The sequence below is a fragment of the Mytilus trossulus genome, unplaced genomic scaffold (assembly GCF_036588685.1).
Source record: "Mytilus trossulus isolate FHL-02 unplaced genomic scaffold, PNRI_Mtr1.1.1.hap1 h1tg000244l__unscaffolded, whole genome shotgun sequence".
Classification (NCBI taxonomy): Eukaryota; Metazoa; Mollusca; class Bivalvia; order Mytilida; family Mytilidae; genus Mytilus; species Mytilus trossulus.
The window spans coordinates 4,273,368-4,345,456 of record NW_026963317.1 but is presented as its reverse complement, the minus strand read 5'-3'; the positions used below and the strand labels follow the sequence as shown (position 1 = coordinate 4,345,456).

Here is a 72,089-nt window from a genome sequence, read left to right as displayed (position 1 = left end):
TAGAAAAATGTTCTTAAAATGGCATAGTATTAAGTCTTGAAAGTCTCGTGATGTCTTCATAGTTGTGTGAAGATTAACTCACTGCAAAAACATAATGGCATTGGAATAAAATTTCCAATCAGAAGGTTCAATAGTAACTTGCATGCTGCAAATTCGGAAAACAATCTTTGAAATGGAGATTACATTTTGAAATATTGTGTAATTTTTTTTATCTTCTGCATTATATATACAATAACAGATACGTACAAATAAACACTAAGCTAAGTCAACTGTTGAATAGAAAGTAATTTTGAGCCAGCGAAAGTAAATCGAAAATAAAACAAATGCAAAGTTTGTAAGAATTATTAGGATTTAACCCATTCTGTATCTATAGATTAACTTATAGAAATTTAATGCAAAACATACAGTCATGTGTTTAAATTTTAAAAGTTATATAAGATTAGTTCTTTCAGGGGAGAAATAGAAAATGACTTTTGAGAAGTGTGAAAATCTATAAAAAAATGTATTTGCTTGCATAAAAAAAATTAAATCACAAAAATGCTGAACTAAGGGGAAAATCAAATCGGAAAGTCCCTTATCACATGCGAAATCATGACAAAACACAATAATAACGAATGGACAACAACTGTCATATTCCTGCATTGGTGCATGCATTTTTAAATGTATAAAAATGGTGGATTTAACCTGGTTCATAAATGACTTAGTAGTAGAAGATCTCAGATATAAACGCCTTGGTGCTCTTGTGGTTTCATGTGCACCTGTACATGACCAAAACAAGACTTATGCTTATTTCAGTTTATACATAGGATAGTATAGACAAAATTTTCACATGAAGTTATTCTAAATTAATTTATATGGTATGAATGAAAAAGAAAACTAGGAGGGTTAACGTTAAAAGAAGAAGTAAACGTTTTTATCTTGATATTGGTTAGCGTCACTATACTTAAATCTGTGGTTGATATTCACACATATAGGTACACTCATCATATGATCTAGCATTCAGCCAGGTGTAGTTTTTCGACCGCGACATAATGATAACGTTAGATATTCCGCTTGGTTCACCTTGGTACCACCTGAAATACTCAATAATATATCCATCGTTGTACTTCCACTGTCCATGTGTCTTTTTACCTTGTATGCATATCCCACAATGGTACACTCTTCCAATGTCAGCTGAAATAAATGTATGTCTGTGTGTAATTATAAAGCCATATTATCGTTAGACATAACATAAAAATTGCTATGAAAGAAATTTTGTTTCATTTCAATGTCAGTTCTAAATTAATTATTCTGTTGTGATTTTGTCCTTCTACAAAATTGCCTCAAAATGAATGTAAGTTTATTTCACCTCCTATACATTTCTAGGACTATGATTGGTTAATCACAACCTTATGGAGTCTAGGCCATGGAAAAATAATTCATGGTTTCCCCTAACCCGACCGGGTCATTGTTTTACCGCCGGGTCATTTAGTTTTTCTGAGGGGGGGGGGGGGGGGGGCGATAAAAAAAATTAAAAAAAAAAGAAATATTTTGCAGAGACAACAAAAAGTGTTGGAAATATGCAAGATTAAAGTTCCGCTGTACAATCAAAACATAAAGATATAAAATAACGCCTGGTTACAAATAATAAATTAAAAAAAAAATCCCATGTTATGGGAAACCAACAATTAATTTTCCATGGTCAGACCATTTACATTTCATATAAGGTTAATAAAACGTAAAATCACAAAAATACGCAACTCAGAGGGAAATCCAATCAGAAAGTCCATAATCAGATGGCAAAATCAAATAACATAACACATCAAAAACGAATGGACAAAAACCGTCTTATTCCTGGCTTAGTACAGGCATTTTTAAATGTAGAAAATAGTGGATTAATCCTGGTTTTATAGCGCTAACCCTCTCACTTTGATGACAGTCTGGTCAAATTGCGTTATATTTACAATAATGCGTTAATTTAACAGACATAATCAATATAAAAATAGTCAAAGCGGGGCTTATTTCAATACACGGTTAGTAGTGTTGTCATGTTCCTTTATAAAACACCATAGTTTTAGGGAGACGAGGTCAGAGTTTCAAGGTCTTTATTACCTGTAACAAGCTTGATGTAATCTTGTCTTTCGTCAGAATCGATGCGCATGAGTTCACTTTCGGGACACACAACATCAGTATGAACAACGGATGAATGAATTGGTGGTTCAAATTTATAACACAAGTCCAGTTCTCTGTAGTAGAAGAAGTTGACCAAACAGCGACCGCCACCTGGTAAAATAGTTATTCACTGTAAATGTCATAAAATAGAACGAAACACTTTTTCTGTATATTTATTTATTTTTAGTGGGTACCAATTTTCGTTGATTAAGGAAAACTTGTATGTTCGTGGATATTTGATTTCGTGGATTTGCCAAAGGTTTGCATAAAGGTCTATAGAAAATTTGTTATTTGCTGAACATTTAATTTCGTGGTTAACCTGTACCCACGAAATCCACGACAATTGGTATCCAAGGAATAATAATGAATCCACAGTAGCTGAAATATTAAATTCTTAAATTAGAAAAAAATGTCCAGTTTAATATCAAGAATAGTGGAATATGAGGAGTTTTCATCAACACGTTAAGATCAAATTGTGGACCACAATGATATTTTCCCGTCAAGGCACCGAATTATATATCATGTCATGTTTCTCGAATATTTCAGAATTTCAAATATACCTGTTTATTGTGTGTTACTGTCCAGTGGATAAAAAGTAGGTAAGTTAGTTGCAGAACATTGTTACTAAGACAGGACTATTTTCAACAGACCATGTAAAGTCAATGTTGAAACGTTATGCAACGAACTGTTTATTTGATATCTATTACTAATTAATATGTATTTACGTGTTTAGTTTTGATCAAAAAGATACCGATATGTTGTTTTTCTATAGAAACACACAATAACATAATATATTACGGATTATAAATGTGTCGAGGTTTGTGATTGCAAGACAACACAGAGATGTCAGTATATATTCAGGAAACCGCCGGGGTGTATACGACGTTTTATCCCGAATTGGAACCTCAAAAACGTCATCATAACACCTATTACTATGTTACGTAGTCAAAAGCTATCAGACTGGCAAAGGCCTAAAGAGGGAAAATAATGACGTGCTTCAGTCAATACTACATTTTTGATTAAAAACACACGCAATTAATCTTTTAATACTTAAATTTAATGTTAAAAGTGTTATTATATGAATAACACATAGCTGAGAGGGTGATAGAGCAGTTTGGTACCCCGAGAAAACATTGTCAACCGCGGCGAGCCAAGGTTGACAATGCCTTTTCGAGGGGTTTCAATCTGCTCTATCACCCTCTCAGCTATGTATTATTTCATTTATTATACTGAATGTCCTATCATTATTGGCTTTTACAGATAACTTTTATTTTGAAAGTATTTTCTATGACGTCATGTTCTTCACAACGTTAAGGGCATTTGAAAAAAGCAACAAAAGTCAAGAAATATGTTTTATTTTATTTATTTTAACAGTCGATAATAAAATCTGAGCCAAAACGTAGAACTTAAGCATTGTATTTAATTCCTTGATGTAAATTCAATTCATTGTCTTTGAATTATCGATTTCTGATTGATCTAGACGAGAGGGTAACATTAAAAAAATTGTCACCCGCTCAGCTATGTGATAGAGGAAATTCAATTTGACACCCTCGTCTTAGCCGATAAAACAATGGCATTTTAACGTGAAGTATAACAATACAAATGATTATATACACGATACAATTATGTTCACAGCAAATCAGAAAATCCTTCACGTATGCCGAACATATTAGGTTGGGTTTTGCAACTTATATCTGTGTTGTCAACAAATATAACTGGACTGGAAAATAACATAAGTCAGTGGTAATCCGTAATATATGTGTAATTCAGTTTTCAGGTAGGGTATTTACTGTGACAGTCTCGACTTCGGCCTAGTGGATATAAACTCTAAGTCGGGAATGTCATAGTATATACCCTGTCTGAGACCTGAATAACATATAGTGTTTAAATGTTTCCTGTATTATTTTGGATAAACGAATAAACACGATGCGTCCAGTAATCACCCTGTCGAAGCATGATAACAGATAGACTTATATTAGTAGATATTCCTCTGCTTATTATTACCATATTTAACTTTTTTGTATATGATAAACACTTTAAGTTTGTTTCTTGTGTCAATTACTAAGAGTATTTTTACAAAACTGGCCAGATAACAATTAAACAATGTTATTCTCATTTGGTCGACACACGCGTATGGTCGGACCATATTAGTATCTGTGCCTGGTCAATATACTCACAATGTCTAGAACATAAACATTGTTAATAGAAATTCATGTCTAAAGAAGATTGTCAGTCTATTTTTTGTTGTTGTTTATTATAATACAAAAATAGCCTTTATAAAAAACTTATCATAAACTTATCCTACCTACAAGGATTATATTATGTTTTACGTCTTTTGTGCTTTTTGTCTCTTAAATGACTCATCAATGTAGACTCGAAGCAAAAACTTTAAAAGGCTAAATAAAGTAAAAATTTGAAAGTCCCCAGTGTGAAACATTGCAGTTTAGTAAAAATGATTGTCAACAGTTAATTTCAATATGAATAAAGATTATTCATGTCAGAAATAAAGACAACTAGGCTTGTGGTAGTCACGGGAGGAAAACCCCTATGCGTGTTATTACACTCAGCAGAGGTAATAGGGTTAAAATTCTGTAAACCAGAAAAGATAGAAGATTACTAATACGTAACTATAATATGTAGACTTACGTTCCTGTGTAAGGTAAAATTTCCATCCTTTCGCTGACGATGACATCACAGTATATGTGAACGGATCTGAATGTAAAATACACATTTTTGTAAGACTGTTGTAGAAGAATGATAAACAACGCACATTGGACAAACAGTGTATACCGCACAACCCTACAGATCTAACATTATAAGTTCCAATGGCATTATCTTCTTCATATTTGTTGTCATATTCAGGTCTATAATCTGCTGAGATCAATCTAGTTCTTGATTCACTTTGAACAGCAACAAACATCGTCGGCATACATAGAAATATGATATATATATCCATTCGTTTCAGTTTGCAAAGTTCTCTTTAATATTTGCCTTCAATAGTTTGCACTTGGAATAATTATGTGTTTACTATGCACAGACGTTATACAATGTGTTTTATATGTTGATTTGGATGTTTCACCTTTTAATTAGTCGATTTTGTTTTTTATTGAAAATATTTTCTTTGTGAACTGTAGAAGCCCTTGTTATTGGGTAACTCATATTATATACGGTTATATTTCTATTTATCATTAATGTCTGTAAAATATATTAAATAATGATTTATTCATGCAGGAGCTTAAAAATTTATCCACGAACAATTTATTAGATCTCTCATTTATGCTATAAATATTCATTTAAATTTAAACTTATTAAACTTATTAAAAAGACCAGTCACTTGACAGTACTTTATGTTGTGTCGTGTGTACTATTGTTTTTCTGTTTGTCCTTTTCATTTTTAGCCTTGGCGTTGTCAGTTTGTTTTAGATTTATGAGTTTGACTGTCCCTTTGGTATCTTTCGTCCCTCTTTTATATCTTCAAGTTATAAAAAAAATATAACTACACACCTTTCAGTAATTGAATGCTGAAGATATTAAACGTTGAACATTTACCGCAAAATACAAAAAGCCAAAACAGATTATTTTATATCGTAATACAGTGTAGATTCCCTGTGACTACTGATTTCTAACGATCGATTTTATATCGTAAATTTATTTATATAACGATCGATTTTTAGCAAAGTTCCATATCGATAGATAAACTGAACACTGATAAAAACTGTGACTAAATAACAGGTTTTGGTCGACATTTTCGCAATCAACGAAGAAATAAAAATTGTGGCGATTAAAATTCGTCATTTGCGAAAGAAATATAAATATAACAATTTATATTCATCCATCTTGTTTATTTACTTTTTCAGGTTTTTGGACTTTACCTGGTCAGACACTACTCGAAAGTCACATTGAACTCGTAAAGATTTTGACAATAGGTGTTGGTTGTGTTTTTTGACATAACATGGTTAAATGGCGTCCGTCGCATGTCACAAAAAGAATTCATTTTATGTTGACTGTGGTATAAAAGAGGGACGAAAGATACCAAAGGGACAGTCAAACTCATAAATCTAAAACTAACTGACAACACCATGGCTAAAAATGAAAAAGACAAACAGAAAAACAATAGTACACATGACAACATAGAAAACTTAAGAATAAACAACACGAACTCCACCAACAACTAGGGGTGATCTCAGGTGCTCCGGAAGGGTAAGCAGATCCTGCTCCACATGTGGCACCCGTTGTGTTGCTTATGTGATTACAAATCAGATAAATAGTCTAATTCGGTAGGTTACATTCATGAAAGTAAAGGGGATTGTAGTTACGACGTACGGAGCATATCCGATATCATTTGTGAAACGGTTATTCCATAACGGTCAACCAACTTATAACCAATACACCATTAAATATGGTCTGAAAGGTGAGATGAAAAAGGTGAGAAATAATTACAAAGATTTCAAATAAAAAAACATTATAATTAATTCTAAAAAGATAATGAGATGTGTATTTTCAGGAATAATTACATCTGGCAGACGCTTAAAAAAGTACTATGTTTTTGACAATAATATAATTCGAATACTAGTAATTACATTGTCTGTAGTGATTCGGTTAAATAATAAACAGTGTATGTAAAGTGCAGATCCTAAAATATCATTTTTACTGTATATGCCATAAATGTCTAATGTAGAATGATAAATAAACAGACGAACTTTTTTGAATTTTTGAAGAAAATGAAGAAAATGAGTTAAAATGTGTATGTTCAGAAATACATAATACTAATAAAACAAATTAAGAGATGCGAGCGGGGTTTTATCGCGCCTAAAGCCATCCAGCTGTGAAATATATACCAAAATAGGTGAATATTTATGACATTTCACGAACAGATCGTGCAGGTGCTTTATAACTAACAGGTAAGATGTTGTTGCAGTAAAAAATATTCATTTTAATACAACTAATAAAGTTGTATAACGTAGAATATGTTTTGTCATTCAGTTTCTTCATATTTTACTAAATTCCACTATGATGATTTTGTAATGCTAGTCATGTTTACTGTCGAATAATTATACTATTCTTTCATTTTCACTGTGGAGCGAATCATTAGTATTGTATATGCGGTGCATTTTCACTGTATAATTATTTTTATTTTTTATCTATTACAGCTCATTTCTTTAAGCATGTAGAGCAAGACTTTAGTTGACTTGCTTGCTTTTCTTTTATTGGATAATCATTATGAAAACACACAATTTAATTCAAATATTTAAAATACAGGTTAAACTATGCCTATTCATATTGTTTAAAAATGTCAATCTTATTTACAAAGTCTGTATAAACAATTAAACAAACAAAGCAAGCAAGCCAACCAAAGTTTTGCTTTACATGCATTAGGAAATTAGCTGTAAAGCCTCAATTTAGCCGACTTGCTCTAACAATAGATAAAGTAAGAGAAAGGTTTGATAAAATTTAACTTATGGAGGAAAGTTTGGTTTTAAAACACTCTAATAAATTCAATAGAAATAAACAATTATTTCAAATGTATTCCATTTAGTTTCTTATAAAGCGTATAGGGATCTGTATCTTTATTTTTTTAAAACCATTTCCATGACACTTCACCACTAATTACGTACATTTTGATATAGATTGAACCTTTGTTTTCCCGTTTAAAAGGTTTAACACTGGAGCCCTTTATAACTTGTTGTTCGGTGTGAGCCAAGACTCCATGTTGAAGAACGTATTTTGACGTATAATGGTCTACTTTTATAAATTGTGACTCGGATGGAGAGTTGTCTCATTGTCACCTACGACATCTAAATATGGCTAAAAAACGAAACGAGACGGGATAAAAAGGGATAAAAAAATCCACGCTACTTTTTTAATATATTTATAATGGGCTTAATATGAGTCAGAATAGAGTAAAATAGTGGGTCGCATTTGGGTATAAGCGTAACGCCGGATTGCCGATTTTTTGCAAGCGTGACAGGTGAAGGTCAAATAATTGTGTCGTGAAAAACGAGAAATGAAGTCTAGCGGGACACGGATAATTACAAAAAATGAGAACTGCATAGTATAAGCGGGATACGGGAATCTGACAAAACAAAAAGCGGAATACGGGAATCTGCCAAACCAGTAAGCGGGATCCGGGATCAGAACCCCTCAATGAGATCTCCAGAATAAGATATTTTTGTATATTCATCCCATTGTTACAGTCATGCCTTCAAAAACAAATGTATCCGATGCATGCATTTCTTTTATATTTTTGGTCCCTTTTTCAATTTTGTGGGGTCCAAATTTAAAGACAAAAGTCCTTTAATATAGATATTTGGGATTCGTTGACATGCTGAATCTAACCGTGTATCTAGTCTGGGAATTTTTTGCCTAGTTGCTGAAATAGCCCACATAGAGTTCCAAAGGGTCTAAAATCAACAACAATGAATTGAAGCATGCATTTCGTGTACAATGTGTAACCCAAATGTGTATGGTTTTACCTCTGCGGTAGTATCCATTCGCGGATCTAGAATTTTTCATTTTGAGAATCGCTTTTGTTATCAGTTTGAAAAGCTATATATTTGATGAAGAATGTGTGAGGAGTTTGTATTTCAATTTGAAAATACATGCATCATAAATCCTAAAGTCTTCACCTAAGTTTTTCCGTTTGTTGCAAGTGCATTTATCACATAATTTTACAATAAAAATTCCTCGCATCTTTGAAAATTCTACATTAATAATGACTGCACTAACAGTGATAATTCATCGAATCTATAGTTAAAATGGATCGCTTTCAATAATCGATATGCTATATTATGATGCTTTTATAACACTTATTTGAACTTTAATGCTATGTTTGTATATTATAAAGACATATCACAATGAAAATATGTTAAAACTCATCTTCAAATCACTTAACTTAATATTTTCAAAACATAAACAAATACAGTTTTCCCATGATCCTTTATTCTACAATAGACATACCCGCATATAACAGTAAAAATGAACTAGCTGGATTCGCACTTTATATACACTGATAAAGTAACTCTTATATTTCTTTTCGTTTTGAGATTTCTTTCTCTTTCTGTTGCGCAATACTGAGTAATTTCGGTTTTCGGACTTTATATACTGTTTTACGCGCCCTTTTCATTTCATCGCGAATTCATACACCAAACAGGTTCGACAACTTATATTACATTAAGATTGAAATATTATACCTTGTATAAGTCCCAATTCTTTGTAATTTATTTTTGTAGATATTAGTAGAACAGTTGAGATGATTATATATATAGATAATACAATGACGCATGATGTATGGACTTTATTATTCAATTGCACGGCATACATGTATTTTGAAATGTTAAATTAAAACTGTCTGGTGTGTAACTTCTGCAATATTACTAGTCTTTGTTGTTTCTTTGTATAGCATAATAAATAATTTATGTTCGGACGAGCAAAGCGAGGTCGAACATAAGAACAATTACCGTACCCTTCATGGTCATTATCTGTAATAGTTTGGGTTAACATAAGGTATCTCAAATAATCACCGTGATCCTTACGGTCATTGTCTGTAGTGAAACGGGTTAACAATAATGCATCTCGAATGATTATCATGCCCCTGACGGTCATTGTCTACGGTGAAACGGGTTAACAATGTAACACGAATAATTGCCGTACCCCTGACGCTCATTGTCCGTAGTGAAAGGGGTAAACAATAATGTAACTGGAATAATACCGGTGCCTCTTACGGTCGTTGTCCGTAGTGAAACGGATTAACAATACTATATCTCGAATATTTAACGTGCCCCTTTCGGTCATTGTTCGTAGGGAAAGGGGTTAACAAAAATGTAACTCGTATAATTACCGTGCCCCTTACGGTCATTGTCTGTAGTAAATGGGGTTAACAATAATGTAACTCGAATAATAACCGTGCCCCTTACGGTCATTGCCCGTAGAGAAAGGGGTTAAAGATAATATATTGCAAATAATTACCGTGTCTGTTACGGCTATTGTCTGTAGGGAATGTAATTAACCATTATGTAACTCAAATAATTACCGTGCCCCTTACGGTCATTGTTCGTAGTGAAAGGGGTTAACAATAATGTATCTCGAATAATTAACGTGCCTCTTACGGCCATTGTCTGTAGTGAATGTACTTAACAATAATGCAATTCGAATAATTACCGTGCCTTACGGTCATTGTCCGTAGTGAAAAGGGTAAACAATAAGGTATCTCGCTTGATAACCGTGCCCATAACGGTTATTGTCCGTAGTGAAACGGGTTCACAATAAAGTATCTCGAATAATTACCGTGCCCCTTACGGTCATTGTCCGTAGTGAAAGGGGTTAACAATAATGTAACTCGAATTATAACAGTGTTCCTTATGTTAATTGTCTGTAGTGAAACGGGTTCACAATAATGTAACTCGAATGATTACCGTGCCCCTAACGGTCATTGGCCGTAGTGATAGGAGTTAACAATAATGTATGTCGAATAATTACCGTGCCCCTTACGGTCATTGTCCGTATGGAAAGGGGTTAACAATAATATATCTGAAATAATTACCGTGCCCTTACGGTGATTGTCCGTACATGTAGTGAATGGGGTTAACAAAAATGTATCTCGAATAATATCAAAAGTTGTAAAGCAGTCATCATTGTGTTTTAATTTCAATCTTAAAAAATGTTACTTTTTTCATCAAAGCAAATCAATAATGTTATAGAGACACTATTTTGACAAAGGATGCAGGAATACGAAAAAAAAAGAATACACACAATGATCACAGCACATTACCACAATGGTGGGATGTAAAAATACCGAGTCATGTCAAACGTATTCCTTTTTTTATTATTAATGTGGAAAAAAATAATATTTGTGAGGTACCAATATTCTTCATGTTCGTGGTTTTCGTCTTATTCACGAGTGTAAGTGTTCAATAAAAGATAACAATTGTTGTATTAATGAAGACATAGATGAAAATATCCCCATGTAGGTTTGACAACATGAATACGGGCGTAGATTTAATCTAGAAAATACATCGAAAATAATCACACTCAATATGTCTCTTATTTCAAATTTTAAATTTTACCCATTTAATCCTTTCAGAAACCCGTATTGCCCGACTTTGAACATTTACATTTTACCAAAATTATAGTTTTAATCGATGAAAGTCAGATTTCTGGTAATGCTATTCTGGATGAAATATTGAAGCAATTTGATTGCCTTGTATATACGTACTGCTCATACAAAAAAAATCATATTAGTTTGCCCTTTTAATTTGAATTCTACAATACAAAGTACATCAAATATTACGGGACGTTTAATTTGTTACAGTTTTTGTAAATGACATGTTAATGACCCAAATAACACCTTTGATGATTGTTTCCTGTAAATAAAGGCAACAGTAGTATACCGCTGTTCAAAACTCATCAATCGATGGGAAAAAACCAAAATCGGGGTAACAAACTAAAACCGCGGGAAACGCATTAAATATAAGAAATCAACGACACACTGAAATGTAACACACACAGAAACGGACCAAGCATCAGACAAAAATCCACGAGAATAACAAATATAACATCAAAACCAAATACATGAATTTGGAATAGACAAGTACCGTGACACGTCTTATCGCAATGTGAGTTTACACTCAAAACTAAGAGAAAACAAACGACGCAACGTTAAAATGTAACACACACAGAAACGAACAATAATATAACAATGGTCATCTTCCTGACTTGGTACAGGACATTTTTAAAGGAAAAAATAGTGGGTTGAACTTGGTTTTGTGGCATGCTAAACCTCGCACTTTAATGGCAATGTTAAATATAACATTGAAATGACAACATAATATAACAGGACTACAATACAAAAAAAAAGGAGAACATAATAGACAAAGAAACACATGATTAATAGATAACAAAAAATCGCAGGTTAATTTGTGTCAGCACTATTGATTTTAAGTATTCAACAATTACAACTTTTACCGGAACAATATTTTGTGTCAGCATAGCTTATACATCCGAAAGCAATTATCTTCTTAAATATTTAATGAATCTTCTAATTAATAAAAAATGAAGAAAAAAAAACAACTTAGTTTGCAATATCGTACAAATCAATATATAACAGTCAATTATCTTTAAGGACATTATTTCAGATTTCAATTTTCTCGCCATTTTATCTTTAGAGAACTAAATTCAAGGAATTTAAGAACCTACCAACCTGCAGCTGTTGATCAAACTTGAAAATTGTTACTCACGAATATAAGTACTTCACTAGTATAAAAATTGAGTTAACAATATATGTAATAAAATCAACGGTACCAATTTTGTTGCACCAGATGCGCATTTCGACAATACATGTCTCTTCAGTGATGCTCGTGGCCAAAATATTTGAAATCCAAAGCTTATATAAAAGATGAAGAGCTATAATCCAAAAGGTCCAAAAAGTATAGCCAAATTCGTGAAAGGAATCAGAGCTTTGCACGAGGGAGATACATTCCTTAATTTATAATAATTTTTAATATTTTGTAACAGCAAAGGATACATAAAGACAAATAAAAGAAAATGGTAAATATATAGAGACCATAATCAATTATTTGTAAAAGTTCATACGGAATATTTATCACTAATATCTTTATAGCCTTTAATAACTTTGAAACCAAATTTACATTGTCATGGTTCAACATTTTAGTTTGTGTCAGCACTTTTGATCTTAAGTATGCAATATTTAAAACTTTCACCGAGACAATGTGTAGGTATAGTTTATTTCCGAACTCAATTATTTATTTATTAAATATTTATTGAATGTTCTCATTAATAAAAGATGAAAAAAACACCTTAGTTTACAATGTCCCACAAATCAATATAAAACAGTTAATTATTTTTAAGGACATCATTTGAGATGCGTTCAATTTCCTCGCCCTTTTTTTTTCGAAAAGTGTTAATCACGAATAAAAATACTTCAACAGTATAAACAAATGGAGTTAACAGTATATGCAAAGGGTACATAAAGACAAATAAAGGAACATTATAAGAAGTCGAGGGCGAACAGCGTTAGTACCTAGATTATATAAAGCAAGACTATAATTATTTATTTCTGAAGTTCATACGGAATATTTAATGACTTTGAAACCAAATTTCTATAGTCATGGTTTAACATTTTGATTTATGGTAGATGCTAAGCATACTATTTTTGTTAATCGTTTTTAGAAAAGCATAGTGCCTAAGTTGTATAACAATTAACGGTACCAATGGTCTTGCACCAGATGCGCATTTCGACAATTCATGTCTCTTCAGTGATGCTCGTGGCCAAAATCTTTGAAATCCAAAGCTTATATAAAATATGAAGAGCTATATATAATCCAAAAGGTCCAAAAAGTATAGCCAAATCCGCGAAAGGAATCAGAGCTTTGCATGAGGGAGATACATTCCTTAATTTATAATAATTTATAATATTTTGTAACAGCAAATTTTGATAACACAAACAATCCGTATTTTGATGCCAGTACCGAAGTACTGGCTACTGAGCTGGTCATACCCTCGGTGACTAATAGTCCACCAGCAGAGGCATCGACCCAGTGGTAGTAATACAATTAACGGTACCAATTGTCTTGCACCAGATGCGCATTTCGACAATTCATGTCTCTTCAGTGATGCTCGTGGCCAATAGTTATCAAAAGTACCAGGATTATAATATCTTTGAAATCAAAAGCTTATATAAAAGATGAAGAGCTATAATCGAAAAGGTTCAAAAAGTATAGCCAAATTCGTGAAAGGAATCAGAGCTTTGCATGAGGGAGATAAATTCCTTAATTTATAATAATTTATAATATTTTGTAACAGCAAATTTTAATAACACAAAACATCCGTATTTTCCTGCCAGTACTACTGAGCTGGGGATACCCTCGGGGATTAAAAGTCCATCAGCAGAGGCATCGACCCAGTGGTAGTAATACAATTAACGGTACCAATTTTCTTGCACCAGATGCGCATTTCGACAATTCATGTCTCTTCAGTGATGCTCCTGGCCTAATTGTTAGTATTGGATTTTTATCTGTCAATCATTAATTGAACAGTACTGTAATGTATATAAATATATATATATATATTGATACTGATTCAACAATGGGCTTACCACATCACTGTTAAGTAAAATAAAAATGTCCAAACAAACAAAAATTCTGATTTTATTTCGTGTCAGTACATATGCAATTGAAAGGGACAAACTGCTAGACAACACATAGACGAAACGATTCAAATATGGTAAATTTTGTATCAGATCTTAAAATTATTTTCAAGAAAACTATTACTATTTAGAAAAAAATGTTGATTTTAAAAAACTGAAATTGGAAATTTTGATTTTCATTGAAACTGCACCTAAAACTATCATAATTAATAGACCTAGCTTTCCAATGTAAGCATTATATCTTAATTGTTTTGTATTTAGTTTTCTATCATTGTTGTGTTGGTGTTTCTCGTTTTAAGCTCACATGGCCAAGATATTTTTTTTATTATTTGAAGTTTGTTGTCCGGCATTGTCTATCGTAAATCAAGTATACTATTACTCGTCTTTGCAATCTTGCATTCTTTTTTGTGCCATGGCTTGTCAGTCTGTTTTGTGCCATGGCTTGTCAGTCTGTTTTCTACTTATGAGTTCAAATATCCTTTTGGTATCTTTCACGTCTCCATTTGAAACATATGACATAATCATGATGATAGTAAAATTGGAACTCATCAAATAATTAAAATCATCATATTCTCTGGTGGTATTTTTTTCGGAAAAGACATTACTTTTTTTCAGAACAATTTGTTGAACATAACATTATCTTTAATTTTGAGCTTATACTTGCTTAATCCTTTTGCCCGTTGGTGGAGCATATGCCACTAACGATATTCTCCAGCTCGTTCTGGTTTTTTTCATAACCTCTCCACATCATGCCACTTGTACCATACTTTCTCCATATTGGCTGTAACATTCCTTCTCCATGTGCATCCCTATGCCCGGCCAAGCTTTACTTGTGGATTCCACAGTAAGGCTTATCTTGTAATGTTAGTCTTTGGCTTCCTCAGTGTGTGTCCTATCTATCGTCATTTTCTCTTTTTAACCCTTCATCAACTGGGGATTGGTTGGACTTTTCTCAAAGATCTTTGTTTGATATCTACTCAGGCCATCTGATGTTAAGGATACGCCTGATGCAGTTGTTGACGAAGACTTATATTTATGAAGTAGGTTTTTTGTTAATTTACAAGTCTCAGCTCCATATACAAGTATGGGTTATACGTTTGAATTGAACAAGCATATTTTTGGTCTTAAAAGTGATGTATCTTGCTTTCCAAATGCATCTCATCATGTTAAATGCAGTTCTAGCTTTGCTAATTCCGATTTATTTCGTAGACTTGTAGAAGACACAATACCGTGCATATACAGAAACATATGATTTTAACTCTAATCTGGTTTAATAGTGGTACATAATTTAATCTCTTCCAAAGTTTCAGTCAAAACAACTGGGGTCTCTGACATTGGTAAGTTGATTTTAATTTTGTTTAAAAAAAAAGTTTTTCATCGATCAACAGTTTTCTTTATCTTAAAATTGTTTTAAACAGACATCAAGTGAAAGAGCATTGAAGACCCTCAATTCCAAAAAAGGTGTGCCAAATACGGTTTACGTAAGTCATGCCTGTTAAACATGTTAAAAACGATCCTATGTATTTCAAATAACTCATAATTTGCTGTAAATTCATGAATACGACCATACTATTGATGTTCAAGTCAACACCAAAGTGCTGACCACTGGACTTGTGAAACCCTTTAAGTTTGCCAAAGAGATGACAACTTATTCCTATCGGTTATTTTTTGAATTACTCAATAAACAACATCATCGATACAAATACCGTTGTTTTCTCATGTGTTTTAAGTGTCCTACAGTTGAAGCTTAACTTCATAACTAAATATGTGTAATCAGTTTAATTGATGTCTGGAGCTGGCATGTCAGTATACGTAACTGCTAGTAGTCCTTTGATAATTTAGGTATTATTTCCACTTTGCTCAGTTTCGTAATAGTAAAAGCTCAATAATAAGTTAATATTGATATTAAAAGGCCTCAAAACAAAAAGGGATGTTCAGATCCACGATCCCGAAGGTCGAGGGGATTTGAACAGCTGTTTTTGTGAGGAGGTCTTTTAATGTCAATAGTACCTTAAACATTGAACTTTTACTGACTTACAAACCGTCAAAAACGTAAGAAAAGTACAAAAGAAAACACTTGCAGAAGCCTTAATACCATGAATTGGACCAGTCTTAATATATCTAACTTAAATAGTACTCACACTGGTATATACAAATAACCATTTCCAAAGTGCATTTGAAACGGACCGATTAAATAGTAGTACATCATTTAAATGTCTATTGATTCTAATATGACTTGCTTCTTTAACTTTTTAAAGAACACTTGGATAAATGTCTCGATAAAATATACTTAGCGCAGACTCAGAGATATACATAATTATGGCTGTTCCAATATACAATGTACTTCCCACGTAAATCTACATGTATTGGAACCTATATTAACTGAAAGAGGGCTGATATTGACCGAGGGCTGATAATACATGCGATATGAAAAATGACATGTTATGATCTTTTTATCATATGCTTCAACGATGGAGAAAAATCACCGATTCATATATTGAACCTTTTACGTGGTACCCAAATAGAAGTTTAAAGAGTGAAAAGTTCACGGACCTTAGTACATTCGATATGAAATCTTTCTATCATATGCCTCAGCAGAGAAGAAAAACATTTAGATTTTGACGAAACAACAAAAAAATAATTCAAAAATATACATAATGAACACTGTTAGGAAAAGTCAACTTTTTTTTAAAGTAAATTTCTAACGGATAATGTGTGAAACTTTTAAAAAAGACATTTAATTAATAAATTTATTGTTGTTTTTTTTTATTATTATTATTATTTAACAAAATGCACTTTCTAGTATCCAAATAACTGTTTTGTTCACTACTTTGTAATGTTTTTCAGTGAAAACATAGCATTGAGGTGTATTTTCCGGAGTTTGCCGAGTTTCACCGGAATGCCATGCGATAACGTTACGGAAAGGCATGTGATAATACTCGCAGCATGTGATAAACTTTTCATATCAGCCCGCTAAGCACCGATTCGAAAAATATGGAATTTACGTTAATGTAATGCTATTATCATACAGTAAAAATCATGTGTTATTTAGTCTAAGTATATGATAAATATAATTATTTTCTGCGACTGTATCTTACATTAATTTGTAGAATCCTTAACTATAGATAAATTAGTTGATCTGTAACAATAACATCTTCATGCCTTACATATCATGTACTGTAGTACGCCGCTAGATTAAAACTGACGAGGAAAAGGTAACACATGGCCAGCGAAAGCTCTATTATAGAGCCCAGGTGGTCGTGTGGTCTAGCGGGACGGCTGCAGTGCAGGCAATTTGGTGTCACGATATCACAATAGCATGGGTTCGAATCCCAGCGAGGGAAGAACCTTACCCTACCTCTGTATCTTTAACCCCCTTTGTAGAGGAACCATACGCTAATATGTATAACTTGTGGCTTTCTAATATACAGTGATACCTCCACCAAATGTGTTGCAGTGCTGAGACTATATACACAGTGAGATCCTACCCACACACAATTATATTACAATTCCGTTATCATGTATTTACAATGTTTCTGTGTTGATTAAAAGTCAAGTCACATACTTTAAAATTCCTGTCTTTCTTTATATATACACTGGTATCACATTTATACCCCTAACCGATAGATGTATTCTTTAATAAAATAGTATCGATCTTTAAAAATATCAACAGCACTATATTCCATAATTGCGGTAAAAACGGCAAAGAGATAAAAGAATGATGAGTGCCTCTTCCTCATGAATTAAAAGTGGTACTACAAAGTATTATCTAAAAGTTATATTCATTTCTTCTAAAAGGTCCTTCGTGTATTGTTTAAAATTCTGTTTGCTATATATAATCTGAAATATTTTCACTTTAAGATCGCACACTTTAATAAAAAAAATTGACACACTTTAACAAAAAATTTGCGAAAGCAAATTCACAGATCTAACATTGTTGGGTTGATGTTTAGACGAGTTGTATCTTATGCCACTTAAATGAAAACTTATTCTGCGGATTTTTGTAATCTACACAGAATACAAAAAAAAAAGAAATTTGATATTAAACTTTTTAACATTCTTAATATTTTCCAACCATTCAATAAAATGTTATTTATTAAGGTTTCCCCCATGGTATGATGCACTCCTACAGGTAGGTATGAGGTATTCGAAACACCAGGGCTGTGAATTATAAAAAAAAACGGAATGGTATACCCGTAATTGGTTCTTAATATTAGACAACATATCTTTTTTTAAGGTGGCACGGTAGTATTTCCTGGCCATAAGGGATAATGATAGCCTTTTTAGAATTTTCACCACTTTCTAACACTGCAAAAAATTCTACATTCACAGTTAACTGAAGTACTTTCATTTTACCATTCAGAAATGAATTTGGATATGTACCATGACCGTTTACTTTTTTTGCTATTTTTAAAATCCTAAGGCCACTAGTACTTTTAGGTCTTTTACGGTGCAGTGAATGCAAAATTTAAAAAAAATCTCAAAAATTCATTTTCATCTGTATATAAAATTATTTCATATTTTTCTACACCTGATTCATCACTCAGTTTGGGAAAGTATGTTCAGTTGATACTGTATTTTTTGTCCAATCACACTGTTTAGATACATTTACCTAAGTAGGGTACACAAAAGAGCAACCTAAATTCTGGAAAGCAAATACTACCGTGCCACCTTTAGTAGCCTGGGGTCCTGGCTACTGATTAGCTCCGCTACATGTTACTTACCGACGCAGTATGATTGGGCCAGGTTTTCCAGGCTAATCTTTTTAGGTACCATCTTTTTAGAATTATTTCCCTTTGTCTGATGCAAAATAATATCAATTAAGAATTGAATGCTTCTTTTTGTAAATTTATTGGGTGGTAAAAGCGTTGACCGAAGTACATTTTGTATGAAGCGCGGAAGCGCTTCATTCTAAAAATGTACGCACGGTCGACGCTTTTACAACCCTATAAAGTTTCAAAAAGAAGTATTCAATACTTATAATTACATTTTTTTAGCTAAAATCATGAAAACACGGTTTTTATCCAGTTTTATTTAATTCACCTGTGCACTTTTTTGTGGGACCTCGTGTTATCATGCTTTTTTTGCATGATAAATGTTATTGTCTGATGCAATTGTTTACGCAATAACATGTTAGCCAATCAGAATAACGTATTATAATGAAACTTACATCTAATGTAATTATTAGACAATAATCAGTAACTAAGGCGTTTATCTGGGTATGTATAATCAAAGCTTGTTGTTAAAAGGTTAAACATGTGCACAAAATCAGCATAATCATACGCGAAAATTGCGAGATTAATTGGTCACTCTAGTATAATGTTGCTCCCCAGACGATTAGGTGGTGTTTCAGTCCAAAATTGAAGAACAGGGACGTATTACGTTGTATAAACTAGTGGAGGAATACTACAAAAACAGAACAGAACAGATAGCAGCCCCAGAGGCTATATATATACATTTGATAGAGAGGATGGTCGGGTCCTGATCCTGAAATCATGTGCTAATAGGCGAGTGACATTTCCAGAAAAGACGCTTAGTTAGTGACTTTAATGCACCTACCTAACACACAGCTGAATTTTTTACATGTTATAGTATAATATCTGAACTTCCTTTTTTGGTCGGTCGTAAAAAAATCGTACGGTGCATTTTTTGTAAAACATTCATTAAAATCGAGAAATAATTATAAATTGAAAAATGACCAACAGTGTTAAAGGGTGAAAAAATTAACATGTAGCTTTATTTTCTGTTGTCACAATGCAAAAATTATTTACGTTTAGCATGTCAATGTATTAAAATTTACTTTTCAAAAATAAAAGAAGTAATCTTTGCGAGAAAAATAAAGATTTTTGTAACAATTTTGGATTTTTTTTTATAAAAATGGTGCCAATTTTCATATTTTTTTTTCAATTCTTAGATATTTTCGGCTTGAAACCAAAATCAATGATGTCGGTATTATTCAAGTGTTCATTACTTGTTTAAAACATATCATTATCACTGTATTATTCTGGATTTTATACATTTTTAACACACTCCCCCTTTTCAATCAAATTTCCGAAATCGCTTTCTCTGTTAATTTCCCTCAAGTTAATGGACCTAAACGCTTCGAAAAAGAGTATGAATAACCACGAAGGCAATTGTGTTGGTACATATAACAACCAAAAGTATAAAAAAAAAATTTAAAGGACCATAGAAGCTGAAATGTCAAGGTTTTTTTCTTGGTAGAAAACCAATATCTTACTGTTCTTAGTCAATTTGCACTAACAAAAAGCAGAGATTATGAATAACTATAATATTGAAAACTACCCTCTTCTTTCTCAACTGGATCAATGCACATTTTATGTATGCAACTATAAGTACGCAAAAATGTGTATTAAAATTATGATATTTTTACCATGAACTTGAACGTGAGATATGTCCACCTTTTAAATTTCCTACCGTTTTAACAATCGCATACGGTAGACTTATCGATGGTGCAAATGGTCAGTATTTTAGAGGAAGCATAGCGTATGTGCTAGGGCCACGTCAAGAACCTGTATGTTGACATGCTATAAATACTTTAATATATGAATATATCTATTCATTCAGTTGACAATTTTGAATTCTTCGTAGATATTTGAAGTACAATAAATGTTCTACCGCAGGGGGTATATATTATTTAAGCTGTATTTTAAATATGATTACGTGTTTTTAAATATTCTTCGAAGTTTTTCTTGGTTCGAGCGTCACCGATGAGTCTTATGTCGACGAAACACGTGTCTAACGTAAACAAGCGAGCATATGCCTAATATCTTTCAAATTGATTTGTTATTTATTATGGTTGTCCTTAGTTGCTTTTTATGATTTTTGCTTTTGTTTGTAGCTTTGAGCATGAATCAAGCTTTTGGGTATATAATTAAAATTGTTTAAGAACCTTTATAGCTTATACGGTGTTGGCTATTGCTTCTTGTTTTAGGCCATACGATACGCTATAGTTGTTTACCTCAAAGCATTTAGTCTCTGCCAGTATACAGAGATCATAGTGTCCTTTTAATCATACTTTTCAAAGGTACCGGGCTTATAATATGATATCATCAGGCTTCCTATTCTAAATACGGATTAACAATTTAAGAGGAGTAATGCCAGAGGGTCGACGATGATCTGACACTTCGTTGACATGGAACACTCGTGTGATGTTTATGAGTTCTATAACCAGTGTGAATTGTGGTTGGCGATGTACCATGTTTATTGTGCATGTATAATTCCTTTCATTAAATATATGTACCTTTACCAGCAGTTCATGCTCTTACAAGTTATATAGCTCATCATCTATCTCTTTAAACGATTTCGAAATCATCAATAAATAGCGGGTCTATCACAAGTTAAACAAAATTCATATTGACATGTAGATCGGCGCTGAAAGAAAACTCTAAAGTGTCTGAAACCAAAAATACGTATGTTTAAGTCTTATCAAGACGATTAGAGAAAGCTACATAATATCAGACTTCAAACCAAAAAGATTGCCATCCTGTCACGCCTACCACCAAGTGCATCACCATTAAGACTACATGTTCTGAAAGCTAAGCTGTCAAACAAAGACATGGCGTCATAACAAACTAATACGGCAGTAGGTTAACCTAAGTATGAGCACGGATGACAAAAGAGGTCTTAATACGTCATAATTTCTTCAGGATCTAATAAATCTGTTCTTGTGAAGGAAAAAAATATGCATTTGGGAACTTGTACATGTACTGAAATTATTGTAAACATCAGTTACACAGATAATAAAATTGTTTCCAGTAAAGCAAAAGCTTCACAGGCTCAGTTTTAAAATATGAATTTCGACTGTATTATATTGTTAAAAACCACAAAATAGAAAATTGCATTATTTGTAATAAATTAGATTTTTTCAATTTTTTTTAAAGAAATAGTTTATTCACAGAAAATCCTCCAGAATGACAACCAAACTTTATATAGGTTTAGCCGAACTATATCCCGCAAATTCATATTAGTTGATAAAAATCTATATATATATATATATATATATCTAAGTTTTGAATACTGGTAAGTCATTAATGCTTGCATTTTTAACCGACTTTTGTATCTGAAGTTTGGTAAATATAAAAAAAAGAAGATGTGGTATGATTGCAAATGAAACAGCTGTCCACAAGAGACCACAATGACACAGACATTAACATCTGTAGGTCACCGTATTGCCTTTGACAATGAGCAAAACCCATACCGCATAGTCGGCTATAAAAGGCCCTTGACAATGTAAAAACCTTAGTTTTGCAGCTATATATGTCGCGGACAGGACTCCATTATGATTGGATCCATATCATAGTGACCTGATTTTAGTTTATGACCATCCCTTTTATATGATGTATATGCATACTTATTTTGGAAAAGCCTGGTTTAAAGGTTCAAAATATATGGACCGGACACAAACCAAACACGAACAAATCAAATAATGTTTGAAAATTTGACGGCTCAAATGTCAATGCCACTGTTAAAATGAACTGATTTTAATTTATGAAGAACCACGTGACATCCCATAATACATCTCTGAACTAAGTGTGTTTAACATCAGTTCTATAGTTCAAGGCAATGCATTTTATATTTGAAATCATTGGTTTTTGGATCAACTGTATATCTGTATACTAGTACATGTTTAAGTGACCTGATATAACTCGACGCGGACCGCAAACAAGTAGGGACTGACGGACGGACAGACTTTAAATGTGATTCATATATCCTTTTAAACTTTGCTTGTGGTTGTATTAAACATTCAAGATAGTGATTTCTGATCTTCTGACACGGTTTGTAGGCTGTTAACAAACAGAGACTATTGTCACTATTGGTGTGACAAAGACGTCTTCTTCATACTCTCTTTATTGCGTTGTTTTCTCTCCCTTTTATTCGTCCAACTTACAAATATTTCATCATATTTTTTTTATTTTGCATGGTACACCATCAATTATAGCAAATATTAACACATGTAAGGTCAAATATTTGTTATTATACGTCGTTTTTGTAGAAATACCGTTTTACCTATTGCAGAGTGAAAACGTCAAAATGACGTCAATTATCGCCAAACCATGAACGATATGCAACTAAGAATCAATGAGACGTTATCATAGTATCGTCTAAAGTAAAATTTGAATTAGCTATATTACCAGCTGCTTCAAATAAAACAACAATACTACAAAAGTGTTTTTCTTTCATTTTTTTTTATGAATGACCTTTGACCCCAATTTAAAAAAAAATGCACCATATTTCATTTTTACGACCGGGAAAAATGGAATCTACACATTTTTTCCTTTCGAATGATATATAATACAGCTGTGTGTTAGAAAGGTGCATTAAAAATATTTTTTAGGTCTGAATGTCACTCGCCTATAAGAACATGAATACCGAATTAAATGAAATTTAAATCCCGACATCCGGAAATTCGAATTTTTTTTTCAAGGATCTTGAAAGAATCAATCACAAAATCCTGAGCTTTAAATCACTTGACTTGGGAGTCCCAAGATCCCCCCTCCATGTATACATCTACGACGATCCATCAGCACATTGATGACTATACATCACCACGTCGGCGCATCGCAAACAGACACTTAATAAAATATAACAACTAATGAGTGCAATAATTCAATACTATTTTTTTGAAAAAACAAAACAAAAATTAACGCATTTACATTATTTACAAACAGGCTAGATATCTAAATATACTGAACCTGGAACAGTATTTAAAATAACTAAGAGACAATCAAAGTGTACTGGTAAACAAGTTACATACTTTAATATAACACTAGAGCTAAGTAATCTACACTCTACACAAATACATATTGCAATACGATGCAATACTGTTATATTATCTGCTACATTTTGTATGTCTATCAACACAACGTGTGAGTGAACTCTGAACTACATAAATATTTATGGATGAATGCAATTACCAATAATTCAAAGGTTTCAAATGCTTCTTTGGTCATTTTATTGTTCCAGGGTCTCATTGGGGTCTAAGCATGACACAGGATTGCCGATTTTTTGTAAGCGTGATATGTGAAAGTCAAATTATTGTGTTGTGAAATCGTGAAATGAGGTCTAGCGGGACACGGGAAATTACAAAAAATGAGAATTGCTTATATACATAGTATATAATAAGCGGGTTATAGGAATTTGTTAAAACACTGTAAGCAGGATCCGGGATCAGAACCCCCCAATGATCGATGATACCCCCTTTAATTTGTTGGTCTTTTGAATTTATTTGTGAACGAAATCGGCATCACTGTGGACCACAAGTTGACCCAATATCATGAATATTGAACTGTGATTTGAACATCATGTCTGTATTCTTTATTTTTTTAGCTCATTTTTTTCTATAGATTCTTTTTACTTTTTGTCCATCATCATTCCATTATCATGATTATTCTCCTGTCTTTGTTTATATTTTAGCACCTCATTATTCTTTCTTCTTTATCATGTTTATATACATGTATTTGTCCTAAGTCTATATATATTTGTCTATTTTTGTCTAATCTTTACACACTTTTTATGCCCCCTGTAGCAACGGGAGCACAAGTCTAACCTTTGTCCTTCTGTCTGTCCAACATTTGTGTCAGGGATATAACTTAATAGGGTTATTACAGGAAAATAACATACATTTGTTATTATGGACTAAAAAATCAAAGAAATGTGATAACATACGTATGTTACATGTTTCAAATGGACAATATACTTCATTAGTTTAGTTAAAATGTATACAAGTTCTATTGATATTACTATTGTCTTTATGTATACTTAACTATTGAAAGATGTAACAGTTCATAGTATTCCAATTTTGAATAGTACACCTATATGTTATTACAGAAAAAAATATTCCTGTAATAACTAAAGGGTGTTATCACAGCTTCTCTATATCACTTCAAAGCATTTGCTCAGACATAAATCATGCTTAACTACAATGTATTTTTATACCCCCACTTTCAAAAAAGGGGGGTATACTGTTTTACCTCTGTCTGTCCGTCCGTCCGTCCGTCAGTCAGTTCGTCCCATGAAACTTTCGTCACATTTTTCTCAGGAACTACACATCCACCCTTTCTGTAATTTGGTATCAGCATTTATATATGTCAGCCATACCGTGTGATGCGTTTTCAGATTCATCACTCGACAACTTCCTGTTTACCGAACACTTGCATATTTTTACACTATTTATATTATCCACTTGCGGCGGGGGTATCATCAGTGAGCAGTAGCTCGCAGTTTCACTTGTAATGTATTGTAAGAAATAATGACCAGAGCATGTAATGAGGTTCTGTGCAAGTTTCTCAGTAATTCCCAAGTGTCTTAAATAATAAGTTACATTCCTTTAATAACTAAGTCTTGTTATCACAGCTAAGTTAATTCCTAAATAGCCTTGTCTCATTAATTAACCATGGTTAATAAAAAAAAGTATTAATTCCATTTAAAAACTATTTATCAAGGCTATGCATTTAGTTTCTGCGCAAAGTCTCAGATTTCCCTAGCCCACTATAGATTAAATAATTTTACGTATAACAAACATATGTTATTACAGATTTAGAAAATTTAAGGAAAAGTATCTGTAATAACAAACGCAAGTTATTTTCTGTAATAACCCTATAGAGTTATATCTCTGACTGTCCCACCAACATTAGTTTCCAAAATTGGTTTCTGTTCTCTAATTTCAGTTTGCTGCAACGAAATGTATGAATCTTTTACAAAATGCTGTTTCCACAAATAAAAGATCAATTATGAATTTGGGTAGCGTCACTTTTACTATTCTTGAGTCAGTCAGTGGTACTACTTATACAAGTTATTTACTTGAAGAAGTAAAAAAAAATATATAGATATAGGAAGATGTGGTGTGAGTGCCAATGAGACAACTCTCCATCCAAATAAAAATTAAAAAATTAAACCATTATAGGTGAAAGTACGGCCTTCAACACGGAGCCTTGGCTCACACCGAACAACAAGCTATAAAGGGCCCCAAAATTACTAGTGTAAAACCATTCAAACGGGAAAACCAACGGTCTGATCTATATAAACAAAACGAGAAACGAGAAACACGTATATATTACATAAACAAACGACAACTACTGTACATCAGATTCCTGACTTAGGACAGGTGCAAACATTTGCAGCGGGATTAAACGTTTTAAATAATGGGCCCAAACCTTCTCCCTTTTTCTGAAACAATAGCATAACATCACAACATATAAAAACATACGATAAAATATCAATTGGCAGACTTAACTCAATCAAAAAACGTATGATTACACAATGAACGAATAAATTTGATCTGCGATATCTGAATACAAATGCACAGTTAATTAAATATTAGAGACAAACATTCATGACCAAAAGGCTTACAAACAAATTCAAACACACTGAGAAATATTTAACCAATCAATGTTCACTTTAGAAAAAAAACGGTTTTTTATAATCTTGAAGTTTATACAAATGTTGTAAGAATAAGTGAAAAATTGAAGATATTACAAATAATCAAAGCTGGTATACAAGCAAGATCCATATAAATAAAAAATGACAAAAAAGCATTATAAACAGTATCAACAGGTCGAATTAACAAGAAAATACGATTTGAGAGTACTCGCAGTTACTGACAGCTAGTTAAAAGCCAAAACCAATTAATAGTAAAAATCATGCATCAGAGACTAAAATCGACTAAAACACATCACAGGGATTTAGTTATTTTAACGTCATTAATAGTCAAAGAAGACATGACTTGTGCAATGCCAAAAATATATACATTTAAGTAAATAAAAAAATGTTTGAATAATCTCCCCTTAATTTTCTTAAAAATGTACTTGCATAAGTAAATTCATCTTACTATTCCCACAAAAATTCTCAAGTTTTGAAATGTAAAATCATGCCTTTAATGATTTTTCCGAGGTTTGCTCAATTGTTTTATTAGAGTTCAATTGTTTCATCTTATTAATTCAACAAAGAAACTGATTGCGCAAAAATCTTAAGTATTTTCGAAAGGCCTTAAAAAATTTCTCCATGGGGGGGGGGGGGGGGGGGGGGGGGGGGGTGAAAATGAGCAGTGTTCTGGAGATAAAAGACAAATGGGATTTTCATTGTCCATGTTATTATAACACTTGAATGATCAGTTAAGACATCTGCAAATGGCAGATAATTTAAAATTCTATTAGAGCATAGAATTCATAAGAATTCAATAAAAGAAGTTGGAATGACTTTTTTACTTTTTTAAAAAATCTGAATGTCTAAGGGACATAACTCAGCCAATATTTATACCCCCGCTTTAAAAAAGGGGGGTATACTGTTTTACCTCTGTCTGTCCTTCCGTCAGTCAGTCAGCCCGTCGGTCCCATGAATATTTTTCGTCGCATTTTTCTCAGGAATTACAATACAAGGATTTCTGAAATTTAGTTTCAGGGTTTATCTAAGTCAGCTGTGTGATGTGTTTTTCAGATTGATCACTTGACAACTTCCTGTTTACCAAACACTTGTATGATTTTACACAATAGACAATAGACAATATTTTATTCGCACAAACACATTTACATTAAATGGTTATGGCATACAAAATTAAGACAATAAACGTACAATAGTTAAATTGATTACAATTATATTAGAGTGACAGTGGTATTCACAACAAAGAAGAAAAAAGGCTATAAATATCAACAGTTAACACATTATTAATGTTCATGAACAATTGAAAAAAGAACACAAAAAAAAATTAGGTTGGCATTGCATATTAAAAGAAATACAAGTTATACAGATGTTCTTAATAAAAGACAATCATTAATATACTTTATGGTGATTTTTATAATGACTGGTAGACTGCTATTTAAAAGTACAGTCAAATGCTTAAGTGTTATAGTGGACTGTAATTTAATAAAATTGAAATTAAGATTTTTATTAATGATAGCCAAGTTGAAAATTTTTGTCACATTTTTTCTCAGGAACTACAATACAAGGATTTCTGAAATTTGGTTTCAGGATTTATATAAGTCGGCTATACCGTGTAATGAGTTTTCAGATTCATCACTCGACAACTTCCTGTTTACCGAACACTTGCATATTTTTACACTATTAATATTTTCCACTTGCGGCGGGGGTATCATCAGTCAGAGCAGTAGCTCACAGTTTCACTTGTTTTTTTACCTATACAAGTAAATAAAAGTCACTTGTATAAGTATCCTACAAATTTAATTATATAAGTATATTAATATAACTTCTTCAAGTAATTAAAAATAAATTGTACAAGTAGTACCCCTGACTGTGAGTTATGTCCTTTAATCATTTTATTTTGATAACATTAACTGCAAGAGGACCAGGCTTTGTCTGTGTCCATGCATATGGCGACACATTCACAATTTATTTGCCCATTATTCTCTATTCCACAGTCTGCAGCTTGAAAATATGTGAAAAGGTCAGGAAAACTATAAAAAATATATGATAACAATGTAGTTCCATAACTTTTTTGTCTGTCATCTTTCTTAGTGCTCCGGTCTGTGTTTTTATAAACCAATTTTTCCTTCTGTCAAAATTTGAAATTGGTATTCCACTCTTACATTATATTAACACACCACTGATGAAACCCAAACAATATAAGATAAGGCTATATTTGTACCTACGCAATATATGAGAAGGTTTACATTTTTAAAATCGAATTAAATGAAAAGATTGGGATAAAAGAACCCCAGTGGCACCTTATCAATTAAGTATGGAATTTTGTAGTTGATACATGTACTTCTGTATATATATACCACATATATAAACTTAACATTGATTAGTAACATTTATGTTTTGCCATGTACAAGATTCAATCAGTTTGTTTGCATAATATGAAAAAATTGATAAATTAAAAGCCTTAAAATTTGTCAGAGCAATAAACAGTAGACATATATACAATTATAAGACAGTTTGCTTTTTAAAAGGCAAGCATCATGTATATTTGAACTAATTTAAGAGGGTCTAATTGTGTATTACAATACATTTTGTACTACAGAAAAATGGACTAAAAGAATAAAGAATAGAGAAAAAAAGTACCAACTATATAAAAAATATGGAATTATGATCATGAGGTTCTACAGAATACACCTAATCGCTATTTATTCCATTCCGGATAAGTTCTAAAATTACACAAATTTTTCATCCAGTTGAAGCTATCTGGGTTGCATGATACTGTTAATGAGACCAGTTTAAACAACCGTAAATACTTCAAACAAAATATTTTTTTACTTCAATTTTAATTTCGTAAAAAGTGGATCATACTATATCAAAGTTTCTTGATGATCACTTTCTAAAGTTTTTCCTCCCTCAGCTCACTGCTGATGACCTCCATTTTCGGTCCGCGTGACCTAAACAGGAAGTTGTATAAATGACTTTTTTTTTCAGGAATGGACTAAATAGCGATAAGGTGTATAAAGAATGGACTAAAATGGGGAAAATGTACAAGGAGTATTAAAAAATGGCTTGAAATATTGAAGAATATAGAATTGAAGGACCCTTCATCCAGACCCTGATTTAAAACATGTGATGTTATTGTTATAGAATTGATTTTTTAGCTCTTGGAGTAGCATAATATATTCCATTAGGAAAATTTGCTACGAATCATTCAATTCGCACGTTATAAAAAATTCTATAGTTCACTGTTTGTGTTCATGAATATTTTAAAGCAAATATCAATATTTTAATTATGTGTTTTTCTGGGAAATATTATTAAAAATATTAGAATTATTATTTTTTTTATAATTTTCAGGATATTATGTGGAAAGGTGCGATGTATAATGAATAAATTTATAGTTCATCGGATGAAACAGAAAACAAGCCTCAACTGTAAGTGATTTTCTTATTTAGAAATTTTTCATATATCTCAAAAATTAAAATCATATTTTAGTCTTAAACATTGTTAACTAGAATATTAAAAATGCATGCAAATTTCTGTATTTACAATATATGAATGAGCATAACAAAGGAGATTACAAAAAATATTCAATGTATATGGCCTATAGAAAACTATCAATGGAACAACAACCCACACATTATTACCGAAAAACATTAAGATGCCTGAACATAAAGTCTGAAACAATAGAATGGTAACAAGCTTTATAAATCAACCTAAATCATGTAAATCTTCAGGAAACAAATTTGTAAATACATTGATATTAAAATGTTATTTGGCTTTGACAGCCATCAAAACTGTTTTTTGAAGAAAAAAAAATCATCTGCTGATCCTCACTATTATCATGATTATTTCTATTGCAAAATATAAAAAATATGGTAGTCCTTTGCAACAATTAGGTGGTCGAAACCTTTGGACCACCATTTTTCAAGAGCTTTGATCAAAATAAACCACAGGCATGAAAGATAACCTTAAGATTCCTCTTGATAAATTTTGAGTAACCCAGGATACTTATATTTAGTATATACATATGTATGTACCGTACCTTTCAAGGCCATGGTGTCTGTCAGACAGTTTTCACTTGACCTCAACTTTACATTTGATGCATTGATCAAATTCTTTAAAAAAATTAAACTGTAGACGAACATTTATGTATCTTATTCGGACTAAGTAAGTATCTGCAAAACTGTTCTAAAAACTTATACTTAATAAGTACCTAAGAAAAATGATGGAATGTTGATCTTTGGACTAGCAGTTAGAAAAGATTTAGGTGCAGACTGGGTGAATCACTTTTACTGTCCTCGAATTAATATATACCTTTATACCATTATGTGCAAGAGGGGACATCATCTAAGTACAATGGACACATGTTCTATTTATTTTGTTTCATAGAGCTACATAATTTTTCATTTTGAAGATTGTCAATAATAAATTTGTTTCAATTTTATTTCAGAATTTTATATTTATATTGCTGAATCAACAAAAACTAAGTCTATTCTAAATGCTAATCATAATAAATAATAATTCTTTTATTCACAGAATGAAGAAAATTCTCTTTTAACATGTTTAATTCACAGAATGAAGAAAGAATAAAGTTTTTTCTTTTATTTACAGAATGAAGAATAAGAAATGAAAAGACACATATCTAAAGAGCTGCTCCAAGCAGAAAGACTGGCTAAACAGATGGAGTCAGAGGAATTAGTCACACCCTACGCCTCCTACTGGTGCTCATCATTTCTGTTGTCTTGGTTACGGCTGTATCCTTAAGCGCTGCCAATAAATCAGATTATTTACTTTCTGCGTCCGATGAAACAATTAATTTGACATCAATTCCTTATATTTATGATTACACGAAAGCTGAAAAGACAAGGGAAGAGAACATGGAATTTTATAACCAACCTTTAGATCAGTGGAATGTAGAAAAGAGGTCAGGCCTGTCCTTAGATGAATTCTGGGATATATATGATGGCAAATGGTAGGTTTTTTTGTGATTACAAATGTTTTTTGTTCTGTTGTATGCATAAGAAATTTTATACACAATATATACATGCTATACTGATACATACTTAAAGCTTGAAAATATGAATTATTCGAAATAAGGGGTCAAAATTGTTAGTTCATGCCTTTTGCATTTGGTGAAAATTGGCTTTTGAAGTGAACTTGTAATTACCCAGTATTGTGTTCACATTACATGAAATGTGACAAGCTAGCAAAGTTGTGTTTTCAATGGAAGTTACGCCCCTTTGAACTTACAAAAAATGTATTTGCTTCAATGTACTACTGCAACAGTTTGTCATCGCAACTCCTCTGAAACTACACAACAGAATTTCATGAAACCTTTTCAAATAATAAGGACATACTATGTAGATGTGCATATCGACAGGAAATTACGATTCAATTTTTTTCTAGGAGTTACACCTCTTTGAACTTATTTGCTCTAAGGTACTATTTTAACAGTTTGTCATCTCAACTCCTCTCAAACCACACAACAGAATTTCATGAAACTTTGTAGATAATAAGAACATACTATGTAGATGTGCATATCAACAGGAAATTACGATTCAATTTTTTTCTAGGAGTTATGCCCCTTTGAACTTATTTGCTTCAATATACTTCTGCATCAGTTTGTCATCGCAACTCTTCTGAAACTACACAACAGAATTTCATGAAATTTTGTAGATAATAAGGACATACCATGTAGATGTGAATATTTACAGGAAATTATTATTCAATATTTTTTCTTATACATTTTTTTTTCTTATACTTATTTAATTTCTCCAATGACAATGTGGGGACGTGGGGTATGTGAGCGTGCTCACTAAGGTTCTTTAATTTCTAATGTTTTTATGAGTAATACATTGTAGGATTACTATGTTTGGTATGTGCATCCTCATGCCCATCAGATATTTTTCACTTGACCTCCACCCAATCTCATGGACCAGTGAACAAGGTTCAGTTTTGATTGTCAAGTCTATATCTCACATACTATAAAAGCATAAGGTCTATTCCGTGTATAGAAAGACGGTATGGTGTACATGTCCAACTGCAGGTGTGACCTATTTCTCAAGGGTCAAGGGTCCGTGGTTATAGTTTTTGTACAAGTGTTTTGATCTGTTTTTAGGCAGTTAAGCTGCCTTATGCAAGCATAAGATGTCAAAGAACAAATGAATGAAATATTTAATCGCCGAAAATCTCTTAAGACAAGTAGTTAAGATTTCCCAAATTGCAAAAAATTGTTTGTCGTCAATACGTAGCTTATATATAGTCAACTATATATAAGTTCAACTGATCACGCTGTTGGCGGTAATTTTGAATAAGAAGACAAATTTTCGTACCTTTTTAATTTGGACGCAGGGTTTCAAATTAGCGGTGGTCTGGGGTCTGTGACCTTCCACCTTGGCAGTAGGACTTTCTACTTTATTACTAGCTACGCCTGACGAACCTTGAACATGTTGAAAGAAAATAGAAAATAACTTTGCAAACATTTTTACCAAAGTTTCCTAAAAAATGATCTCAAAATAATGTTCAACATTACTATTCATGACAGGGATGTTCAATTTGTTCAACCGCTAGCTTTACTCAGAAAATTGCCGATAAATAATGTGTAAATCCGAGTAAAATCGTATCTCACTTTCTGTCAAAAACAACATTGCAAACAAAATGGCTGCCGCGAGATTACAATATCGGATCCGATTCTGGAAGCGGATAAGGGTAATCCCGGGTTTTGAGGCTAACAACTTAAAAAATCCAGACAGGTGACAATATACAGCTATGCATGGTAAATAAATATAAACACTAGAATTGAAAACCAAAATTGTTTAAAAGAAAGAAAAAGCAGAAAATATTTTGTACTTCAATTTTAATGTCAAAATCCAATACAAGTGATAGCTGGGAACATGTTGGTAATGCATGTTAAATGCTTTTCAAGTTAAACATATTACTGCAATTTCAAGGAGTATTTTTTTCTTCTCAATTTTGATAGGTCAGTTAAAATAGCTGGAAGTTTATTATATAAAAAAAAAGATGTGGTATGATTGCCAATGAGACAACTATCCACAAGAAACCCAAATGACCAAAACTTGGTAACGGTCAAGATCCCCACCCCTAAACAATATATATTAATGTATGGGACAATATAACAAATCATATGAAATATAGGTGGAGTTCGTGGGGCCACCGTCTACCCCTTTCTGTTTGAGAATTTATAACGGTCGAGATCCACAATCTTAAACAATATATATTTATGTATAAGACAATATTACAAATCAAATAAATTATAAGGGGGTCCCTATGGTCGCTGTACACCTTCATGTTTGTGAACTTGGAAAAATTTGAGATCATCACCCCATAACCATATATACTCATGTATAAGACTATATAACAAATCAAATGAAATATAGGGAAATATGTGGTCACCCTATCCCTCATGTTTAAGAACTTTGAAACAGTTGGGATCCCCAACTCTAAATTAAATGAAATATAGGGGGAGTCCCTGCAGTCATCTAATGGAGAAATTGGAAACAGTCGAGATCCCCACCTTTAAATTAAACCATATATATTCATGTATGATAACTAATCAAATGAAATATAAGGAGAGTCCAAAGGGTCACCCTACCCACTCCTGTTTGATACTTAGAAACAGATGAGATCCCCACCCCTCAACCATACATGTATATATTCATGTATTGGACAATATAACAAATCAAATGATATATAGGGGAAGTCACTTTGGTCCCCCATCCCTCCTGTTTGAAAACTTGATAACGGTCGAGATCCCCACCCATAAACCATATATATTTATGTATGGGACAATATAAAAGATCAAATGAAAAAAAAGGGTCACCCCACACCCTCTTGTGTGTGTTTTGAGAACTTGTAAAAGATTTAGATACCAACGCCTAAACCATATTCATTCCTATTTTTCATTTCAAAAAGATTGAATGACATACTAGGTCAATCTCATAGGCAACACATATGCATATCACTTTTCTAGACCCTAACACTTGTCATTTTATTGTCGAGCCTGCAACTTTTGTTGCAGAAAGCTCGACATAGGGATAGTGATCCAGCGGCGGCGGTGTTAGCTCACTTCTTAAAAGCTTTATATTTTAGAAGGTAGAAGACCTGGATGCTTCATACTTTGTATATAGATGCCTCATGTTATGAACTTTCCGTCAGTCACATGTCCAATGTCCTTGACCTCATTTTCATGGTTTAGTGACTACTTGAAAAAAAAGTTAAGATTTTTTGAAATGTTAAATTCTCTCTTATTATAAGTAATTGGATAACTATATTTGGTATGTGCGTACCTTGCAAGGTCATCATGCCTGTCAGACAGTTTTCACTTGACCTCAACCTCATTTCATGGATCAGTGAACAAGGTTAAGTTTTCGTGATCAAGTCCATATCTTAGATACACTATAGGCAATAGGTCTAGTATATTTGGTGTATGGAAGGACTGTAAGGTGTACATGTCCAACTGGCAGGTGTCATCTGACCTTGACATCATTTTCATGGTTCAGTGGTCATAGTTAAGTTTTTGTGTTTTGGTCTGTTTTTCTTATACTCTATGCAATAGGTCTACTATAATTGGTGTATGGAATGATTGTAAGGTGTACATGTCTAGCTGACAGGTGTCATCTGACCTTGACCTCATTTTCATGGTTCAGTAGTCAAAGTTAAGTTTGTTAGTTTTGGTCTATTTTTCTAATACTTTATGTATTAGGGCAACTATATTTGGTTTATGGAAATATTTTATGATCTATATTTCGGTTAAGCAGGTTTTATTTCACCTTGACCTCATTTTCACGGTCCATTGCAAAGTTTTAAGTGTTTGTGTTTTGGTCTGTTTTTCTTAATTTATAAGCAATAAGTCAACTATATTTGTTGTATTGAAGAATTGTTAGCTGTTACGGTACTTGTCTGCCTGGCATGGTTCATCTGACCTTGACCTCACTTTCATTGTTCATTGATCAATGTTTCATTTTCTTGGTTAATGTTGAGTTTATGTGACAGTTGTAATAAAGCTTTATATTTAGGTCTATCAAGATAGTATAAAGGATTAGTGAAGAAGGCGAGACATTTCAGTGTGTGCACTCTTGTTCCAAACTTAGACATCATGGATTTGGGGTGAAAGTGGGAGTCATTTACATTTACTATGGACAGGTCAGTCAGACCTCAACATTGACCCCTGTAGTAGTAAACATTTGTCTGATTTGTGTCTCATAACTTTTGTACTGTAAAACACAGGGAAGCAAGTCCTTTCATACTTTTACAAGCTCGTACTAAAGTCAACTCAAACTACCACTGCTGACTCATGAAAGACTCATGACCATGCGTTGCTATTGAAAACCTTGATAAAATATGAATTATTTGCCTTAATGTTTAGCTTATTAAATGTACATAAATGCAAAATCATATATGAATGTTTAATGTTTGTTTTTTTAATCTTTAAAAAAAAAGTTGAAGCAACATTACCACAGTTTTCATCATGTTCATAATTATGTTTGCCTTGGTTTTTGGTTAACTGCCTACAGTGCTTACAGCGCTTTGATTATACATACAGCATGCAATAGGTATACTATCATGACTATATTTGGTGTATAGAATGATTATAAGGTGAACATGCATATGTCTAGCAGGCAGGTGTCATCTGACCTTGACCTCATTTTTATGGTTCAGTGGTCAAAGTTAAGTTTTTGAGATAGTGTTTTTTTTATCTAATACAATAGGTACTATATTGAGTGTATGGAACTATTTTATGATGTACATGTCTCACAGGTTTTATTTGACTTTGACTTCATTTTCACAGTTCATTGCTCAATTTTTAGTTTTCTGTTTTGTTCTGTTTTTCTTAAGCAATAAGTAAAATATATTAGTTTTTATATGGAAAAATTGTAAGCTGTACATGTCTGCCTGGCATGGTTTATCTGACCTTGACCTCATGTATTACATTATTGTAAGGTATGCATACAGATTTCATCACTGCAACAAGTGTGTTATGATACTTCTCCATTCAAGAGAGTTAAATTTTAATATTCACGATATTTGAAATGGGAAGCTTGCTCAGCTTTTTTAAAACTTTGAATTTAACTGTTGAGAGCGGGGAAATATTGTAATACACGTCTGATTCACTGACGAGTTAAAGTTGTGTAATCTTTTCTTTTAACAGTTTTTATGCCCCACCTACGATATGCCCCACCTACGATAGTAGAGGGGCATTATGTTTTCTGGTCTGTGCGTCCGTTCGTCTGTCTGTCTGTTCGTCCGTCTGTCTGTTCTTCCATCTGTCTGTCTGTCCGTTCGTCTGTCTGTCCCGCTTCAGGTTAAAGTTTTTGGTCAAGGTAGTTTTTGATGAAGTTGAGTTCCAGTCAACTTGAAACTCAGTACACATGTTCCTTATGATATGATCTTTCTAATTTTTAAACCAAATTAAATTTTTGACCCCAATTTCACGGTCCATAGAACATAGAAAATGAAAGTGCATGCTTCAGGTTAAAGTTTTTGGTCAAGGTAGTTTTTGATGAAGTTGAAGTCAAATCAACTTGAAACTTAGTACCCATGTTCCTTTTGATATTATCTTTCTAATTTTAATGCCTAATTATATTTTTTATCCAATTTCGTAGTCCATTGAACATAGAAAATTATAGTGCGAGTGGGGCATTCGTGTACTTTGGACACATTCTTGTTATTCTTGCTTTTCAAAAATTTGCAGGAAGATGTGTTCTTTATATGTGAAGTCATCATACATGGTTGCCTATTTTCATAACATCACAATAGAAAAATTCAGAAATAAAACAAGAAAATTTGACATCATAATTAAATTTCAACCAATCTTTTGCCAAGAACAAATGTTTCACTAGTGAGGAGGAATATTTTTATCTCACCTATCAAGAGGTGTGAAATAGCACAAAAATTAGAGAATTTTTTGGTTTATATGACCATGTTAAGTTTATGTGATTATTGATAGTTGTACAATGATTAGAAAAGAAGGCAATATTTTTTTTGTAATGCATATTATATTTAGGACTATCAACATAATCATGATAATAACAATGATTAGAAAAGAGGGTGAGACATTTCAGTGTGTACATTCTTGTTTTCATTTTAATTATTATCATAAAAAGATAAGGAAATGTGGTGTGAGTTATTAAACCAATGAGACAACTATCCATTTAAGACTAATGAAAACAATGAATATTGAACATAACAGCTCATTAGCCTTAACTTTGAAACTGTTTGAATGATGTAACTTTTTATTATAAATAAAAAAAATATGTTTTGTAGGCCTGTTATAATAACGGATGTTGTTGATAAGTGGCCAGCTATAAACTGGACAAAACGTTTCTTTCAACAAAACTATGCAGATGAAAAAGTTATGGTGAAAGCTGTTGTGGTGAGTAGGTCTTTTCTCTCTCACATGAGTTGTCTCTCCTTGGATACAAATACATTATGTTTGATCGATTATTGTTTTTGATAAGTTAAATGACTAGTGAATTGAAGACATGGTACAATATTTATATATGTATACATCCACAAGACGTCAATTAAACAACACTTTCATGCATTTGCCATATTCAGGGTTATATGTATATATATAGTCCACAATTTTTCACTCCAAAATTTATGTTGCAAGACAAAGGTACGAATAATAGAGTACTTTTTTAAATAATACAATTAAAACAGCCCTATAATACTACCAAAACAGCTGGTGATGTCGTTCTGGTCATATAAATCATGTGATCTATATTGCTTTTCGACCCGGTCTAATATTTCCAATACGCACTGGCAATGAATCCTGAAATACATGTAAACATATATATTGTACATGTAATTCAGGACTCATAAATTGCCAGTCCGTATTTGAAAAAGTTGGATTATTTAATGAACTTTTTATGAACTGGCTGATTCAATTTTCTGTATTGGCGCTTTATAGATTCTCGGTCAGCTGTATTGGACCTTAACCTCTAGGCCAATACAGCAAACATTGAATCTATACCAGTGCCAATATTATGAAACAGCCAGTTTATACCACTACTTTTAATTTATTTATTATAAGGCATTTTTATAGCGCATTATATAAAACTACAATTACTCTAAGTCCTTTACATGTTGAAACAAAAGTACACAAGTTCGTAGTTAGAAATATACCAAAATATGTTAAAAAGCATACAACCTCAAATCAACTATAATAAGGTTAAGACTCCAACAACTTTGTTAAAATGACTTAAAAGAATTATGAATTAATAAGTAAAAATTTGAAAACTTTTTATCTTAACTAAATATTTCTAAAATTGCTGAATTTTGTTGTTAGAAATAAGTTACTTAAATACTCCAGCTTGTAAAAAAATAAAAATAATATTGACTGCATTCAGGCTTGCATTAGTCTGCACTAGACTATTGTTCACATAGATCTCCCTTTTCAGATAAAACTTTTTGTAACTGCATGAAAAAACTTCCAAACTTTTAGACTCATGTATAGTTAGGGCATTACAATCTATATTATTAAAGGTCAATATAGGATCAACCACAAAATACAGTTGAGTCTAAAATTATTTTAAGTACTGAAAAAGTTCAGACTTCTCTAAATGATAACTTGAGTAGTAACCAAAAATTAAGAGCAAAATAGATATAGGAAGATGTGGTGTGAGTGCCAATAAGACAACTCTCCATCCAAATTACAATTTAAAAAAAGAGTAAACCATTATAGGTCAATGTACAGCCTTCAACACGGAGCCTTGCTTTGGCTCACACCGAACAACAAGCTACATGTATAAAGGGCCCCAAAATTACTAATGTAAAACCATTTGAACGGAAAACAGTCTAATCTATATGTTACAGTAAATAGGTGAAATTAGGAATTACATGTAATTACTAAAATTTAGGAATTACAGGTAATTCCCGATGCACTTAATTAATACAAGTAATTCCTGAAACGGCCCAGTTATTTATTACTAATTTTAAAATGAGTTTTACACCTATTTACTGACTGCTAAAACAATGTTGTATTATGGTCAGATTATCAAAAGTTATGGTAATACTAACTAGAAGATCAGTTGGTACTCTTAAAATATTGAATGGTTGATTTGTATTCAAAATATCTTGAATAAATATGGACTTTCAAATATTTGGTTAAATCAGAGTAACTTTAGTTTTAATCCAAAATGGTTAAAGTTGAGCATTATACATATAATTTCTCCCAAAGCATTATGTTTTAACTGTTTTCAAAAAAACTTTGAGTTTGAAGAATATTAAGACTTATTACCTTATAAAAATCAGATAACGTTGTGAAGGTTAAGAACTGAAATGAACTGTTATGTGCATTAGCTTCGAGATATAAAACAAAAAAAATATATATTTTTGTGTTATTAAATCATTAATAAAAATGATATAGTGAAATTATAATTCACTGTTAGCATGGTTAGTAGCCAATCTAGTTCTATTTTGTTAAATTAGCTGAGAAACAATTAAGGTTGATGAGTTGTGCACTTGCGAGTAAATATTTGGACCTCATTGAATACGTATTCATGTGACCTTCAATTCAACCCCTAGCTGGAGATTGGTTATTAATGTATTAAGCTATTAAAATTGTAAGGGTTTTGCAGAACAAATAGCCTACTTTTGCTGTTAATTGCAGGCTCAACAAAAATGAGGAAAACATATTAAAATTTTCCTCTAGATACTATCTTTTGACTTTTACTATAAGAAGCTTCTGTCAAAATTGAGTAAAAATCCAGGTTGGCTTATAGAATCTAATGTTTTAAAAACTTTAACTGCAGATTATATGTAATGTTAACTGGGGGAAAAAACCTAGTCCATTTATCATTTTTATAAGTAATATAGGGAAAAAAGATTTTTTTTTACAATCTTTACTTTCGGATATTATCTTATGATCATAAACATTTAGCTTCTGTCTAAGTTTGATAGAAATCCAAGATATTTGGAGAAAGTTATTTTAAAGTTTTAAACCACAGTGCATGATTGAGATTTTAGTTTAACAAAAATTTTGAAAATCAATTTTGGATTGATGTCATTGTCTTGCATGCATATATTTAATGAGTTTCAAGACCTATAAAACAACTATTTTCCAGTTTCAATTCACAAACACTAAAAGAGTATGCACTTTTGATTTGCCTTATATTCCGACATCCTCAAGTAAGCTCCCTGAAAATCCCTACCCCTTTACTTTCTCATTTGGTATATTGAGTTATGTTTTTGATTTTAAAACAAAAACATCAAAGTTAGTAAATAGCTGTAAAAATGACAAAAAAAATCAGCAATTACCAGTAATTACTGTAACAACTAGTAAATACATGTAATTACTAAATTGGCTAGTAATTACAGGTATTTACTGAAATGTTTAGTAATTACATGTAATTCCTATAATTTCACCTATTTACTGTAACATGTAAAAAAACAAGAAACGAGAAACATGTATAAATTGCATAAACAAACGACAACTATTGTACATCAGATTCCTGACTTAGGACAAGTGCAAACATTTGCAGCGGGATTAAACGTTTTAATGGATCCAAACCTTCTCCCTTTTTCAAAAGACTAGCAAGACTCAACAATGCTGTGTTCAGGAATCTTTGAAGTAGGAACTGTCTTTGTTGTCTCTTGGTAGTATGCTTGCCTTGATATATATAACTTTTTGTCTCTACTTTAAACAGTCTATGACATACTTTGCCACGTGCATCATTTTTCAATTGCTTGTTAACAGTAGTTCTGTTAAAGTGCTTCTTCTTAGAAGTCAAAGTTTATCAAATATAAAAAAAGAAGATATGGTATTATCACCAATGAGACAACTATCCACAAAAGACCAAAATGACACAAACATTAACAATTATAGGTAATTCCGTAGGGCCTTCCACAATGAACAAAGCCCATACCCCATAGTCAGCTATAAAGGGCCCCGATAAGACAATGTGAACAAAGTTTGTTTCAACTCATGTTAAAATAGCTGAAAAGAAATGCAACAATTTGAATGATTAATTTTTTTTCTCCATCAGAATAGCAAACCTGCAGCAGGAGCAGTGGGCATGAACACATTTATAAGTGAGCTGGACACTTCTGGACCAAATGGTTGGATCTATCTTGAGAATGAACTATTTATAGTCACCAGACCTGAACTTAAGAATGATATTGGTCCTAATGTATGTAATGTACAGTAATACTGCCACTTTAACTTTAGAAAAAAACATAGAAATTATAGTTAGACTGACAGTTTTTACTAACCAGGTCATGATCAAGGTGCTTTTGACATTTTTTAAAATCAGTTTCTTGTTGGTGCTTTTTCGTCAAAATGAATCAATAAAAGGAAAATATTTGGGGGAGAAAAATAAATGTAAAAAACCTCCATGTTGAAGGCCCTACTTTGATCTATCATGTCTATGATGCTTTACTTTTATAAATCCTGACTTGGACGGAGAGTTGTCTCATTGGCACTCTTACCACATCTTCTTATATCTATATATGAGAGACAATCCAAGTTTAGTGCAATTGCAAGTCAATTTTTTTCTTTCTTTTTTTTTCTATTTATGAAAAAGGCATGAAGAAATCTCTTGCTAAAATTAGCTGTGATATATCTAGATAACGATAACAAGACCATTTTTTCTATTGATGAAAAAGGCATAAAGAAAGCTCTTACTAAAATTAGCTTTGATAAATCCGGTGTAAATTACTAGAGATATGTGATTAATGCTAATTTGACAATGAACTCAATAAAAACACCAACTTCGATACATTTTTTTATTTACAGGTGTATGCAGAAGAAAATTTCTTTAATCTGTTCCCAGATGAAGTTAGACCTTGGGACTGTTTGATGTTGTGGGGTTCACAATTTTTTAGGTCCAGTTTACATATGGACCCTTACAACTGGACTGCTACAAATGCTGTTTTGTATGGACAAAAGTCATGGATGGTAAGATACATTGACATTGTTTTGTATGGACAAAAGTCATGGATGGTAAGATACATTGACATTGTTTTGTATGGACAAAAGTCATGGATGGTAAGATATATTGTATGGACAAAAGTCATGGATGGTAAGATATATTGTATGGACAAAAGTCATGGATGGTAAGATATATTGACATTGTTTTGTATGGACAAAAGTCATGGATGGTAAGATACATCATGTACATGGACATTCATCTAGTATACAAATTTTCCATCAAAATGGTTATTTGAGCCTTGACCCTGCCTACTGGGCGTTCTTAATTTTTACATCAGTTCAAAAACACCATCTTGATATAGTACGTAGTGCTAATCTAAAAAGCAGAAACACAGTAATATAGTAAATGATTTTAAGTATTACAGAATACCTAGGCTACACTTACTTAGACTTAAATTGCTACTGATATACATTCAACAAGTTAAAGCTGTAATAAAGCAGTTAGTCTTTTTTTAATGAATAAATCGATGTTTACAACAACAGGGTGGTATGTTTGAAATATTTAAGATGGTACCCAACACTTTCACTAAAACTACTTTAGCTTGTTTAATTTTCATAAAGTCAGGTGACTTACTTAAACAAGTGATTTTCTAAATCACTGATTCAAGTAACATTATTTCCATAAAGGTTGGAAGTTAGAGTTATCTTTCTTTAATAATCACCTATTTAAGTAGTACAAATTAATCACTAGAAGAAGTGATTTAATTTCATTGTAGCTTTAAATATAGAATACTAATGATCTAGGGACTAATTATGTTTCTAAACTTATCAGAACCAACATTTGTGTTGTCTAGGATGACAAGCAAAAAGTTCATATTTTTTAAATAATTAAAAGATATTATTTAAACCTATGTGTTTAAATTTTTGAAAAAAAACTACTAAATCCCAATTTGTGACAAAACCTTGAATTTGCTACTCAAATAAGTGATTTAAAAATTAAATTATTTCAGTATGTCCCCTGACTCACTGGTATTAAAGAGATAATAGTAACTGCAATTAAGATTATCCCAATATGGCGACGGTAGATATAGGTAAAATCTTTACGCTCGTTTTTCTTAAATGTAGCATGTATTTGTCAATAGTTACTCAGCTGCAAGGTTTATCTATACCATTTCATCATATTTGAATCGTAACGGTGCACTGGAATTGTCTAAGCGCTGTGGAAATAGTCGTTGAAAAATTCGGGATGATAATCGTAACTCGGAAAAAAGATAATCGTCATTATGGTATCTAAAAATAAAAAAGATAATCGTAACTGGAAACTGTTTTATTGATATTGACACTAAAAACTTAAATCTGATAGCATATTATGAAATTATGGCGATGAATTATTAACGAAACGTACCAACATCTTATGACATTTCTTTTTTTGCATATATAATTAATGGTTCTTATGAAAACAGCTACATACTAGTATACCATTAAATTGGAAGGGTGAACAAGCTTCAAGAAATTTGGAAATGGGAAAACACGAACTTTGTTAATTTACAGAAATTTCCAAACGCTAGGTATGCCATAAAATATGTGAATGAGCGATGAAAATTATGATACATGACAATAATTGTCAGGCGACACGCATGTGTCACCTTACATGTATCAGATTTCTGATTAAGACAGTAAACAAAAAATAATTTATCCTGAAGTAAATAGTAAATATAGTTTATATTGTTCAAATTCATTTATTGCAGGTGGTTATATGTGCTATTTCTGCCCCCGGGAAGCCACTGCTGATTTAATTCTAGAACATGCCCTATAATGCCATAGCGAAGTAGGAAAGACAATTATAGTATTCGTCAAAAACCGTTTGACGATAAATTAGTGGCTACAGTTTTCATGTCACTTCGATCATTTTTCATGGATGATATCACAACTTAAAAGTTATGATAAACAAGGGATAACTTTGAAAAATGTTTTACAGTGTCATTTCGGAGTCTTTTATAGCTGACTATGCGGTATGGGCTTTGTTCATTGTTGAAGACCTTACGGTGACCTATATTTTAAATGATGAGTCCTGTCGGTCTCTTGTGGAAAGTTGTCTTATTGACAAACATACCACATCTTCTTATTTATATTGGCTACTTCATGACTGTCACTGAAATTTCAGTATCTCAGATATAAACTATAAAAAACACAAATTTAATTTTGAATTATGATAATATGACATCCTTAAAACATTTAATGCTATATAAGACTAGAGAAAGATTGGCCCTACATGGGATTCTTTGTGTATTATGAAATTAAGTAACGTGGAGTTCATTGACAAACATGGATTTGTGTTCTTTTATAGTTTGGCCAAAAGCCCGAAAATCAAGTAATAAAATTGATGTGGCTTTAAATAAGAAACAAACTAATTGAAATTTCATAAATACTCGGTATATAAAAAGTATGCTGCATACATATGCATGGAAGATATTGTAGAGAAAAATATTGAAGGTATTAAAAAAGGAACATTTTTGTATTTGCATGCTTGCCATATAATTAGTACTTTTCTACTAAATGAAAACAAAAATTAGCCTAACCTAATTTTCATGCATTTTTCTGAAGCACAACATATTTGTTTCAATGTCTATATATATATAAAAATCTTTGTAATTAAACCAGTTCCGACTGTGTTGATCTACATGTTATGCCCTTTGATGTAATTCATCAATATACATATTTGTGTTTTTTCCGTCTGTCAAATGCTTCGTAAGACTATAGGTAAGGCTAATAAAAACAAAAAAACAAAAGTAACAATAAACAAAAGTAACAATAAACAATAGTTACAATAAACTGGTAACTATTCTAGATCCTTTACCATTGCACTGTTTAAAGAAACGTCCTAAAATACATGGGTATAATTTGATCAAAACATTTCAACTTAATTTTTAAAATCATATATTATATCAGTATAAAATAGAAAAAGTGAATCCAAGGGAAAAATATGGACGGCTGAATTTATTGAACTATAAGGAAAAGGGAGATATGGGGGTCAGATATGAACACTAAATCCGATAATGCAGTTTTATAGATTATCGTTGATTATCTCAACGAGATTGATTTTCTCTCTTGAGCTGGTACAGCGGAAGTGAGAAAAGCAATCGAGTTGAGATGACCAATGAGAATATGTTTATCGCTATTTTACCTATGACGACGTTGTCAATTTCAATGTTAATTTCGTTAGCAACGCCACGTGGCCTCCTTAGTTTCTAGTGATAATTTTTCCATCTCAAGCGAGAAGCATGATATGAAAATTATCACAAAAAAAGATCAAAGGAAAAATGCACAAAATAGCGATAAATAAAGTTATTGACGGAAACTTTTGTTCATTTCGCACAGAATTTTAGTATGAACGTGATATAAGAGGCAAACAACATATGACATATGAAAATGTGGTATACATGACTTTCTTTTTGAGCAATGAATTGAAAGGATTGCACTTTTGGAATATGGGATATAGCTTATCCATCCTTTTTCTCATCAAATAGAGATATATAGGTTAATTTATTTTAGACATTAACCTGTAAGTTTCTTCATTTATTTTTATTTGCGTTAATGTCATAGTTAAACTGGGCATTTACATTTTTAACACACAAAATACCATTGAAATGATGAAAGACACATTTATTATGTTTCAGTTACTATTATCCGATTAAGAAAATTACGATTATCAAAGAAGAAAAATAACATAGAGTTACGATTATCATCCCGAATTTTTCAACGGCTATTTTCACAGCGCTTAGACAATTTCAGTGCACCGTTACGATTCAAATATGATGTAATGATATAGATAAACCTTGCAGCTGAGTAACTATTGACAAAAGCATGCTACATGTAAGATAAATGAATGTAAAGATTTTACCTATATCTACCTTCGCCATTTTGGGATAATCGTAATTGCAGTTACCATTATCTCTTTAATACCAATGCTGACTGTTTGACAAAGTAATTACTTTGATCCTTTAACAAAAAAATAAAATTTCAAAAGTTTTGAACCAACCATTTTATCATAAAAATCACACTGGTTATATAGCAGTTTGTCATACACCAATTTTGATCACTGAGACGCTTCAAGTTCCCTTTACAACGCAATATAATTAAAATGTTTAGATGATTTTACAGAGTTATCTCCCTGTAGTGTTAGTTACCACCTTAATCATAAGCATTGATCTCTGTTTTTATTACACATTTAATCGTGCTCACCACCCAAAAAATCTAAACCAAAAAACAAGTGCAATTCTTAACATTGTTAGCTTTACTCGTGACATGTATCAAAGCTTAATTTGAAATATCACTTGATTTGTGCAAGTAGTTTTCCAATATATAAGCATGATGATTGATATAATATGAAAATAAAAATATGTGGTATTTACAAAAGACCAATGACACAAAAATTAATAACTACAGGTCACCATACAATCTTCAAAAATGAGCATAGTCAGCTTAGAAGCCAGACACTACAAATTTAAAACAATTAAAGGGAGGAAATTATATTCTTATTAATAGGATAATTTTCCTTTCAGGACTATTCAGTATTTAAATGTCAGTTTTGATCAAGAAATAGTCTAATGTGTAAACTGTTGAAATAAATAAAGGACAATTATTTTAAATTTATATTTTTGTTTACAAGCTTTTTCCACCAGGTCAGGATGAGTTATTATATATATATCCAAACAGGAAGTGTCATTTTCCTCTGGATTGTGTTCGATATGATAGGTATAAAAACTTATATTGTTGTTGTATACATTTACAGACACATTAGTGGTGTAACGTTTTGTTACGAGTAATACATTGTAATTCTATACACTTGTGGTTGTGATATGCGTACTCCAGACACATTAGTGGTGTAACAATTCACTGGGGATAGAAATTTAAAATTCCAAAATTAATCAAAGTCTTATACATGAACAATTGGACACTGGCATTAGGTCGATTTCTATATGAATCGGCTCAGCGGTATTTGGGTTATTTGGACTCATGAACTTGACTTTAACAGTCACAATTCAAACAGAACGTTGACTTTAACAGTGCTTATTTGTTTTCAAGGGGGGTTCATCAGAACCCCCCTGGCTACGGGTATGGCTTAAGAGCTTGTATTTATTTACTATCGTAATATAATTTTATTTTGTTTGTATAAGTTTTCCTTTTGTGTGTAATTGTTACCGTAAAATCTGTATTTTGTTGAGTTGTCCTGACACATTGTAGTTTACTTTTTAAAATAATTTATGTTTTGCACCTTTTAAATAATTATTCACCATAGATCATAGATAAATGTAGATTCATGGACATGAAAACCCAACCTTGTTGAAATATTTAAAATTTTAATGACTTTCTTAGAGTATCCTGGATTTGTACCAAACTTAGACAGAAGCTTCTAACAATCAATTTTATTTTTTGTTTGTATAAGTTTTCCATTTTCAATGATTTTTGTGTTATTTAGTGTATAATTTGTATTTTTCTGAGTTGTCTTGACACATGCATTTAGTTTATACTTTTTAAAATTATCTATCTTTTGCAACTTTTAAATTATTATTAGACTTTTGCAACTTTTAGATTATTATTAACATTACATTATAGATACATGTAGATTCATGAACTATACACAATCTTATTGAATTATTATTTAATGAATGGCAATAATTTATTTTGATTTTATTGAACCATAAAACTAATTTTTGACTCTTCACATTGAATAATCCGCGAAGTTTAATTTATTTAATTATTGCCATTCATTAAATAATAATTCAATAAGATTGTGTATAGTTCATGAATCTACATGCCATTCATTATAAATAAATTTATATCAAAAATTAGACACAAAGAACTTTTTTATATTATTGATATTAACAATAACAACGTGTAGGCATGTAAGCGTATGAATACACAACGTCAGAGTGGGCGTGTCGCCATCAAAATCGACAACATTGAAAATATTACTAATAATTTTAACCAATCAGAAGGCAGTCAATACACCGAATTTATTTATTATTTTTTTAATAACTTTCTTGGATTTGTACCTAATGAGATCAGAAGCTACTTACAATCTACTGTAGTATGTAAAGGAAAATGTTTGACATGGTACTTCACCTGCATCAGGAACTAACATCCGTTATTCATGTAAACATACTGAAATCTTCACAAATTTAGTATCTCTGCTAACTTTAGACGTTTCTTGGCTCAAATAGAAGTGGCCGCACTTGTGTTCAGTCTTAATATTTTTGAAAACACTATGAACATGATGAAATTAATTTAATTTTTCAATGGTAAAAAATTGTTACGCAGAAAACAAATGATTTAAAGATAACATTTAGCTGTTCATAATGATGCCTTCTGAACAAGATTTGTTTGCTTTTGCAGATTTCCATAAAGCTTTAATTTGTCATATTATCATAAAGTAGCTATCATTCACTGTTTTCTATTTTCAGCCCTATTGATGCTTTTGTGCCAGATTTAACCAAGTACCCACATTTTGATAAAGCCCAGTATCTAGAGGTTACAGTTACTGCTGGAGAAATGTTAATTATCCCAACTGGATGGTACCATCAGGTAAGAGGAAGTAGGATTTGGATATTAAATTGATTTTAAGCTCACATGGCGTCCGTCATCCATTGTTAAATTTTACAAAAATCTTCTCCTCTGAAACTTCTAAGCCAAATCTTACCATACTTGGCTGCAATCATCATTAGGGTATCTTGTTAAAAAAATGTGTGGCGTGACCTGACCAACCAACCAAGATGGCCTCCATGGCTAGAAATAAAACATAGGGGTAAAATGTATATTTTGGCTTATAACTATGAAACCAAAGCTTTTAGAGCAAATCTGACATGGGGGTTAAATTGTTTATCAAGTCAAGATCTATCTACCGTGAAATTTTCAGATGAATCGGACAATGGGTTGTTGGGTTGTATACATGACCTCATTTTTATGGTTTGATTCATGGATCTACGTTTAGCTTTCATGATGAGGCCTGTTTCTTAAATATATAATTGTTAATAGGACAACTTTGTTCTATGTAATATATACAACTGCATATAGAATTATTATTTTGTTTTTATTTTCATTTCATATAAGCTCCATGTACTACTACAACATATATATTTTAATGGTTACAGGCGTTTAACGAAGAGGAGACTCTAGCTATTTCTAGCCAGATCATGAACAGAAATAATTACCTGGCTGTGTTAGAGGAGATCATTAAGGGAGGGAATATCAGTAGAAAGAAATTACCTGCTTATTTCAATACACTGCTACCATCTGATCAGGTAAGTAATAATTACCAGGCTGTGTTAGAGGAGATCATTAAGGGAGGGAATATCAGAAGAAAGAAATTACCTGCTTATTTCAATACACTGCTACCATCTGATCAGGTAAGAAATAATTACCTGGCTGTGTTAGAGGAAATCATTAAGGGAGGGAATATCAGTAGAAAGAAATTACCTGCTTATTTCAATACACTGCTACCATCTGATCAGGTAAGTAATAATTACCTGGCTGTGTTAGAGGAGATCATTAAGTGAGGGAATATCAGAAGAAAGAAATTACCTGCTTATTTCAATACACTGCTACCATCTGATCAGGTAAGACATAATTACCTGGCTGTGTTAGAGGAGATCATTAAGGGAGGGAATATCAGAAGAAAGAAATTACCTGCTTATTTCAATACACTTCTACCACCTGATCAGGTAAGAAATAATTACCTGGCTATGTTAGAGGAAATCATTAAGGGAGGGAATATCAGTAGAAAGAAATTACCTGCTTATTTCAATACACTTTCACCACCTGATCAGGTAAGAAATAATTACCTGGCTGTGTTAGAGGAAATCATCAAGGGAGGGAATATCAGTAGAAAGAAATAACCTGCTTCTTTCAATACACTGCTACCATCTGATCAGGTAAGAAATAATTACCTGGCTGTGTTAGAGGAGATCATTAAGGGAGGGAATATCAGTAGAAAGAAATTACCTGCTTATTTCAATACACTGCTACCATCTGATCAGGTAAGAAATAATTACCTGGCTGTGTTAGAGGAGATCATCAAGGGAGGGAATATCAGTAAAAAGAAATTACCTGCTTATTTCAATACACTGCTACCATCTGATCAGGTAATAAATAATTACCTGGCTGTGTTAGAGGAAATCATTAAGGGAGGGAATATTAGTAGAAAGAAATTACCTGCATATTTCAATACACTTCTACCACCTGATCAGGTAAGAAATAATTACCTGGCTGTGTTAGAGGAAATCATTAAGGGAGGGAATATCAGTAGAAAGAAATTACCTGCTTATTTCAATACACTGCTACCATCTGATCAGGTAAGTAATAATTACCAGGCTGTGTTAGAGGAGATCATTAAGGGAGGGAATATCAGAAGAAAGAAATTACCTGCTTATTTCAATACACTGCTACCATCTGATCAGGTAAGAAATAATTACCTGGCTGTGTTAGAGGAAATCATTAAGGGAGGGAATATCAGTAGAAAGAAATTACCTGCTTATTTCAATACACTGCTACCATCTGATCAGGTAAGTAATAATTACCTGGCTGTGTTAGAGGAGATCATTAAGTGAGGGAATATCAGAAGAAAGAAATTACCTGCTTATTTCAATACACTGCTACCATCTGATCAGGTAAGACATAATTACCTGGCTGTGTTAGAGGAGATCATTAAGGGAGGGAATATCAGAAGAAAGAAATTACCTGCTTATTTCAATACACTTCTACCACCTGATCAGGTAAGAAATAATTACCTGGCTATGTTAGAGGAAATCATTAAGGGAGGGAATATCAGTAGAAAGAAATTACCTGCTTATTTCAATACACTTTCACCACCTGATCAGGTAAGAAATAATTACCTGGCTGTGTTAGAGGAAATCATCAAGGGAGGGAATATCAGTAGAAAGAAATAACCTGCTTCTTTCAATACACTGCTACCATCTGATCAGGTAAGAAATAATTACCTGGCTGTGTTAGAGGAGATCATTAAGGGAGGGAATATCAGTAGAAAGAAATTACCTGCTTATTTCAATACACTGCTACCATCTGATCAGGTAAGAAATAATTACCTGGCTGTGTTAGAGGAGATCATCAAGGGAGGGAATATCAGTAAAAAGAAATTACCTGCTTATTTCAATACACTGCTACCATCTGATCAGGTAATAAATAATTACCTGGCTGTGTTAGAGGAAATCATTAAGGGAGGGAATATTAGTAGAAAGAAATTACCTGCTTATTTCAATACACTTCTACCACCTGATCAGGTAAGAAATAATTACCTGGCTGTGTTAGAGGAAATCATGCATTAAGGGAGGGAATATCAGTAGAAAGAAATTACCTGTTGATTTCAATACACTGCTACAACCTGACCAGGTAAGTAAAGAAAATAACAAAGTAGAAATATAGATTCCTACACTGCAACAAGTGTATTATGACATTTTTCCACTCGAGACAGTTAAATTTAATTATTTATAGCTCTAGGCTTGCCGAGCTCTTTAAAGAACTTAAATTTAACTGTGGAGAGTGGAGAAATATCATAATACACAAGTAATAGTGTAGGAATCTGTTTCTCCAATGATTTTTATCCTTCTTTTTCAAAGATTTTCAGAAACTTGTGTTCTTTATATAAGCGTCATCAGACATAGTCGCTTTTTTTCATGAAGTCAAAATAGGAAAATTCAGAAGAAAACAAAACATTTAGACGTCATAATCAAATTTCGACTAATCATTTATAGAGAAAAGATTTTTCACTAGTGAGGAGAAATATTTTTCTCACATCGGTCAGGAAATGTGAAAATAGCACAAAAATTAGAGAAAATTACGACTAAAGATAAGGAGGTTTCACAGATGATATTGGACATGTTACTTACATCGTAGCTACAATCCCCTTCCTTTTTCATGAATTTTACCTACCGAATTAAGGTATTTACCTGATTTGTAATAACACAATAACACAATGGGTGCCACATGTGGAGCAGGATCTGCTTATCCTTCTGGAGCACCTGAGATCATCTTCAATTTTTGTGGGATTGGTGTTGCTTAGTCCTTAGTTTTCTATGTTGTGTTTAATATGTACTATTATTTGTCTTTTTGTCTTTCATTTTTATACGCCCGTCAAAATTTTGACGGGACGTATTATGGTATACAAATGTCCGGTGTCTGTCCATCCATCTGTCTGTCCCTCCGTCTGTCTGTCTGTTCGGCCGTCTGTCTGTCTGAAATTTCATGAAACTTAACATAGTTGTTTCTTATGATGGTCAAATGATCTGTATACTTTTTGTTGAAAATAAGATAAAATCTTTTTGAGTTACGGCACTTTGTAACTAAAACAGGGGTGTTTTTTTTTCACATGTCGCACCGTATTTCAAAAATGATTCTTGATTATGGCTTAAAACTTTAAACACTTCTTAGTTATATTAATCTTAATATCTGTTTACTTTTTGGTGATGATTCAAAATTTTATTGAGTATTTTGTAAAAAAGGGGGAGGGTTTTTTACATGTCACACCATATCTCAAAAACGATTTATGATTATTGCTTAAAATTTTACACATGTCTTTGTTATATTAATCTAAAGATCTGTATACTTTTTGGTGATGATTCAAAATTTTACTTTTGAGTTATTGAGTATTTTGTAAAAAAGGGGGAGGTTTTTTTTACATGTTGTGCCGTATCTCAAAAACAATTTATGATTATTGCTTAAAACTTTACACATGTCTTTGTTATATTAATCTAAAGATCTGTATACTTTTTGGTAATGATTCAAAATTTTATTTTTGAGTTATTGAGTATTTTGTAAAAAAGGGGGAGTTTTTTTTTACATGTTGTGCCGTATCTCAAAAACAATTTATGATTATTGCTTAAAACTTTACACACTTCTTTTTTATATTAATCTTAAGATCTGTATACTTTTTTGGTGATGATTCAAAACTTTATTTTGGAGTTATTGAGTATTTTGTTAAACAGGGGAGGTTTTTTTTACATGTCGCGCCGTATCTCAAAATTAATTTATGATTATTGCTTTAAACTTTACACACTTCTTTGTTATATTAATATAAAGATCTGTATACCTTTTGGTTTTGATTCAAAATTTTATTTTAGTGATATTTAGTTTTTTGTAAAAAAAAAACAGGGTTGGGGGTTTCACATGTCCCGCCGCGTCTCAAAAACAATATATGGTTATTGCTTAAAACTTTCTCAGAAACTATTCATGATTATTGCATAAAACTTCCACACAAGATGTCGGGCGTATCATGCGCTCATGGTGCAACTGCTTATTAGCCATGGCGTGGTCAGTTTATTTTGATTCATGAGTTTTACTTTTCCTCTGGCATCTTTCATCCCTCTTTTACATTTGCAAAAAGCAATTAATCACAATTTTCTCAATCTTTTACCTTGTATAGATTGCTTCCTATTTTTAAGGTGAAGCTGTTCTTATCTCTCCTTCATAAGAAGATTTTAGATAGATTGCTTCCTATTTTTCAGGTGAAGCTGTTCTTATCTCTCCTTCCTAAGAAGATTTTAAAGAAAGGCAAAGAAGTGAGAAAGGTTGTATTGAAAGACATGCATCAGAAGAAAGTGTTGAACATTTGATAACCATGATGCTAAGATTTTAGATAGATTGATTCCTATTTTTCAGGTGAAGCTATTCTTATCTCTCCTTCATAAGAAGTTTTAAAGAAAGGTAAAGAAGTAACAGAGAGTGTATTGAAAGACATGCATCAGAAGAAAGTGTTGAACATTTGATGTCTTTTGTATTCAAAACATGTAAAATAACCATACTTTTTAGACATTTATAGTTTTCTAATTAAAAGTTAGTAAATTATGATAGTTATTGATGTCAGACCTTTTATTGCAGTGCTTGTTGTGGGTTTGCTGTCTGTCATATAAAAAAGAAGAAGTGGTATGATTGCTGATGAGACAACTCGTCACAAGAGACCAAATGACACATATTTTTGTATTAATCACTATTGCTTCAACAGACCTTCTGACATATTTGAGCATTATAGAATTGTTGCAACAGCAGGAACAACAAAATCAACAGGAACAACAGGAACAACACGAACCACAGCATTAACAGGAACAACTCGTCAAATTTTCCGTCTAGGTCACCTGTTGCAAGGCAATATTTCTCCCTTATCCTATACACCATTATTTTGCAATGGCAGTCCTCATTTCATGCACTACAAGGCCTATATTCCGTTTAAAAAAAATGTATCTATTGGTTTAATTGTTGATTTTTTTTCTCGTCCTGAAAATATATATGAAATATTTGCCACTGGAAATTAAACAAACACCTATCAATGAACAAGTACTGTAAACCAACTTATTTTTCGCGAGCGATTTATTTTTCGCAAAATTTGCAAGTAGAAAAATAACGTGTCGCGAATATGTAAAAATTTGAGCTTTACTTATTAAAATACATCAAGTTAATAAGAAAATCGCGAATGAAATAGTTGCGAAGTGGTCTAGAAAGAGTAAAACGCGAAATAAAGTATCCATGAAAATAAGTTGGTTTACAGTAGTTCTTGAGATTGTTTGTGTGACATTTGTCTTACTTCTGAAATGTTGGTGTTTTACCTTCAGCTTCAGTATTACTCTTGGCAGCAAAATCAGAAAAAGGAAAATTTACAGAGGAATTTGAACTTTAACAGTACAAAGATGTACTTGAACAAATGTTGAAATTGTTGTTACAATTAACTATAGCCAAAAATGTAAAAAAAATATTCATTCATACATAGAAAACAGGCAAAAGATACCAAAGGGACAAATATAGGTCATTGTATGGCCTTAAACAATGAGCAAAGCTCATACCGCATTGTCAGACAATGCTATTATGGTTAAAACAAAATGACCACCAGACAAGCAACAGCACTTAAAAAACATATAAACAGTTAAAAAAATGACCATCAGATAAACACCAGAACATAAAAAAACTAAAGACTTAGCAACACAAATCCCACCAAAAGCTGGGTCAAAATCAGGTGCTCAGAAGATCCTGCTCGGCAATGTTATACAAATATAAAATTGCTGCTATGTACAAACTGATGGTTATTCAATGTTAGAAAAGGGTAAAAGAAACCAATATAATTATTAATATTAAATCGTATTCCATTGAAAAAGAGGCAAACAGTGGAGCCTTTTCACTCAAATGCAAAAAATATGTCGATATCATAAAATTGATAGTTAAAAACCAAAAAGGAAAGCATTTCAAGTAATTTAACATAACATTAATTGTTAGAAATAGCTATCACTACAAAATATTTTTAAATATTACAAAAAACCATTTGTATTAAATATCCTTTGGAACTAAATAAGAAAAAGAAAGAAAAACTCTTCCTGACCCATCCTTTTTTATCATATGACAAAAGCATAAACGACATTTAAGCAATTTATTTTATATCATTTATCATGTCAAAATATATTATAAAAGTCGAACGAGCAGATACAAAGTTGATCTTAAACAATGTTGGTTAGATGACCCTCACATGGACTCTTGTCGTGGCTCTTGAAGGTTATTCACAGTCGTATCCCCTCACACATGTATCCCTATGTAATTTTTGCAAAGTTGACGTTATTTACATTGTTGTTTATGGGTGTCTAATGTGAATCAATTGACACTTTTTTGTATGATCATTATTCTTTTAGGCTTTACCGACATAGATACTCTTTTTTTTTGTGTAGCATGAGTTCAATTTTGAAATTTGTGTTTGACGAGTTTTGCTAGGAAGTCATGAAATACCATGGACGTTTTACAAAGTTAACAAAAGATTACGCTCGCCTATCTATTTAGAAGCTATATTAAGCATGCATAAGTTGCATCACTAAAAGTATATATATTCATAGGTTCCATAACCAGTGTTAGTGTAAGATCAACGCGGAGTCCAGAGGCGGGTCTGACACTGACACAGCTAGAGTTGGACTTTTATACCAAAGCTCTTCTTGTCTATATGATCAAAAGATTTCCGCCTCATAACATTTAACAACAGCGGTATACTACTGTTGCCTTTATTTAGTTCTAAATGCTATACAATAACTATAATATACTTCACATATTATTTTACAGTATTTACCCTCTATGAACTCTGGATTCAATATTCAAATATCATGAATTTATCGTGAGTTTGTATCCATTGGCACTGATGAGGAGGTATAAATTGTTGCTTCGTATGCTAAAGGTCTTGAGTTCGATTCCCCACATAAACACTTAAAACTTAGTGATTTTTATTCATTCTAAAGTCTTTAGTCCGCATAATAGTTATCAAAAGTACCAGGATTATAATTTTATACGCCAGACGCGCGTTTCGTCTACATAAGACTCATCAGTGACGCTCAGATCAAAATAGTTAAAAAGCCAAACAAATACAAAGTTGAAGAGCATTGAGGACCCAAAATTCCAAAAAATTGTGCCAAATACGGCTAAGGTAATCTACTCCTGGGGTAAGAAAATCCTTAGTTTTTCGAATAATTCAAAGTTTTGTAAACAGAAAATTTATAAAAATGACCATATAATTGATATTCATGTCAACACTGAAGTGCTGACTACTGGGCTGGTGATACCCTCGGGACGAAACGTCCACCAGCAGTGGCATCGACCCAGTGGTGTAAATAGTTATCAAAAGTACCTTTCTAAGTTTTATCTCGTGTTCAACATGCCTTCATACTTGTTACAGAACCTAATAAAGCATGCAGAACAAAGTAACTAGTGGTATGGTAGAGATAATCCGACTCAAATAATCCCGTTTTAAAACAAAAGATTTGAGATGAAACGCGGTTGTTGACAAATTACCTGTTTAATGTGTTAAACGTGTAAGAAAACTGGAAAGGGCATAACAAAAACAAATATAAATGTGAACATAATATTTATGTATATTTTAAAAAGAACATTGAAATCAGATAGTATATGTTTACAGATTATTTATTTTTTTGCAATTACCGACTGTTTATTCTTTACAAAAACAAAATAACTGCGAGAGTTACCTCGCATTCGATGTGACTTGATGTATCTAGATTAACAATAGACTATATTAATATTTAGATATCAGAAATTAAGTGATATCTTAGATTAAAAACATAATCATAGTAAGCTATTATACAATATTTTTTTATATCCGAGAAATGGACAGTAGTTTAAGGTTACACCCGAAATTGCCTAGAATGAAGGTTGGGTAACCTACAGTTAGTCCTGTTTGGAGCGACACTGGTTATTTTCTTTTTTTCAAATTTCTTGAAATAAATACTGTTTGGAAAGGGAGTGAACAAACAGTTTGTTCTTATTGAAACTAATTGGGAATGCAACATTGAGTAAGAACACTATTCTGTTCTCAATGTTATTAAAACCAACATGGAAAAGCATTACCCTCTCAAAAACCAATTAGTGCCTTAATTGGTAAAATAGATGAATCGGAAGTCGTCAGGACCTATATCCCTATCTTAATTGTGTAGGGGTAAGGTCATGTCCGTTACATTTTTTTATTACAAGATTTTGCAAAATTTGTTTTAAATATATTCAGATCGTTTGCAATTTCTATATGTCAATTTTTGTCTCAATTATAATTTAAATTCAAGATAGCATCTTTAAATCGAATTTGAAAATGCATCATGTACTATTTATCTTTTATATTTACTTCATCACATCAGTTTAATGGCGCATTGCAATCTACAATCTAACAAATCATGTCAATTGAGGTCTACAGTAATGAATTATATAATTTTTTTTTCATCTTTTCAAAGGAATGACATATACATGCTTGATGCTAACAACGCTTTTTAATGGTTATCACCTTTAAAGTAAGATCATGGTAACAGGAATCGGCAAGCAAGGACATTTATTAAATCGCTTCTATTTCTTAAAGTTATATTACTTGTTGGGCAATCAATAACACGAAGTATGTCTTCAGTACTATTAAGGAAAACAGACATGGTTAAACCAAAAATTGGTTCATGTTATTAATAGACTGATTCCTGGTATTGTTGCTAATGCGGATTGATAATTGTTACACTACTATGTAGTTTATTACTCATCTAAAACAAGCCCGTCTTTGAATTTTTTTTTCTTTTATGGAGTATTTTTGTTAAAAATTCGTACTTTGATGTTACAAAAAAATGTTCTAAACATCAATTGAAAAAATAATAAAAGAAAACAGATTTGTTTTTGTGTCTGTTAAATTCTTTTTTTTAGACACCGGATATTTATGTCTGAGTTCTCGACATACGTTCAGGTATTTCACATCCAATTTTTTATGGAAATATTCTTTATAAAGCACAAAGGTGTCAGTATTCACCTCAGAAACTTACAAAACCTTTGCATAGACTTATTAAGAAGGGATATTATTACGATACTGTTGTCAAGTCATTAAAGATTGCATATTTTGGCGTTAATATTGAGTCACTGATAAGGTCTTTGCGTCGGAACTAAACACATTTATTCTAAAAACAGTTGTTGGCATGACACGGGTTATGTTCTTCTCATATATGTTATGATGGTATGATACTAAACCCCTAACGGGAAGGATTGTGCCTGATGTTCATATGATGAAATCATAATCTTTCAGTCAGTTTAATTGAAGTCTGGAGCTGGCATGTCAGTTAACTGCTAGTAGTCTGTTGTTATTTATGTATTATTGTCATTTTGTTAATTTTCTTTGGTTACATCATCTGACATCAGACTCAGACTTCTCTTGAACTAAATTTTAATGTGCGTATTGTTATGCGTTTACTTTTCTACATTGGTTAGAAGTATAGGGGGAGGGTTGAGATCTCACAAACATGTTCAACCCCGCCGCATTTTTGCGCCTGTCCCAAGTCAGGAGCCTCTGGCCTTTGTTAGTCTTGTATTATTTTAATTTTAGTTTCTTGTGTACAATTTGGAAATTAGTATGGCGTTCATTATCACTGAGCTAGTATGTATTTGTTAAGGGGTCAGCTGAAGGACGCCTCCGGGTGCGGGAATTTCTCGCTACATTGAAGACCTGTTGGTCTCTTTGACACATTCCCCATTTCCATTCTCAATTTTATCAAATACGACAGCTGACTTTTGTTTGAAGACAGCATTTGACGACTTCTGAAATTATGGGAAGTTTTTTTTGTTGTTTGGTTAGAAGATGCAGTTTTTCTGTCAGATAATTTAATAAAAATGGAAAATTCCACTTACATTGGTTACTAGATATAACCCAATGGTTACCAATCTTAACAGAGTAGTACATGAGCACCTTGCAAATACAATACTTTTTAAAAAGGGAGAATTTTGAGAAGGGAACCTGTCTAAGTATGTCATAGAACTTAGCTAAAAAATAACTTTTAGTTTAAAGGCAATTGATATTTACGACTCTATAAAATTGGTGGAAAGTCTTGAGGTTTAAGTATGTTTGTTCGTTGAAGACCTGTTGGTGACCTTCTGTTGTTGTTTTTTATTTGGTCGGGTTGTTGTCTCTTTGACACATTCCCCATTTCCATTCTCAATTTATTAATTTATGTTCGTAATGGGATTCATTGCATTTGTGGAAAATTTTACCCAAATGTTTATAAAGACGACAATCATCATTTCATTCATAGAGTGTGCAAACAATCGGCTTTCTTAACACACTTCCGATTAGGTATCTAAATAAAAATAAACGGAAATACGTGTAATCGATTCATGCTTATTACATTCAATGGCATCATACATTTTTACTGGTTATGTTTTGTCTAGAACAACTAAATAATGCTTAATTGCCTCTCAGATAATATGACAACATAAAACTTACGTTTTAAATACCTGTAATTTGTCACATGAAAGGCTCAGATATTTATAAGTACATAGTGTGCTATTTATCTGTTGCACCAGTTGTACATCTTCAAATTAAAAAAATATCTTGTTTTATCATTAGATTTTATGGAATCGTTATAAATTCTTTTGAATATTATTAAAATAATTGAAAAATAGTACAACTAAATTGTAAAAAATAGACACATTGAATACATTTCAAAATATATATAAGAAGATGTAGTATTAGAGCAAAATAGTAGGAGTTAGAGGGCCTCTGATACGAATCCTGATCCAGTAGAAATGTCAGATCCACCAATTCAACCTGAATCACAACGTATTGCTGGTCCATCAAGATCGAATGACGTTATTTTATTGAAAAACTATGGGAATGCTTCCGATGTGTCAACAGATTTAAGGAGATGTGGTATATTTTGTTAATATCCTATTTTACGTGTATTTTAAAAAAAAAACACTCTCAACCGTTTTTTTTTTCTTGTTATTTTTTATTTCAAACACGGATCACGAAGATAACCAAAAAAAACCACTGTAACTTTACAAATACTTTAATATCCCGCGCCCTCTTTTTTTTATTTATAAATTCCCAACCATTGTCGGATGTCTATATTTTTATTGACACGACTTAAACGTGGACCGCACACAGGACTTAAAATAAACCGTGACGTGGACGTTTAATTTTATACTACCGTTCAATCAAAAGAGATGCAGGATAAAATGAAACTTTTAAGTAAACCTTCTATTTGTGCTGTCTGTACAACTAATTGATTGATTTTCGATGTTTTTATGCCACCTTTTGTATTTGTTTTCGTCACAGCCACTAAAGATTGTGTTGTCGAAGTAGCCTTGGTGGCATGTTAGAATTTCCAACCATTTGGAGAAAACCTGGCAATTCTAGTCTATTACAATTGAGGTTGACCACATATGTCACATACTGTACTCACACCTTAAGTGTGGACAGGTAAGTATGTGGTACGTTAGTTGATCAACGTAGACCACTCGTCGACCGAGGCTCCTATTTGTACAATAGTTAGCTAATTGCCGAATAAAGTTCTAGCTGTATGTAACAGTTACTTATAACATTATATATATACTGATTACTATCGTTTTTAATTGAATATACATTATTCAAAAATCCAACAGTATCTGTTCTTAAAACTAATTTTATGGAAACAAAAATTCTTTTCAATTTTTGTTATCATCTCAGAAGAGCATTCACTGTTTCTTTTGTCCTTTACTCGGTATACCTTACAGTAGTCCTCTTGTAGCACAGTGGTCAACAATGAATATGGTTTAATGAATATTCAAGTCACTGACCCAAACACTTTTATGGACTTATAACAGGATTTTTTTTATATCTTCATAAAACCAAAATAAACAGCTTTTGTTTTTGAAATACAACTTGGTAATAGTGATACAATTTTTTTTTAAATTTCTTATGTGTCAAGTATTTTCACTACAAAAAATCTAACGAAGTCCGAATACTAAAATTTGTGATAAAAGAGATGATTTTTCATTTCCTATCGCTAATTATCCATTTTTAGATGGTGACGTTCCCTTGTCACCATCTTACGGTGTTTATATATATCTCAACTTGTACGATTCGCTCGTGTATGTGACAATGTTTTAAATTTTAACGAGAGAAATTTATGTATAACTGAAAAATTATTACACCAGGGTTTTCGATATCACAAACTAGTCAAAACATTTACTAAATTTTATCATCAGTTTAAGGACATCATCGTAAATATAGCTCAATGTTATTGAGAGCCGTGGTGTAGTGGTTAGTGCATCGGACTACTAACACAAAAGTTCCTGGTTCGATTACCGTTTGGGATGAAAATTTCAGGAACTCAATTTTCGGCTCTCCCTTGACACCATTTGCGAGTATGGTCTTGAGGAAACGATGATAGTCCGTCGGACGGGGACGATAAATGACTGGCCCGTGTTAAGAGAGAGACACATCTCTTGCACGTTAAAGACACCCTTGTAGATTTCGAAAAAGAGTAGGCTAATGCCGCTACAAGGCAGCACTCGCACCCGCAAAGTGGAAAGGGATTAATATAAGTTGCAAAACTTGTTTCCCAATCCACTATAAATAAATATGTTTAAACTAAATATAGCTCAACATGTAGACTTCTTACACGTTCAGGTATTTCACATCCATTTTTTTATGGAAATATTCTTTTTAAAGCACAAAAGTGTCAGTATTCACCTCAGAAACTAACAAAACCTTCGAATAGACTTATTAAGAAGGGATATAGTTACGATACTGTAATCAGGTCATTAAAGATTGCATTTTTTGGTGTTTATATTGATTCACTTTTATGGTCTGTGCGTCGGAACTAAACACATTTATTCAAAAACAAGTTGTTGGCATGACACGGGTTATGTTCTTCTCATATATGTTATGATGGTATGATACTAAACCCCTAACGGAAAGGATTGTGCCTGATGTTCATATGATGAAATCATAATCTTTCAGTCAGTTTAGTGGAAGTCTGGAGCTGGCATGTCAGTTAACTGCTAGTAGTCTGTTGTTATTTATGTAATATTTTCATATTGTTTATTTTCTTTGGTTACATCTTCTGACATCAGACTCGGACTTCTCTTGAACTGAATTTTAATGTGCGTATTGTTATGCGTTTACTTTTCTACATTGGCTAGAGGTGTAGTGGGAGGGTTGAGATCTCACAAACATGTTTAACCCCGCCGCATTTTGAGCCTGTCCCAAGTCTCTGGCCTTTGTTAGTTTTGTATTATTTAATTTTGTTTTCTTGTGTACAATTTGAAAATTAGTATGGCGTTCATTATCACTGAACTAGTATATATTTGTTTAGGGGCCAGCTGAAGGACGCCATTGGGTGCGGGAGTTCTACGGTCGGGTTGTTGTCTCTTTGACACATTCCCCATTTCCATTCTCAATTTTATCTCTACAAGTTCATAAAAACATTCTTAACTGTTTGATCTTGAACCTCCCGGTATAAAAAATTCTTTTAGAGCAGGGACCACGGTTACTGGTTCTTCCATGCTTAACGTGTCAGAATATTAAAAAAGAATACAAAAACACTAAAAGTGTGAAAAAGAAATGTATATATTAATATAACATCGTTAACAGATAATTAAACAAAAACCAAATATTAAGTCTTTGGACTATTAAAAGTACACAACATATAATTCATTGAAACACAAGATTTCTGTATTATTGAAATAAACATATTGATGTCTTTATTTTTATTCTGTTTGGCACTCCCATTTCCTGATCCCAAAAAATACTTGACTTTGCTCTATATTTAAAGATTTATTTGATAACAATTACCCTTAATAAAACGAAAATATCTGCCAGAGTTAACTCGCGTTTGATGGCATTTGTTCAAGGAAACAATAGAGGTTTATTGCTTCTCAGATTCCATTTCGATATGAAAAAATGAGTGGTATCTTTAAATAAAAACATAATCATAATAAGCTATAAAATATTTGATAGTTTTAAATAAAAACATAATCATAATAAGCTATAAAATATTTGATAGTTTTATTTTGATCTAAGAGTAAATTGCATGCTTTTAAGCAACTCCCAAACTTGCCGGTTATGTTAGGTAATCAGGAAACCGACAATTATATAATGTGGCGACACTGCTTTTTTTTAAATAATTTTTTATTCAAATTCTTTTTTTTTTCAAAAAGGGAATGAAGGTATAGTTTGTTCTCATCGAAAACAAAAGGGGTGTTTTTTTAACATTTAGTAAAACAAACAATCTTGATCGGTGATGTTATTGAGTTTTATTTTTGTTTTGTTTTATTAAAGTCGACAGAGAAACACCTTGCCTTCTAAAAAAAAATACGGGCGGTGCCTTAATTGATCAAATATATGAATCACAGTTCTACTGGACCTGTTTCCCTATTTCAATTGTGTAAGGGTGAGATAATAATACGTTATTTTTTTTTATGACAAGATTATGCCAAAAAATTTAAAATATATGTTAGCAATTGGTACATGTATACTTTTGTCTCAATTATCATTTCAATTTCAGGTAATATCATTTACTACTTATCTTTTATATTTAGTTCATCACATCAGTTTAATGGCGCATTGAAATCTACAATCTAACAAAACATATCAACTGAAATGTACAGTTAATGAGAAATATTATACTTGGTTTATCTCTTCAAACGAATGACATATATCTACATATGATGTTAACAATGCATTTAAATGGAACTGACCTTTAAATTGAGATTTAAATATTGCCAAGGAAACGCACAAGGACATGTATCAAACCTGTTTTATTTAATATTATCTAATGTTGGGCATTCGATCACGGGAAGTTCTATAATGGAAAATAGACACGTCTAATTGTTAATCTTAAGTAATGTTTATAAAAGTACGAGTTATAACAAATAGCATCTTTAAAAAAATTATGAGTTTTCTTAGAAAGCAGCAACTAAACATGTCATACTCAATGATACAAAAAGTTAGCTCGCAACTTAGATATAATTAAAACCAATTTCCTATAAAAAAAAAAAAAAAGATGTAGTATGATTGCCAATGAGACAACTATCCACAAGAGACCAAAATGACACAGATATTAACAACTATAGGTCACGGTACGGCCTTCAACAATGAGTAAAGCCCATACCGCATAGGCAGATATAAAAAGGCCCCGATATGACAATGTAAAACAATGACAATCGAGAAAACTAACGGCTATATTTGTATAAAGAACTGAACGAAAAACAAATATGTAACACACAAACAAACGACAACCACTGAAAGACAGGCTTCTGACTTGGGACAGGCAGATACATAAATAATTTAGCGGGTTTAACATGCTAGCGGGATCCAAAGCCTTCCTCTAACCTGGGACAGTGGTATAACAGTACAACATAAGATCTAACTATACAAATCAGTTGAAAAAGACTTAACTCATCAAATGGACAAAAATACAAGTGGACGTGGCCGGGTACTTGTACATCCGGACAACAGAAAGACACTAGGGACAGATCTGAGAGTACTTGCAGTTATCTTAAAGCTAGTTCAAAGCCACTAACTTCTAATACAAAAATCATTTATGTAAGACTAAACTATCAATCCGTACCAGACTTGAGGTAATTGTAATTGTAATCTTTAATCAGCTGTAATTGATTACAATTCCTCAAGTAATCAGTGTAATCATTAATCAGCCAAAAATCTGATTACATGTAATTTAATTTAATCAATTACTTTTCAAAATACCCTGTAATCATGATTACTTTTTGATTACATTCTGATTACAATGAAAAAAGTATAAATTTGTGTTTTTGGTCATTAAATGAACCTATTTATTATTCATATGTGATAAATTTTTAACATGCTAACATGGTTTGGTTACTTTAAGCATTTCACTTCAGTAAAAACTAAACTGTTACAGTATTGAAAAGTCATTATCAGCCTAGGCAGAGACATATAATACAATTATATACCTTTTATCTTAGTAAAAGATATTGTACAATCATGTATATTCATCATTTCATAATGATCTCCATATTAATATTTGGTTATAACTGTTATATATTCAAGTAAAACTTGTCTTTTGGTAATTTTTGTGATTTTTGTCAACCTTTGAATTAACAGGTAGGAGACTAATAAAGGTTTGTTTTCATTGCAATTACAAATTGAGTATAGCTGTAGGGAAATACATATGATAAAAGATAAATCAGACATGAAAATTTATCTAATTAGCACAAACTAAATTAAAAGTTGGACGAATATGTTGTTAACATTTTTTTAAAATGTATTTGGACCGGACATATAAAATGCAAAGATTTTTAGTACTTAGTACACATTGTTCACAATTTGATTAAACATTTCTATTAAAATTCAACATAGTTATAACTATTAACTGTATTTCATCCATATTTAAACTTCCATAAACTGCACCTTGGAATACATACAAATTATGCAAGAGGTCAGAGGACAAACAAAAAACTCTTGATTATGATATTTCTTTATTGAATTTAATTCAAAACAATTCAGAGATCATTGTTGATAAAGTGTAATGTACATATGTAGTGAAATTTTGTGTTTATTTAAATAGATGAAGTTTAATTTGAAGTTATCATTTTATAATTGAACCAAATAAAATACTTTCTCAAAAATGCTATAGTTATATTGAACGTTTATTTATTAAAATCATTTGAAATGTTTTTAAATTCATTGTAATCAGATGTAATCATGATTACTTTGCCAATGTAATCATTATTTTAATCAGATACTTTCAGAAATGATGTAATCATTAATTTAATTTAATCGTAGAAATGACAAAGTAATTGTAAGTTAATCAATTACATTGAAAGTAATCGGACCCATCTCTGATCCGTACACATCCAACATCACATGGATTTAGTGTATAGACGTCATAAACAGTCAGAATGAAACGGGACCTTGTGCTATGCCAAGTTACAGGTATCGAAAAATTGTAGATCCATGAATGTGTTTATGTATATAAAAAAAAACAGTAACATTTAGTTTGCAATGTTGAGATGGATATTTGTTATTTTTACATTCCAAAAGCTTGCAAAGTCTCTCCCCAGAATATATAAAAAAAAGTAAAAACACAAAAATACTGAACTCCGAGGAAAATTCAAAAAGGAAAATCAAAATTCAAAAGGCAAAATCAAAAGTCCAATCACATCAAACGAATGGATAACAACTGTCATATTCCTGACTTGGTACAGGCATTTTCTAAACGATCGTTATCTTGTTGATATTGCCGTTATGTGTATCCAATTATTTAGTTTTGCTAATCTTTACGTATTTAATTTCAAAACAAGACAACCTTTTGCTCTGAAGCTCCAAATTTCTCTACCTTTTTCAGTCTTAAAAGAGGGACGAAAGATACCAAAGGGACAGTCAAATTCGTGAATCTCAAACAAACTGACAACGCCATGACTAAAAATGAAAAAGACAAACAGAAAAACAATAGTATACATGACCACATAGAAAACTAAAGAATAAACAACACGAACCCCACCAAAAACTAAGGGAAATCTCAGGTGCTCCGGAAAGGTAAGCATATCCTGCTCCACATGTGGCACCCGTCGTGTTGCTTATGTGATTACAAATCCGGTAAATAGTCTAATTCAGTAGGTCACATTCATGAAAGGGAAGGGGATTGTAGTTACGACGTAAGGAACAAATCCGATATCATTTGTGAAACGGTTATTCCATAACGGTCCAACCAACTCGTGATGGCGTCCGTAAAATTTACGAAGGGATGATTTCAACTTCACCATTCATTTAAATATTATTAGTTATGATCACATAATATAATGGCGTTATTTTCATGAAACAAAAAACACTTTTCAGCAGCATCAGAGCAGGGTGAATAATCTGAACAATAAACAGGCAATATTAGCAACTAGCTTTCGCGAGTAGAAAAATAACGCGAATATAAATTGTCGCGAATTTGTCAACCTTTGATCTCTCCTTAATAAACTTCCTCAAGTAAATCAGTTAATCGCGAAATTAAATAGCCGCGAAGTGGTCAAGAAAGGGTAATACGCGAAATAAAGTATCCGCGAAAATAAGTTGGTTTACAGTATGCTTCGTTTAAAACATCTGTATGGTTTGTTTGTTTTATTTTACAGGTATCTCTTGTCCATGGAATATCTGAATTTTGATGAAAGATTAATCATAAAAAAAGAATGTTCAAACTCTAAAAGAAATACTATTAAGACATTAATGACAATTTTGTTCTCACTTAATAGATATAGGAAGATAAAATCCATTTCATCGACTTTATTTATATCTCGATATTGTGTAGACACATGACTTTCGTTGAAATACCGTATTTGACGAAATGTTTTGGTGACAGACCTATTGACGTATTTCCTCATTTAATTCATAGGGACTCTAACAAATCGACATTGTACACAAACTTCCGATACTTATATACCTATAAAAGTAAAACGGAAATAACTTAAAGTTAAACGATTCATGTTTGTTCATTTAATGACATGAGACATATTAACTGTTTATATTTTGTCTAGAACAACTGAATAATATTTAATTTCCTCTTAGATAATATGACAACATTAAATTGACGTTTTAAATACCTGTAATTTGTCATATGAAAGGGTTGGATATCTATAAGTACATTTTGTGCTATTTATCTCTTGCGCCAGGTGTACATCTTCAATTTCAATAAAATATTAAAATTGTTTTTTTAGATTTATCAAAATTGTTATAATTTTTTTTTCAAGTGTTTTAGATTATTCGTATAAAACATTGAATCAGTTTGTTGCATTTGAAAAATAGTACAACTCAAGTGAAAGAACGATAAACATATTAGACTACATTTCATAATGTTTGCATTTAATAAATGAACAGCCGGCGAAGCCAATAACATTCAATCAAATTCAGATATAATATTGAAAAACACATATACCATATTCGTTCTGTTATTCTTTATAATAGTTAATGAGACCATTTCAAATACACTTCATTGTTAATGATACCATTCTGCTCTTGCTAAGCATAATATTATCAAAAATTGAGCATCACAAGGCTGGTTTCACTCTCAAATAGACTTCTCTGTTACCCAGACCGGAGTTAAGACTATAATGGATTTATTCTTTTAAGCCTAGGTTTTGTCGGAGTAAATAACATTAACAGTACCAATTTTCCTGCACCAGATGCGCATTTCAGTGATGCCCGTGGCCGAAATATTTGGAATCCAAAGCTAATATAAAAAATGCCGACCTTTAATTCACTTTTGACCTTGAGATCAATCTTCTGATATCCTCCCGGTGTGGCTGTTCCCGCCGAGCGTCCAGGTAGTTTTTTTTTTCGTGTACTTCAGCGTCTTTCATGTTATTAACGTACTTTTTGGTGTCGTAGCGCCTTTTGTGTTGGTATGGAAATTGTTCTTGTGAATATTGTTGTAAATACGTCAGCGACACATCTCCATTAATCCCGATAAGGAAGTACACAGATTTCATCAACTCACAGCTCTCGAGGGGTTCACCAGATAACGGAGGAACCTACCAGTACTTACATACTATTTGGAGATGAGAGAATCCGGGTTTTCATTCGTATGTCATAAATAAAACTTCCATCAACTTTATGTATATATGGCATTTATACTAATTTTGCCTTTTCGTAAGGAAAAATATTTTTAGACGGTCGTTTGTTGTAACAGTTCTAAAACAATATTGATGTGTTAGGCTCTCAGCATTTTGCCTCAGTAAAAACTAAAAAGAAACAAAAGTATTTAATGTATACAGACATTATAGTAATAATACGTCTGTTCACCTTTCCGTGGAAAGACCTATTGATTTTGTTCTGATTATTTTGTTTTTCTTCCGTTAATTGTTTTTCTTGCGCTGTCAAAACTATTTGACAAAACATGTTTTCGATACCTTAACCCTTCAAGACTGACAAATGTAACGTGTTTATATGAGGGACAATGCGTATGTGACTTACATAATTAAAATTTGTTCATTTATTTATGAAATGCTGATTTATATAATCCTAGAGGTTGAAGGCACCAATAAACAATACTCCAAAAATGTATTCCATATAATTAACAACTGTTTTTTTATGAATGTCTTGGCTGCATTTCAGACTTAATTCGTAAAATTGACGACTATGACTATTCAGCGTGGCCTTTATAGCTATTTACCATCGTTAAATGCTGTATACAGCACGCTATACTGTAAATTCATTATAATTCGTTGGATACCAATTTTCGTGGGTTTCGTTGGTACAGGTGAACCACAAATTCATATGTTCAACGAATAACATGTTTCAATTGGCTTTGTGTACAGAGCTTGCCAAATTTCAACGAATATGCAAGTTTTAAGCTATCCATGAAAATTGGTTACCACGAACATAAAAGAATCCACAGCATATGTTTTTACCCTCGTCTTCTAGTCTCTGGTGGTTAGTTGTCTCATAGAAAAATGTATTATGTTTCCTTATTTTAATTGATATCGTTTTGATTTGGATTACACTTGGTTATGTTGCTAATCATCTATTGCGATCAATATTGTTCATGCCAAGGGCAAATAAAGACAGTTAAGTACACATGTAAAGCATACTTAAACTGGTTTATGCGTGTTTTACATTTGCTTGAACCAAAAAGTTGAACAAAATGATTATGTAATGTTTTCCATCAAACATAACCACATATAATTGATGTTATTCAAAAATCATTCAAAATTTATAATATTATACAATGTGTTGTTTGTCTTCTATATATTTTTGTAAATAAAGACATTAAAATTCAAAAAGGTGTTTTAAGACAGACAGCTAGATACCATAAACATACTACGTATACACAAGCCAGAGACTGAGCTTGATTTGCTATATGATATAAAAACTAAACTGACGAAAAAAGGTCATTTATTCAAAATCATAAAATGCAAAAAATACATTTTGCAAATAAAACATTTGACATAAAAGTTCATATTTAATATGAAATAATAATACATAATTACTACGAAATTACATCAACTAATATTATGTCAATTGAATAAATGACAAAGAATAGCAAAGGTGGGGAGAAAAACCTGCCCCATAAATAAACATATGATACATATCTACTTCAAAAGATAATATAAAGGGCGGTATGTGGGTGGGAATTTTGAACAAATTGTTTGATAATAATCACAAGTTAACACATCAAATGCTGATGATAAAAGGAAGTGATCACAATGCACTTACACGTGAACTCGTGCTGACCCGCAATGCCATTGACCAATAAGAAAGATGATATCCGGTCATGCATTGGTCATAAAAGAAATTTCTCTGCACGTGAAAACAAGTTATCTAATTTCAACAATTTATCGTTTAATTAATTAGGACACTCTGACCCTTTGACCAGACTAGAGACATTATACATTTACAGTAATAATAGCTCACTCTTTTATTTAAGTCGGTTAGTAATAACCAATTAAACAGAATTATCTTCTCTGCTGTCTTAAATTATTTTATTCCGCTTAATTTTCAATTAGCAAATAAAACTGGTTTTAAGACAGACAGCTAGATACCATAAACATACTACGTATACACAAGCCAGAGACTGAGCTTGATTTGCTATATGATATAAAAACTAAACTGACGAAAAAAGGTCATTTATTCAAAATCATAAAATGCAAAAAATACATTTTGCAAATAAAACATTTGACATAAAAGTTCATATTTAATATGAAATAATAATACATAATTACTACGAAATTACATCAACTAATATTATGTCAATTGAATAAATGACAAAGAATAGCAAAGGTGGGGAGAAAAACCTGCCACAAATCCACTCTTTGGCTGAAAGAGTGGATGTGAAATCCACTCTAAGGCTAAAAGAGTGGATCCCCCACCCGAGGACTCTGGCGACGTGAATACAATTATATATGACTAGGAAAAAAAATGCATTCACATACATGTACACCAAACACATATCACTTTATTATGTAAAACGTTTCCACATTAAGCAGAAATATTAAAAGTTCCTATTTTCATATACCAAGATATTACTTTAAAATTATCTCTTACTGGTAAAAGATGTAAATCTTATTCCGACCTGTCACCAGGATCACAGCAATTAAATTACAATAGAATCGCAACAATGTAAGTATGATTCAGAATTTATATTTCTTCTTACATCCAGACATTTAAATATAGAATCCTTTTAAAATTATATATTTTAGTACAGACAATT

General features: G+C 31.9%; 1 protein-coding gene across 1 annotated transcript; it reads left to right on the top strand.

The window, feature by feature from the left end:
• Positions 1-31,381: 31,381 nt before the first annotated feature.
• On the top strand, positions 31,382-54,221 carry LOC134701525 (uncharacterized; the record flags this gene model as incomplete). Its single annotated transcript, XM_063562674.1, has 8 exons — positions 31,382-31,677; positions 37,989-38,125; positions 41,730-41,857; positions 42,463-42,624; positions 47,267-47,352; positions 49,062-49,182; positions 49,749-49,898; positions 54,114-54,221. Coding segments are annotated over 8 exons (1,188 nt in total), but the record flags the coding sequence as incomplete, so codon positions are not given.
• Between the last annotated feature and the right edge of the window lie 17,868 nt (positions 54,222-72,089).